The sequence below is a fragment of the Amblyomma maculatum genome, chromosome 8, assembly GCF_055883805.1.
Source record: "Amblyomma maculatum isolate TAMU_Amacu chromosome 8, ASM5588380v1, whole genome shotgun sequence".
Lineage (NCBI taxonomy): Eukaryota > Metazoa > Arthropoda > Arachnida > Ixodida > Ixodidae > Amblyomma > Amblyomma maculatum.
In genome coordinates, this window is record NC_139351.1 from 46,151,569 (window position 1) to 46,223,657 (window position 72,089).

Consider the following 72,089-nt stretch of genomic DNA (forward strand, 5'->3'; position numbering starts at 1 on the left):
TATGTTTCGACACAAGAGTTACAGCAAGAGAATGCCTCTGTGACGTCTGTAGATATTTTAGCCATCACGAAATATGATGGCCAGGCCGGTAGCATCGAATGCTAAAGATGAAGGAAGCCTTAAAATGACGTCCAAGAACTTCTAAGAATGTTGTCTACAGCAACTCTTAAACTGAATTTATTTCCAGCTGGTTGGGCATTCATCACAAATGTGTAAGTTTGTAACCTAGACCATAGTTTCCTTCACTCTATTAAAAGCGCCGTGTTTTATGTATGGACCCCATGGGATGTTTCGCAAGCGGCAAAATTGAAGAGCTTTGGTCCAAGGCTCATTGGGTACGATCAAGTAACAGGCTTAATCCGCGCTGTCTATACAGGGCGATCATTGCCAAACGCATTTCTGTTTGATTTATGAATAGCCTGTGACTTGTGGTGCGTGAATTTTTTATTTGCACTCTGTCGCAGTATTTCAGTAGCTGAGGTGCTTGATTATTGTGTCCACACATAGGGGTCATATCCCGGCGGCCGCTTTTCCATAAAGGCTACAGAAGCGCGGCGCTCGTGTGCAAGGTGAAGATTCCCAGGGACTCGAAATTTCCGGAGCTCTCCAGGAGGCCTCGCTCATAGCCTAAATAGCTTTGCAACGTTAACCTAATAAATATCAATAAATTAAACCTTTTTTATTGGGAGCTTCATGGGTGAGGAGGAAATGGCCGAGGCCGAATAGTGGCTTGTGGTCCGTAGACGCGGTGCAAATTATCATTAGAAGTGGCACATGACTTCAAAGATGGGCTTGTGCTCATAATTATGTGCTGAGATGACCGAGTGCCTAAGTCTTCATTAGCAGGACTATACCCACTTCAGGGCGAATACCTCTCCCTCATTATTCCAATTAACCAAATGCAGCGGATTTCACTTGCTCGTGCCGTCGAAAGCTGAAGTATGAATGAGCCATTGTCCTATGTTTTTTGCCTTTCATGGTCCGCATCTATGATCACTATCTGCCCTAAACAGACATAGCCGGCTACGATTTCCGGTGCTTCGCTATATATTGCGAATCGCTTTTCCTTCCCGAGGCTGTTGAACTTTACCATTGTAAATTTTAGAGGGGTCATGACAGCTAATACCTGAGCATGAACTGACTATTCCATTACACTCCACGCACGTTAAATTATAAATCCTCGAAATTTGAAGTCATTCGCTGCATTCAACAATTTTAAAATGAATTGTTATTGTTCATATTGAAATCAGCTTTCTGGTCTGGCATCTATTGGACGATCGCGTCATAACAAGATAACATTCCGATGTCGTCTGCTATTCGCGGTGTCGGTTGCACTCTTGCCTTCACGCCGTGCATAGTGCATGGTCACTAAGAGGTTTTCTTTCTTCAGCAGAAATATTTTATTGTCAACTTATTTTTTTCTTTGAGAATTCTCCAATATAATATGGGACCTTGGTGATCCTTGGACGTTTTTGGGGCTTCGTATAGACATCGTCGAGGCCGCCCATATCGACAGGCTCTTGCTTTAATATTTAAGTATACAGTCAGGAGCATATTATTCTTACATTATGAGAGTTAGCTTGTTGCGGGAGCTTGTTGCTAAAACAAGCTCCCGCAAAAAAATAGAAGCATGTCCAACGTTTCCTTCCGCCTTAATAGTGCGCCGCGAAAGGGGGAGGGGTAAGCGCTTTGTTAAGAGGAAAACCAATACAAGCATACGTTGACGCAAGAGGGTACCTTGCGACATTAGAGGAGCACACAAAACTTTTGAACGAAGCGGTACACTTCTTGACTTGCTGTTATATGTGCGTGTTAGTCAAGTTTAAACATTTTCGGCTGGTGAAGCCTTTCTGCAAAGCTTCGTGAAGTCTGCCCACGGCCAGAGCACGGAAGCATGCTCCGCCGCCGCTTCCGTCCCGCTATCACAAAAGGCAAGGCGATTCGAATGCGCTGCACTACCCGCACCGAAGAACAGCCTCCCATCAGCCGTCGTCTCCGTATCGCCTCCCCCGCTGCCGCGCGCCCGACTGTGACCAACTCCCGAGCCTAACCTTGCGTTTTTCTAGTGCTTGTCCAGCACATGACTCGTGCAGCTTGAACGTAAATATACACCATTTAGTATTAAGTGTGTGAGGCTTAAGTTCCGATTGGCGGATTACGGCCGCGCCCCCAACGTGTTTGTTTACATAGCTTTCGTAATCACTGCAGGTATGCAGCTATAGTTCACATGGCATACCATGCAAGCTGAGTTAGCAAAACCAAAACTACACACATATTTTCGCACCGATTGCATCTTGCTTACAAACCACAACTGCGCTGCAACAAGCGCCGTGGATGATGCGTCCCCTGCGTGCGCCTGGGACCCTTTAGCGGCGGCGACAGCTGGCGGCTGCGCTCGCCAGTCAGGGTGACATCGACACTTCCCGCTCAGTCTGCACGCGTTTTGTGATGTAATCAGTCGTCAATTTGGGGTCACTATTGCCAGAACTACACTCAGTGGCCACATGCAACCGCTAAAGATTGTGAATGTGCACTCCGTAATCGCCGAAACTATAGACCCGAACTCCGCGTACTCGCGCTGGCCTATTTGTCGCGGAAAGGCTGACAGTTGGGCGCCGACTAATATTTCTGAACAAATAAAGTGTATCTGCTTGCTTCTTTTTTTTTTTTTTGCTAACATGGTTAAGGTACAGACAAGCGCAGCTGTTCAGACCGTTCACTCATCGGGTGTGAAGTTCTCTCTCGGCCTCTGATCCGGCCAAAACAGATCATGCTACCGCCCGACTATCAGTTCCGTCGGCGTCGCTGGACTAAAACCCTCGCGCTACGGTGATAGGCGACCGTTTGTCGTGTTGGCGTTGTCGCCGGTGCAGTGCGACAGATCAATGCGTCGATAAGCTAAGGACCCTAACGACATTGTTTAAGCACCCTGACTCACGCGCAGCCAACTCACTGTGACCGAGCCTTAATTATTCCAAAAAAAAAAAAGATGCCTTATACTCTATATCGCTTTTGTGCGGTAAGATCTTCATCTAGCACTTCTACATGAGGAACGACCACTATGTCAATCGTCCACAAAAGAAAACGCGTGTACTTTGATATGGCAACCTGCATTGCAGACGACGCTCCGCCGCGTATTCTCTTTTGATGCCACACGAGCATTTCAAAATGGTGGTCGCTATCGGTGCGAGGAGCTTCTTGTATCCGATTTTTATCGCATCTTTTTTTATATGCGCCGCGCGCTAGGCACTAAATCTTTTCCACTAGAATCACCGACCTGTACGTTATTCACAGAAGTATAAAATGGCAATGCATCGAACGATCCTGTAATTGCCCCTTAAAGGGCTACCCTTCTGCTTTTCCTGTCTAGGTCATCAACCATTCTTTGCAGTTCATCCCTTGAGAAACTTAGCTAGGCAACGTCACCAGCGAATCACAGATTACTCACTTATTCTATATCTACCCTTATCCCTAAGTGCTCCCATTCCAAACCTCTGAATGGTTCCTCTAAGGAAGCTGTGCACAGTACTGGGGAGATGTCTTCTTGCCTAACACCTTTCTTTGTAAGAATTTTATTAATTTTTATGCACAAGTATCCTTGCTTTGCAGCCACTAGATATCTTCCACATTTTCACACATGGCTCATCTACAATTTCATTTCGCGATGCCTGCATTACTGCCGAAACGTCGACACATCAAACGGTTGTATAAATGCTGGCTATATTCCGAGCATTTTCCGACCACATGATTAATACTACGGATATGATCGACAGGTAGAGTACCCTTTAATAAGGGCTGCTTGGTCCTTGAGTCGATTGAAATTTAAGGTTGTCGTTCTTCTATTAGTGCTTACCTTAGTAAATATCTTGTACATAATGGATAGTAGGTTTATGGCCTATAATTTTTCAAGTCCTTATTGAGTGCCCTTTCTTATGAATATATAATGTTAGCGTTCTTATTCCAGCACCGTCGATGTCACCAGGTATCACGTACACTGCGTGGCCGGTTTATTAGCATCGCGGTCCTTCAACAAATCGGTAATTACCTGATCCTCCCCAGCTGCTTTCCTCTTTTCATACCTTCTAAAGCTTTCTTGACCTCATCCTTCGTTACTGACAGAACGTGTGACGGCTTTCGACTGCTGCCAATCTTATTAATTTACTGAATACCTCGGCTGATGCATTGATCAGAATAGAACTCCTCGCTTTCTTTAGGCTAGTAACTAACTTGCCGGACTATTAGGAACACATGCCGCCATGGTTGACCGTACGAGTGATGTACAAGTAGCTTCTAAATACGTGCGGTCGAAAATGGCCAGCCTAATGGTTTGTATTCTAGGCATGTATGGAGTCGTTTGTTTTGCATTGACAACATTTCAACAGAATGGGTATCTTAGTCCAACCAAAAAAATAGAAATTACCCAGGTGCTACAAGCACCCAAAACAAGGTTTAGAAGCGAGCTCTTGTGACTCAGATTTTTTTGTGAACGGCTTGACTAACGGAGTTTGACTACGGAAAAGTGATTGGCATGACGCAGTTCACTGGATGCATGTTCGTTTCTTGTAAGGTAGGAATAATTATTTGTATTCTTGCAGACTGGTCTTCACACTCCTTGCACGGAAGATGGGAACATCGGTCGAAAAAGCATATTCATAACGCAATAGGCTTACCTGTGTGCTCACACTTGTAATGAAGGAATAGTTAACCATTAAGTGCACACAAACTGGCCCCATCACCACAAAAAAGATGTACAGCTTTTTCGTCGCAATGTTGCCGATTGGGCGGATGCCAGTGAGCAGTTACTAAGGTATTGTAAATATAATCCACGCTTGGGGATTCCAGTAAGTGCTTGACCAGAACTTAGATGAGTTTAAAACGATTTAATTGCCAATAGGCGCCAAAGGTTAGAAGCAATACGATCCTGTGTCCGTTTTCTCAGTTCTAGCATAAAATTATGTTTTTCTCCGGTAGTATTTCCTAAATTGGGCTTAAACTGAACCTTAAAAAAGACAATGATCATGGCGTCTTGCCTTATCAAGGCCTGGAGCATCAACGGACAAGAAGTGGAAGCTGTGCAGGTTTTCTCTTCTTGGGCTCCAAGATTATCCCGGAAGGAGACTGCAGCCATGAAATTAGGAGACGCCTGCTTCTGGGAAAGAGCCATGGCTAGCCTTGACCGCCTAGTAAAGAGCAGAGACATTGCACTGCCAACCAAGATCCGTATAACTCGTGCTATGGTCTTTCCAGTTGTGATGTATGGATGCGAGAGTTGGACTGTGAAGAAGGCTGACCGCCGAAGAATTGATGCGTTTGAGTTGTGGTGCTGGCAGAGACTCTTGAGAGTTCCTTGGACGGCCAGAAGATCAAATCAGTCGATATTGTAGACCATAAACCCTGACTGCTCATTGGAGGGTCAAATTCTAAAGTTAAAGCTCAGCTACTTTGGTCATCTGACGAGAATAGAGGAGTTGCTGGAGAAAGATTTGATGCTGGGAAAGGTTGAGGGTCGCCGGAGAAGGGGTAGGCAGCGAACGCGATGGTTAGATGGCATCCTCGAGGCACTGCAGATGAAGTTATGTGATGTTAGGAAGATGGTGAGAGACCGGAAAGCGTGGTGTGATATGGACCATAGGGTCACGAAGCGTCGGACACGACTGAACGACTGAACTGAACTGAACTGACTTCCTAAATACAACACAGGTCGTAGATAAGGAAATCCAAATGAACTTGTCAACTAGATTCATTTCTAATTTAGAGTTTGCAGTATTTAGCAAGAAAATATGGAGCAGAAATCAATAATATTTTCTAGCTCGTTCAGCAGACCATGGCCTATTTTATAGAGTGCAAAATATTTATGGTTATTAAAGTTGTTTGTTGTTACTCTGAGATTAATACTAAATATGTAAAAATGAATTTTGGTCAGCCCGTCACAACTGACACCACTCACTTAACCTCAGAAGAGATATACCATCATACTTTACCTTACTTAGACTGAGGAATCCTCTTCAAAGCTTAATTGACCAGCTACATGCGTAACATGCAGAAAACCTTCGCACGAATGTCCACTTTGATTTTACAGAGCGCCGTTTTAGAATGCAAGAACTGCATTATCTCCAGCGAAAAACTACAGCAAAAATCTCGCGCTCTTCGTGCCCTCCTGTTGCTCTGATGTCACCGGCCCATTTTGCTGCTGTGCTCTGAGCATTAGCCAGCGAGCTTTCTTCCTTGAGGCAGAATGCGTTAATCCCACCTATCTTTCACAAAGTGCGATCTGTAATCTTATATATTTAGTTATTGTCTTATGAAGGAGCGGCAGACGCTCAAAATATGTGGTTGATTTGTGCATTTCTTACAATATAGATGCATATACATAAAAATGATGAGAACTGGATGAAGAACTCGCACGCAAAGTTCAGTGGACCGGCCTTGGAATCGTACTACGGGGAATACTTGTCTGCTTACGACTCAAAACTGAACGTAACTGCGGTCGCCAAGGACATCATACGAGTAGAGCGGATCGGTAGGTACTCCCCTGCTGCTTTGGGAAGGCAATCAAGTGGGCAAAAAGTTATATATTTGACAAAATGGCTAATGCAGACGAAAAAAATGCCAAAAAAATGAAATAGAAAACAAATGGAAACTCTGAAAACTGCGCCTTATACACCGGAAATGCAGCAAAAACAGATTGCTTTCGGTTTATCTTTACATATACTCTTCGTATCAAGCGATCTGTTTGCCTACGATAAATTTCTCTTCATGTTTCAGTAAACTTAAGGTACCTTCACAGAGGTTTCAAAATAAGAAGGAAGTGGCCTTTATTCGTGAATTATTTAAAAGTTTTTATAGTTTTCGTTTTTTATATTGTGATAGAAAGATATCCGAACACAGAAGCGTATGGAAATAGTCCAGCGCAGGCAGAGTGCCTCTCGCCATCACCGGTAAGCATGCTCTCCTGGTTTGCGATAGTTTTGCTTCGGCTATTTTGCCATTTGAGCGCCACATTCATTCTTTACAAAATGTGGCGACTTGCGCATAGCGGGCTTACAGTCGGCACTGGCTATGGTCTGCATCACTGAAGCGAGAGTTCTTAGGAGGTCGCTGACTTCAGCGCCTTGATACTGCTTCTTTCATCGCTCCCGCTTCACTCACGTGGATCATATCCGCTGCCGCTAACGTAACGGCCCTGCTCTGCTCGCCATCGTTGTAATGGACGAGTATGGCACTACAGTAGAAAAAGGAGAACACGAACGTAAAAGGAAAGAGGAAAAACTATCGCAAAAAGCATAAGCGCACCTGGCGACAGGCCAAGCTGCCTGAGCTGGTGCGCTTTTTCAACGCGCTCTGCTGTTCAAATTTCCATTAATCGCGATAGTAGAAGATATCGGAGCGGTGTTGCAAAGAAATCTGCCTCCATTTTGAGTTCAAGCGCTTTCATGTCTGCGTGCTTATTTGGATGCATATTCACTGCTCGCAAATATTGTTTTCGCCTTCTGTTCCTAACCTTTGATTACCTATTGAGCGCAAATCATATGTTATGTGTGATTTATTACTACTAATATTTGCTTGTACACTGCACATATGTGCTACCGAAGTGTTAAGTGATGCTGCAGCACCACTTTCGCTGAATGCAACAGCTTCCCTAATAAGTGCTGCCTTTATTTTCTCAACAGTGATGAACTTCCTTGCAACACTCCGAAAACAGCCTTTTACTTCCTTCACGGTATGGGCTGGCAAACTTGGAATCCTCACGAAAGGATACGCTTCAAATGGTGCGTTCTTGTTGACTCTGCACTGCCTGTTACAAATACTTACTGCAGGCTCAAGTGAACGTTATCTTTGGCGGCATCGTATGTAATATGCATGAACATATATAAATTGTCTGAAATTATCGATTTATTCAAGCAGAAGCTTTAGAGCAATATTAATTAGACAGGTCAACACTACAGTCAGCGACTGCAGTGTATGCAGCTCAACGTTTGTACGTCTGCTTTTTTAATGCGCATCCTGTGCCGTTATGACGCTGTAGTAAAACTACTCAGGGAGAATTATCAGGATTATCAGGAGAATTATCAGGGAGAATGATCAGAACAATTAAGCAGCTGAGGGGACATTAGGTAGCTAAGGTCATGTCACCTTTATGTAGCCAAGGTTGTGGCAGCCGCATTTTAAGGACTTTCAAATACAAAAAAATTATCGCGCTCTGCAACGCTAGCGCCCATTAAAAAAATACGGATGGTTGAAATTATTTTGTAGCCCACCAAAATGGCGTCCCGCATAGCTCAATCGTCGGCTGAAAATACCATGACCCGTATGCAATACCACAATAAAAAATGAATATAGCACGTACTATAACACAGCACCTTCACAGCTCATATGACGTGAGGTTGGGGATTCTGCGGGGAACGGGCTCTGCTCTCAGAGCCAAACACCGCGCCAGTAGCTCTGACCACATCTGGGGCACAGAAGAATGGCCCACCGAGGAACAGACAGCGGGCAAAACTGTTCATTGCGAGCGCTTTCTCTGTAGTAGCATTTGGGTTCATCAATGTAAGCGGCCTTTCCAAGGAGCACTTTTCCACTAGCAGAAGAGATGGTGTTTTAAGTTGGCCAAAACCACATCGTTTTTTTTTTGAACAAAGCCAGCGCAAAGGATGTTTTGCAAGTTTTCACTTGAAGCGGTTTATTAATCAGTGTGGGACCATTTCGCCTAGTGGTACAGACCTTTGCACCGTCGAGAGACTTCTTGGAATACCTTCTCTGGACAGTCGGAAACCGGTTTCACTACAGCTTCCACATTGCTCGCGGGGACTGCTAACGCAGTGCAGTGCACAATACGGTTACTCCCTAGTAGCCTAGAAGGCAAGAGCCTCTAGAGCGTTTATCTATTCTGACTATGCAAGTGCAATATATATAGGTATTTTTTCTGGCAGTTGAACAAAGGGCGCGAAATATGAAAAAGTTTGCTTTGGTTTTTTGCATGGTTTAACATCCCGAAGTGAGAGACGCCGTAGTAGAGGTCTCCGGATATTTAAGCCTCCTGGGGTTCTTAAAGAGCGCTGACATCGCACAGCATACGGAAGCCACAATGTTTCGTCTCCATCGAAACGCAAAATCTGGCTGTCTGTTTCGAACCTGGTACTCCGGCATGGTTGTCACCACTGCGCCACCACGGCGGAGTATGAAAAGTGCTACGATACTACACTCAAGAGCTACTGTAGTGCACGGCTGCAAACGTGCTTTGAAAGAACGAAATGTGCACGCTAAACGTGCGCAAGAGTAAAAGGTCATTTTCACGCATTGCATAAAAATACACATAAATAAATCGTACCCTTTCATTTCTATCTCCTTGTTTTGTCAGCGCGAACTCCTTTAAAAGCACCGTCCGAATTCACGTTCGTGGCATACTCATCTCTTGTCGCTAATTACGGCTCACGCTTCCCACGTATCTGTACAATGTGCACACTGACTGCAATGACTAGTTTCACATCGGCCACTTTTTTAAAGATGGCGAACTTGCACAAGTCTTTGTTTCAAAGTACATTTCGCAGAGCTACATTAGGGTAGCGCAATAAAGCAGTCGCTTTGTATTTTTAATATGACGCAGGCTGTCTTCAAAGCCGGAAAAAACTTCCAGGTTCGGTAGAAAAAAAAAGAGGCCCAGTTTGTTATTGAACCCGCTCTACAACCAAATGAAACGCACTCCCCCTATAAATAATGATAAAGATTTTGCATAAACTATCTTAGTAAATAACTAAGCCAGATATTGAAGAATGCTTTGCGGAGCCCCACATGATGGCATATTCTTGGCTTCACGTACCTGCAGTGCGCCGCGTTGTTTTAATGCTTGGCTCAGGTTAGAGGAAATACCCAGTAAAAAGAACGCACACCATGCACTTAAAAAAATGCCCTCTGTCGCACATGCTGTAGCCATGTAATAACATATAAGAGAAGAATAAAATGCCTGAGCGTTTCTTAGCTGCGCATTTTCTTGTCACGTGACAGAATTGAAACATTTATTTCCGCTACTGTTATTCATAATACTCACAGGAAACTGCCCTGGATAGGATGCGTGACGGAAGTGCACTGCAAACAAGCTTGGCTTACTTTTCTGAATTTCCATTATATTAATAAGAACTGTCCGCAAGCAGCATGCATGTCTGCTTGAGGTTGTAGAAAAATAACTATTTACATACTAAAGTTTAGTTTTCATAGCAACGCGTGCAAATATAACAAAAACTATAGCGGAGGTTTTCTTCACTCAGAACCGCGACGGTCGAAACACAGCTTTTGTACTGCCATTTAGGTAACACCTATACCAAGTACGAGCCCATGAGCAAAACTTCGTCTTAGATTCCGATCGGCGAAGTCGCGCACGCAAGTATTGCAGACATTCTAAAAATGCTGCATTAGCAAAAATGGCTGCATGTTTTTCCTAATGCCAGTGAAGTGCGTATTTTAGATTTTGAGCAGTCACTCTACTGTTACCGTTGTTTATGTAACGTAAAATGACTATATGAAATAGTCATTGCCCTTCCAACTCTGCATTGCGGCTGCACTTTAGAAGCAGGAAGCAATAATTCACATTGTTGCCAACTCAAAAATGGCAAAACCAGCTAGATTCAATTTGGAATCAAAAAGTTTATTTTGACTCATTTTTTTCTGTTAATCAGTCAGCAAACAACGCAAATTCTATAGAAAATATGTATTTCAAATATTACAAACTTGAAGCGAATCTTGAGCCGCTGTGCCAAACTTTACAGTTCTCAGTCCACTGGACTGCATTGACAGAAACAGAAGCTAAAAAAAACATTAAATATCTCTAGTATATCAATTCAAGGATTATTGGGGATGCTCCGATAATTGTCACATCGACATCTAAGAGACTGCATAATCTCAAAGCGAGGCTTTCTTCCACAAATCAGTATGAATGTAAGCAATATAAATTATTTTAGTCGAAAACTGTAGGACCATTCAAAACCGCTGAAGACAAAGCCAAAAATTTCTAAAAACCACTGAAAATCCCGCTTCCCCCAATACGACAATTTTGCCTGTAAACAGTGAAAAGTCCCACTACATACATTGAAACCATAGCTTCTCAATAGTGGCGATGAACAATGATGGTACTTCGAAAAATAATGGTTTAATCAGGAAAACTTGTAAAGCTCATGCCAACATGGATTTTGCAAAAAACACAGCTATTACGTTGTTGGGTGCGTAAGTCTGGCAAAAAATCCGGTTTTCCCTGCTCATATTCTACTCTTCGTCGCATGGCTAGGCGGCAGGATCGCAGCAGTATGATATATATATTCCCTGATTGCCTTGATATCTGAAAATTCAATCAACATTCCCACTAAAGTTTTCTGCAAACAACTCTGAACCTCAAGCGCCATAGCCGAACTCATGACACTACTCTACGGCGTGAGCAGGTCGCTGCTGGGAGACGACGTTACGCACTGCTCTTGCCTGTGCGGCGTCGTCTTGGGCGCGCTCAAAACAAAAAATAACACCATCCGGGAACAAAAAATGCGTGAAATATGTACTCCAAAATTGAATATTCACAATTTCAGCACTTGCAAAAAAGCTGCAATTCCTATGCTGTACACCTCTAAACTCGTCTCCGCAGTTGTTCAGAGGGAGAGGCGAGGATAGGAGGAAGCAATGTGCGGAACGATGTGAAGTACGTTTTCGCGTCAAGAGGGCGAGGGGAAAGACAAATTGTTACAGATATAATACCATAATTAATTGCTTCGCCCACGCCACCTTATAATGTACTGATTTTTTTTCTCACACCGTAACATGTGACAGTGGAAGCCAGAAAGGTTCATGCAAAGGGCAATTGAAATATTAGTTTTAGTTAATGACGGCAGTAAAAAGAAAGCGCGGGAAATTCTTTTTCTCTTGTCCAATAAAAGTGGCGGTCGCAATGAGGGACATTTAAACAGTAGTTAATAACAAGCAGAGATTTCAAGTCGGCTCGAATGACTTGGTTCCAATTCGGATCAGCTCATTTATATACGGGAGAGTGTAGTGGGTCTCTTCAGGAATTATTTGATTTCACTTCTAGTGTTTATTTAATCAGGCCAAACTGTTTTTCTTTTACACTGATCAAGTGCTTTGACATTTTTATTGCCTCTGATTAATTATCTGCGGTCTAGACACCGCCGTATATGCGGGGATACACACTCCTCAAGCACACTACTGCAGCTTTTTTTCCGTAGTGCTGTATGTGTAGAGCGCATTGTTTAAGAGAAAGAGTTGAATAGGTAAAAAAAAATCTCTCGTGCTTCCCTAAACGTAGCCCACAAAACTAGGAAGATTACACAGGAATTTATTACACCCATGTACATTGTACCAATAACTTTGCTGTGATTAGAGGGCGGCTTCACACTCGAAGCTTCGGTTCCCGTCTCCATTCCGACTGCGTCGGGCCAGCATTTACTTTCCACGGCGTCACTCTGTGATAGAGGCTATTGGTCGCTCGATTTTCGCCATTTTTCAGTCGTCTGCGCTGCAGTTTCGGACAGCTATGATCCGCTCGCAGCCACTTTTACGTCGTCACCGCCCCGCACTTGTCCTCAAAGTGCACGCCAAATTGTAGGCAATCCATCCGACCGTCTGAATTAGGATTGCTGCATTGACTGTCCAGGTTTCTCGACCACCCTGCACATGACGCATTAAGTAAGAAAGCCGAGACACGCGCATTGTCATGATGAAGGGCCAGTCCATCGCGGAGCGAGAGAAGCAGCAAACGCTTTCTCTGCATGTTACAGGTGGGCCAAGTAAAAGTTCTTCCTAGCCTCCCTCAGGGTTTCCGTCAAGCGACTGGCGAGAACCTGGGTGAACCTGGAATAACTAGGAGCCTGTATTTCAGAGGAAGGTGCAAATGCATAATCAATAGGAAACCGGAGTTCACGACTGAGAACAGCCGCCTACGTAAACCCCGTTGACTGGTTTACAGTACGTAGTTCTTGTGGCTAAGGCTATCTCATGTACACGGGAAATCCAGTCTTTGTGACACACCGTGAAAGCCCCGACCATGTTTGACAGTACCGGTTGGCTCGCTTGGGGAGGTTGGCCTAAGGATGATATGGCGGAGTCCTTTTGTGCTGCATTGCAAGAGCCTTGCCGATGTCGGTAAATATCCTACCCGTAAAATGCGTCGCATTGATGACCAGCTGCCCCGGGAAGCCGAACCGAGTCAGCGCATCTAGGAGCTTATCCCAGATTACAATTAGAGTCAAGTTTACGCAGCAGGTATAACAGCAGCCATTTAGAGAAATGATCAGTGTTTAATAACAAGCAGAGATTTTATTTCACTGATCTCAGAGAGGAACCCATTACGCCGCAGGCAATGATTTCCCACAAGTATGGGCATCTACAGGTTGCCTGAAGCCCGGTGGTTTCCCTGCCCTCGCATTCGCGGTCTGGCAAGTGTGACAAGCACGGACGTATCTAAGATACCTTTTCTCATCCGGGGCTATGTCGCAACGCGAGACACTTTCGTGTTTTCTTGCTATCGCTCTGGTCGGCGAGGCGTGTGTCGTGAAAGTACTCGAGGAAGGCCTTACGAAGGCTCTTAGGGGCAACGACTCGAAAGATGGACTCACCGCCATCCGCGTCGGCAGCAGGTATATAACGCTAGAATAGGCCATCTGCTTAAAGGTAGTTGTCTTATTTGCCTGTCAGTACTGGCTGGGCCTGCTCAGAGACTGACGTATCTGGATGCAATCGTCATCAGTGTGCTGGTCGTCCAAGAGCTGCTGCCGAGAGCCTCATGAGCCCCATGCCCAGGTGTCTGCGGGCGCTGCTACAGCCAGGACTTCCTGTGTTGGCTCACCTTATTCGGGAAGTGCAGCTCTGGACTGGGCGTGTTCTTCTTTGTTGAAGGTTCCCTTCCTGTATTCCATCCTGTGATGGTATTTTTGAAGAGCGAGAGCCTTTCGGGCCAAATGGCCAGCTGCGTTTTGCAACTCTGACAGCCATGACAGCGCTTGGTGATCTGTCTGAGTGGTGACTTCGGCTACCTTCTTATGTCAGATTTCTTTCGTGCAAACTCAATCGCTAGACACTCGTTCTCTGTCACGCTATAATTGCGACCCGATCCCATAAAGGTAGGGCAAATCTTCCCATGATGCTCCTGAAACAATACTGCACCTATGCAACCTCACTTGAATCCGTTTGCGAAAAACAAGGCGCCCGTGTGCTGTGCGATGTCAGTGCATGGTAAAGAACCCCATGTGGTCGAAATTTCCGGAGTCCTCCACTACGGCGTTTCTCATAGCCTGAGTTGCTTTGGGACGTTAAACCCCACAAACCAAACCGTTTTCGCCGGCAGTTTGGAGTCGGGACGCCATTGGCGTGTCGTATCCGCGATGGCTGCGGACATGCTCCACAGTATCCCTCCTCAGTGTCCGTCCGGGACAAATGGGCACCTCCTTTCCGAAGGAGTGGATGGACGGGTCGCGCAACGTCGGCGCAATTCGGGATGAAGACTCGGTAGAATCCCACTATGCCCAAAAAATGCTGGAGGCTCTTGACGTCTGTTGGCGGTGGGAACTTCAGTATGGCCTGGAGTTTTGAAGCAAAAAGCTTCACTAGGCTAGTCAACACCGGGTGTATCACTTTTATTCACAGCTGCAGATGCGCAAACTCGCCGAGTGACGACACTAGCAGAGGTGTAGGTGTATGGAGCAAAAAGCTTCGCGACGATGGTCAGAGCCGAGCTCCGCGTATGCCGTATTGCCATGTGCCTTATGCCATGACGTCACAGCCAAGGCCAAATGCGCAGCCCCCTCACCAAGCTCTGCCGGCGTTGCCTAGCGACGCTTAAGAGCTGTGCGACTCCTCCTCATTAAAAAAGTTAGCATCTATCCGGGAATCAAAACTCCATCCCTTAGATCCACAGCCGAGCGCTTTACCCCTGTGCCACTCCGCGGGTCGTGAAGCGCGGCTCGTAATTCCGCTTGTGTGCCGTGATGATAATACAGGTATTCCGATCGTGAAAGATACTGCGATTTGCGAGCAATTTTAAAGTATCAAAGACCGAAATAGATCCCCTTGATCAAATTAACTGGGAGTCCAACATGCGCAGCCAAAATGCAGATGAACAAAAGATCGTCCTACGCCTGGCGGAGGAGGCTTACTCCAAGACCTCTGCCGCCACGGCGCAGGAGAGCCAACAAAGCGACCCTCCCCTTGGCTGATCCTCTGCCCCGAGGGCAATGTCGGTATAAATAAAGTCTTTTCTCTCTCTCTTTCTCTTAGGTAATTCGATTAGGGTGACGTCAAGGATGTGACGTGAACAATCTGCCATCAGCTATGAGGACCAAGCGCTAACTAGTGCACTCCAACGGCACCGCCGGGCGGCGCTTTGTAGAAATCATCTCTGCCCGAATTTATGTTTGTGTGGAATCCAGCGACCACATTTTGCGGCATTGGGGGCGAAACGTAACTCCTGTGTGCCTTTGTTCGGCATCTGTTGAATTGTGTGGCACGCGTTTCAGGACACAATTTGTTGTTCTACCTCGTGCCACGCATGACGTCATTCTGGGCATCGACTTTTTGTGCGTGTGTGGCGTAACGGTCGAGATTGGAGCAGAGGCAATTTCTGCGGCCACATATGCTGTCCGGCTTAGTCAAAGATCCGTCTTCGATCCTCGAAGATTTGCTTTTTCGCTCACAAGATGTTCTCTTGCAGCTCAGATCACCACGCCTGTCACCACGCAGTCTTTCGAAATTCAGCCGAGGCATTGTCAATTTCTAATTGAATTAGACAACTGCAATTCGTTGAAGCTCTCCAAAGTCTTTCGAAATTCAACCGAGGCATTGTCAATTTCTAATTGAATTAGACAACTGCAATTCGTTGAAGCTCTCCAAGAGATGGGAGTTCCAATTCACCTCATCAGTCTCCTCAGGAACCTGTATGAAGGACAAGAGGCCACAGTCAGAACTGGGCATGGTCTTACTGATTGGTTTCCGATTGAAAAAGGAGTAAGGCAAGGCTGCATACGGTCGCCCTGCCTATTTAACCTATATGCAGAGTGCATCACGAGGCCGGTCTGGACGAGTCTTCACCTGGAGTGAAGATTGCTGGAAAACGTATCAACAACCTTATATATGCGGATGATACCACTTCAATCGCAGAAAGTGAAGTGGAACTCAAGAGACTTCTGATGCGCGTACAAGAAGAGAGTGAGAAGTTTGGGCTTAAACTGAACATTAAAAAGACAAAGATCATGGCGTCTTGCCCTATCAAGTCCTGGAGTATCAATGGACAAGAAGTGGAAGCTGTGAACGATTTTCTCTTCTTGGGCTCCAAGATTACCTTGGAAGGAGACTGCAGCCATGAAATTAGGTGACGCCTTCTTCTGGGAAAGAGAGCAATGGTTAGCCTTGACCGCCTAGTAAAAAGCAGAGACATTAGTCTGCGAACCAAGATCCGTATAACTCGTGCTATAGTCTTTCTAGTTGTGATGTATGGATGCGAGAGTTGGACTGTGAAGAAGGCTGACCGCCGAAGAATTGACGCGTTTGAATTGTGGTGCTGGCGAAGACTCTTGAGAGTTCCTTGGACTGCCAGAAGATCAAATCAGTCGATATTGTCGACCATAAACCCTGACTGCTCATTGGAGGGTCAAATTCTAAAGTTAAAGCTCAGCTACTTTGGTCATCTGATGAGAAGAGAGGAGTCGCTGGAAAAAGATTTGATGTTGGGAAAGGCTGAGGGTCGCCGGAGAAGGGGTAGGCAGCGAACGCGATGGTTAGATGGCATCCTCGAGGCACTGCAGATGAAGTTATGTGAAGTTAGGAAGATAGTGAGAGACCGGAAAGCGTGGCGTGACAGGGTCCATAGGGTCACGAAGAGTCGAACACGACTGAACGACTGAACTGAACATAATTCGTTGAAGAAAATGTGTTGGTCCCTCGTGCTGTTGTCGACGTAGAAGATGGTTGAACGGATGTGCGGGCCCTAAGCCTATCCGTACATCCTGTGCGTCTGTCGGCAGGGTCTCAACTCTAGATTTGAACACTACGTTACCGAAGCAATCCCGGTCATTTCTTGTAGCCACCGAACTGCACCTAAGACGCCGAAGTAGCCTAGCGAGTTAGAAGCCATGATCAAAAAGTCGCTATCCTCTACCCATCGACGTGCACTGCAGGACGTTCTTGCCTCTCATGCTTGTGTGTTTTACTTTGCCAGACAGGATCTCTTTCTTTTGTGCCAGACTCTCGTATGCAACACCCAATCAACACGGGGAATGCCAATACTATCAGGCAGAAACCGTATCGAGTTTCTCCAGCCGAAGCAAATTTATTGATGACCAAGTCCAAAACATGCTGCAGAAAGGAGTGCGTCGGGAGCCTTCCAGTCCGTAATACTAGCACCCGTAATACTAGTGAGAAAGTAGGACATTTCATTGTCATTTTGCGTTGATTATTGTCGCTTGAATACTGTCACAAAAAGATATGTACCCAGTGCCGCTCATTGGTGACGCTGTTGACTTCCTGCACTCGTAGTCGTACCTCACGTCCATTGATCTCCGCTCTGGGTATTGAGAAATATCGATGCGCCCAAATGATAGAAATGACTGCCTTGCAGACTCGTGACGGCTTGTTCGAATTGAACATAATGCCATTCCGCTTGTGCAGTGCACCTGCGACGTTCGAGCGCTTCATGTAGAGGGTTCCTTTTGGCCTCAAATGGGATATTTGTATTTGCTATTTAGATGAGTTTATTATCTTTGACAGCACATTTAAAGAGCACAATGAGTGCCTTGGAATCGTCCTTGACTGTGTGAGAAAGGCAGTACTTGTCTTAAATTCTAAGATGTGCCATTTCGGAGAACGTCAAACTCTAGGCTTCTTTGTGGATAAGGGCGGCATTCGACCTGATCTGCAGAAGTTCGCTGGACTTCGAAAAGCCACGTACATTCAAAAGCCTTCGGTGTTTTCTTGGGTCGGCGTCGTACTTGCTCCGCTTTGAACACCTTGCGCATCGAGCAACAGCCCTTCTGCACAAGGAAGCGCAGTTAGTTTGAACACCCTACTGTAACTCGGCTTTCAACCAGCTGAAATTTGTTCAGACCTCAGCATCCCTGTTGCATCACTATCATCCTGCCTCAGCCTCAGTGATGCACTGATGCTAGTGGCGTTGACCTTGGAGCGGTGCTAATATAATTTCATAGTGGTGCCGAGCATGTAATTGCATACGCTAGCTGTACCTTAACGAAGTCTGAGAGCAACTGCACCGTAACTGAACTGGAATACCTAGCCGTTGTCTTTGCCGTCCAGTAGTTGCGACCATATCTATATCGACGTTCGTTTACGACCTTGACCTACCATCATTCATTATGCTTGCTCATAGACCTACGCGATCCATCTCCTCTTTTGGCGCGTTGGGCCATACGCCTGCAGGCATATGCCTTTTTTGTCAACTATAAACGTGGCCATCGCCACAGTGAATATGACTGCTTGTCGAGCCATCCGTCGGTAACAACCACCGGAGAGGCAAACTTCGAGGCACATTTCGCCTCGCTTACCACGTCATTCACCAACACAAACCTTCCGTCGAGTGCAACAAAACGATTTCACGTTGCAACCTTTTGTTGCGGCTGCAATCTCAGGAGCACATTCCATACCACTCATCATGCAAGATTGACTCCTATGTAAGACGAATTACTCGGCTGATGGTGGAACCTCTCTTTCTGGATGTCCGGAAAAGCTTGACAATTATGTGCTACACGCCATGGAAGTGTAGGCCACATATGCTTCTGAAGATTTCATGTGGCTTTTCGCAAACGAGACTTGTACCAGAAGTTTTTGTTTAGGTCCACTGGCCCCTTCGTCGTGGTTACACGCTTCAGCGAAGTGAACTATGTGATAGCTACCGTTAGCGTCCACATTCGCCATACCCGCACCACCTAAGTAGCCCAAGTGGCTCGCCTAAAAAGCTGCATGCGTCCTACAACGTGATTTGCTAGAGAACGAGCTTAGTCTTCAACGGGGGAAGTTGTCAGGCGTTACGCTGCGGCTGTTGTGAAACAATTGAAAGTGACTGTTCGGTTAGAAGAGGAGACGGACGAAGTGCGAGGGAAGTTGGCCTGGCTGCCTATTTTGCCTCGAGTCCATGCCCCATCGTCTATATGCATCTGTGAAGAAACGCATCCCATCCATAACAATATCAATGGGGCCAAAGAAACCGATCTGGAGAATTCTACATTCAGTTCCAAGATATGGATATGGGTCTCCATTATATAATCACTATGAGCGCTGCCATTTTAGAATCTTCAGTACAACACGGCGGGAAGCTGTTTTGGCGACCGTGTGTGTAATGTGCCGCAGCCTCTTGTGTACAAGGAAAGGCCGCAGTATGTAATGCCGCAAGGATTTTGTAACTCCCATGTGCCGATAGCGAGCAATTACCAATTCAGCAGCGTAATGAACTTCCAAGTTCTCGTTCCAGGAAAAAAAGATTCCAATATAAAACACTGTATTGCTGTTATTAGGCCAATGTATATTTTAATCATGGTACTAATCATGGAGGATTAAGAGGCATCAACCGAGATTTCGTCATAATCTCCCGCTAGCTTAGCTTCGGTAGTCATTATTACTGTGCACGAGGACTTTATTCATGATGGACAGGTCTGTATTCGTACAAACATTTTTCGTTTTATTTCGTTTGCTTTGTTTTGACTTAGGGTTAAATTGCCAAGTGACTCTGGCTATATAGGCAGTCTTAGTGGAGGGCTCCGAATGGACATGGGCAGCAGGGCTTATGCAGTGTGTAATAAAGTCACGCAGTACACAGACGCCTGATGTGTCGCCTTCCACTATGCCGTGGTCAAGACTTAGAAAATTTTTTTCGGCTAAGCAGTTGAGAGCCACTTACCCAACGTGGTCTTCCGCCTGTATGATTATGGGACCGTTCCTCAACATCTAGTTTGGACGATTGCGCGATTATTGTCGACTGCATAGTTTTGGGAGAGGTGTTTCTCGTATAGTATTGAGAAAACCTCCCCGACCATAATACGAAATCAAAGCCTATCTACATGCCTATTTCAGCCTATTGGATGCGCCTGATCGAATTGGCCACAGCAAATAGTATCAAAGCGACCAATGCTTTTCATCTGCCAGACAACGCAGCGGCACTTTTGGTGCTGCTGCTGGACAAGACGCGGATGAGGCGCAATGAGTCTCAGCTCCTGATCGCCTGGAGCCTTGTACGCCGGCTGGTTCCACTTGCCTCCGGAAAATTTATGAATTCGGAAGCTCTGACATCATATCCCAGCGACCGATACCGCGTGCCGCGTTTGTGCCGCGAATACGTCCTCGACGTGATGAACCTGGCTGCTTCCCAGCGCTACATCAGCACCTGTAAGTATTACAAATATACATGTTCAAGAATGTATGTATTTGGCGGGCAAAGCGAATGTCGCGGCAGTTTCAGTAGTTGGGTTAATGTGAATTTTATCGGTTGCCTTTTCTTGGCACGCAGTCAGACTATGTTTACCTAGTCACGTAAAATGTTTCAGACGCCAATGCAAACAATAAGCAACTATACAAAAGATGAGATTGCCACTGCTTGTAAAGAGGCAGGTCGTGGAAGAAATCAAAGAATCACTACCAAGCCAGGCGAGTCACGGGAAAGCTTTCTACCAATTGATAGTTCGTGATGTCCAGAACACTGTATGCTCTTGTGGCTTAGAAAAGACATTCTCCAGCTCCAACTAATATTCGTCGTGGGAGCGAATAAGCCACATTTGACAATTTTCTATTTGCGTTGGCCATCGTCACATAAGAATTTAATCTTTTCTCAGTGCTAACTTATCAGTACTACAACGCTCGTAACAACCCTTATTTAGCAGCTCTACCTTAATAGCACGTACTTTATGCTCACTAATAATACGCACTAATAGCCTTTGAACAGCAACCAATCAATCTTTCGCATCCATTTAGCAACACACGCTTAAGCGTATGCCCCAATACAGGCTTATTGGTGTTTAATTTTCATCGTTATTACAAACAGCAGTGCAGGAGCTCAGCAAGTAAACTGGTGGGGATTGGTAGTTCCCTTACAAAAATGTCTATGATCACTTTATGCGTTGTCTTTAGACAATATGATCATAGAAGCTATCGACCATCAAAAGAAAGTCTTTAGAACACGTATGATCTATGTATGACCTCCCTTCCGACAATTGGCCACCGTGATTGAATAGAATGTATTTACATAGAACGTATTTATACCTCCTATGATTAGCCTATTGATAGCGTATATGAACACTGTAACGACTGTGTTCCGATAATTGGCCACCGTTATTTTAAAGAATCGTGTTCATACAAAGTATTAATATCTTGTGTTATGCTAACTATATTTCAAGTGTCCAATAATAATGTGTATTTTACTCACGGTTCACATGCGTGTAATATTTCGTGAAAAGTGAGAGTGGTGAAAGAAACATATGCAAATTCATACCTTCATTTATTGCACAAACCCTTGACACAGAAACACTAGGTTTCCGATGGCAACGACATTGTGTGTTTGATGTAGCAGCCATATCAAATTTATCATGGTGTCACCTAGAAAAGAAATATACATGCTCAAAATTTCTCTGCCAATTTCACACGCTTTGTGTTAGCATCACACACATCTCTCTTCACTCAGATGCCTCTTTTTGCTCAAAATATGCTAACTGGTTTTCAACCACTTTCTGTATAAACTAGTACCTGCAAAACATCCTCAGGAGATAGACTATTGCTGTTTAGTTGTATTCCTTTTGATCCTCTATATCATTCGACATTAGTTTATCACAATAAGGGCCCAGGAAACAAAGGAGTGAAATTTACACGCCAGTATGCTTGGTCATAAGATAAACTCTCTCCTCTGCCATTTGCTACATCAAGCAAATACACATGTTGAGCGGCAACGTATCAGCATGTATACATACATTTTGGTGCATGCTACCAGCAAGTGATGCCACTGTGCCTGTTTGCTCCCATTTTTCCTGAGTGATGCCTATGTTAGCCATAGCAGATAACACACACACCTGAGTAATTACTGAAGGAGACCAGCTACACCAAGCACCTAGGTGAATACAAGAGCAATAATAGGAAATGATGAAGTATATTATAGTTACCCTACAATATGCAGTCACACAACTTTTTGCTACATATGCAGGTAACAAGTCTCAATAGTATATTCCCAGACAGTAAGAAAATAAGAAAGTGCCACTCATGCCCATCTTTTCCTTTCAAGAGCTTGTCACCAAGGTAAAATCTTTATCACATATGAAAGCAAAATTTAGAATACCTTTCTTTTATAGGAAGTCCACATGGATGCTGCTACATCCCACTGCTACTTGTCCCAGAAGTCAGGTTGCCTTGTTACTTGTCGGCACAGACCACGGCAACAGGGTGTCTCCAGATATGGTCGAATGAAGCAACAAGAGGGCTGATGTACATATGAGAACACTAGTCAGAACAGCAGGAAGAAAGATTTTTTTTAATAATAAAGCAAAAGTCAAATGCACAAGTAAAAGAAACATAGAAGGAGTATTTCATATGGTTGCTGAGTGACAGCATGAAAAGCCCAGAATTGGAAACGCAATGCTCCACTGAGGAAAATTACATAATCATAAAATACATCAATACATAATAATCTAGGTAATCTCAGGAATAGTGGCAAGTCTTATGTAGGCACTATCTTTGGAGATACGTGGAAAGACAAGTCAGATGGGGTGGTAAAAAATGACTGGCTTGGTTTATGTGGTTTAACATCCCAAAGCAACCCAGGCTATGACAGATGCTGTAGGGGAGGACTTCAGAGCGTTCGACGAGGTGGGGCTCTTTAACGTGCACTGACATCGCAGAGGACATGAATGCGTTTTTGCTTCAATTTTGAGCTTACTGCTGAACTGGTCGTACTCAAAATAGGTTGGCGCTACTTTTATTCAAATTTAGACAAGGCCCTTTTGAGGATACAAGACTTGCATGTGTCCCAGACACATTCAGGAAGACACGTTGGCCCTGTACAAAGGCTTAAAACGTGGAGAGCTTGTCTCATTAAAACCCACCCGGCCCCACATAATCACTTTTTGGTACCTAGTATTGCCTGCTTTGGCTCGTCAATAGTAGGCTACCGACAATAGAGCTAAATTATTTTATCCATAAAATATCATGCAGCTTACTGCTGGAATATGCAGTCACACATAATTTTTGCTACATATGCAGTTAACAAGTCGTAATAGTGTATTCCCGAGAGTAAGAAATCAAGAAAGTGCCATTCATGTCCATCCTTTCCTTCAGGAAAAAGGTAAAATCTTGATCACATATGAAAGTCAAATATAGGAGAAATACCTGTCTTCTATAAGAAATCCACATGGATGCTGAAGAAACCATGCAGCTACGTCCCACTGCTACTTGTCCCAGAAGTCAGGTTGCCTAGTTTTTACTTGTCGGCACAGACCACGGCAACAGGGAGTCTCCAGATATGGCTCAATGAAGCATCAAGAGGACTGCATATGCATACGAGAACACTAGTCAGAACAGCAGGAAGAAAGTTATTTTGAATAATAAAAAAAGGAAAGGTCAAATGCACAAGTAACAGAAACAAACAAGGAATACTTCATATATTTGCTGAGTAACAGCATAAAAAGAGAAGCACAGAATTAGAAATACATTGCTCCACAGAGGCAAACTACAGTAAAAGGCTTGTGCACAAAATTCTCTTCTAGAGTGGAAGATTCAGTGATATATGCAAGGGGTTACGTTTATCTATTGTGCATGCATACGGTACTATAGGAATACATTACTGTCTGGGAAGTCAACCTCCACACCACCAGGTATCAAACTGTTTCAGAGGTTTCTGAAAGATTTCTATGCAATGACAGGAAGATCTTTCACTATCAAACACAGTTGCAAACAACACTAAAATCTAATGAGCCCATGTATGTTCCTCTTAAAATTGTGCGGACGGAGAAAATGTAGTTGCTGCTCCTTTTATTTATTTACTTGCAACTAATACTGCATCATTTCCAGCTATAGCATGCGTGAACACAATGCAAACAAACAATAGAGGTGAGCAAGCTTATCTAAAGATTTAGAATGACTTTTTGTAATAAAATGAACAGAAATCATTTACTAGCCATGTACAGGAGACAATGCATGTACTAAAGCAGAGCTGCACAGATTTAAGAGCCTTAAAAGCTCTAGCAAAACACCCCTCTTGTCACTGTTGCCTTTTCACAAACACTACAGGCTGGCCGAGAGCTAGTTTAGATACAATACTTCTAATTATCGCATTCAAACTGATCACTTTTTCAATACATTGATAAACACAGGTACACATGGCTGAGCTTTCAAAACATCATCTGTTAGACAAAACCCTCATTATACTCTTGGATAGGTCTGATAATAAAGATCAGCATGGCGAACAGCCATTCGGCGCTTCCGTGCGCTATGCAAGCTTAATAGCCTTATCATATCTTACAGAACACTGTTGTAATTTTCAACACCTGAGAACCAAATTCCATGGGGGTTTAAAGGGACATCTTTGAGCAAAGTTCACTGTAGGATATTGCCCCCAAAAAACCCAATCACAACAATATATAAACACATGTTCGACAGCCTCTGGCTTTCTGCACAACATACAGTTCACACCCCATGGCAGAAAGATCCATCTCTGCCATCTATGTTTATCCAGGCAGAACCCAAACATGCAATTTAAAGATTTTTAGCAGGCTGTAAAGGCATTCACTTTACATGTTAGGATGCATTATTATTTGATAAACACAAAAGGGCCGCCACGCTGATACTTCCCTTCGTCTTGCAGCCCCCCCCCCCCCCTTTCTGTAACAAGCCCCCTCATGTTTGCAGAACTCAAAAACACACAAAACAATTAAACAAAAAACGTTCTCAAACAGATAAATATCAACATATTACTTTTGTTATCGCTAGTAACTATTTGGCTCTAGGGTTAACGATGCATTTATTTAGGTTGTGAATAAAATGAGTTCGGAAGTTAATTGCAAATCTTGGTGACTAGCAAGAAAGTAAATATTTGTGTATATGTTGAAAGTAAATGTTCTCATTTAGTCACAGAAAAACAGAATACCACTTGAACGAACGTTACTTCGACGATGTATTCAGTTGTACGAACTTTATTAAATCCCCCCACTCAAGCTCTATTAAACACTATGCAAACGCACTTCATTTTAACAAACTTCAGTTATTGCTCATTTCAGTTCAACGAACATTTTCCGCGGTGCTATCCTGTGTCTTCAAAGTCATACTGAGCACTTACAAAAGCACAGTCCGCACTCTTTGTAGCATATTTTTATGTTAAGACCCACTCTTCATTATCGCGTGAAGAAAAGTGGCCATTATTTAGCTTTAAAGTGAATTGGCTGTCTAAACTAGCTTGTAACCAGATGAATCCATAGCTGTCTTTGCATGATTAATTAGCTGTACAGTCATAGCCAGCCAAAGCCAGATCTTCAGCCCTACCAGACCCTTTAGCTCCAAGAATTGCGAATGTGTGCATTTTGGTTAATCATGATCTGCTTGGAGAAAATGAAAGCCTTTTCTCCTCAGCAGGCCGTTGTGATAGGCAAGATTCTCAGGAGCTTGCACAGTAATCGAGTTCAAAACCACTGTAGTCCTTTCAAAAGTGCTGTAAACGGTTAGACATTCTTCACTTGCAAATCAGCGCAGTGACAAATAAATGGGCTCAGATAAGATTTGAACAACCTAAAAATCTGTGACAGATTTTCTCTTCTTCGGCTCCAAGATTACCTCGGAAGGAGACTGCAGCCATGAAATTAGGAGACGCCTGCTTCTGGGAAAGAGAGCAATGGTTAGCCTTGACCGCCTAGTAAAGAGCAGAGACATTAGTCTGCCAACCAAGATCCGTATAACTCGTGCTATGGTCTTTCCAGTTGTGATGTATGGATGCGAGAGTTGGACTGTGAAAAAGGCTGACCGCCTAAAAATTGACGTGTTTGAATTGTGGTGCTGGCAAAGACTCTTGAGAGTTCCTTGGACTGCCATAAGATCAAATCAGTCGATATTGTCGACCATAAACCGTAACTGCTCATTGGAGCGTCAAATTCTAAAGTTAAAGCTCAGCTACTTTGGTCATCTGATGAGAAGAGAGGAGTCGCTGGAGAAAGATTTGATGTTGGGAAAGGTTGAGGGTCGCCGGAGAAGGGGTAGGCAGCGAACGCGATGGTTAGATGGCATCCTAGAGGCACAGCAGATGAAGTTATGTGATGTTAGGAAGATAGTGAGAGACCGGAAAGCATGGCGTGACATGGTCCATAGGGTCACGAAGAGTCGGACACGACTGAACGACTGAAATGAATATTTCTTGAAGCTAATGGAAACAATCTTCCACGCATTTATTTCAGTCCAATGAACTTTCATTTCAACAAACTTTTTCCTAAGGTCCCTTGAACTTTGTTCAAGTGAAGCATCACTGTATGTGTACATATGCTGAGGCAGTCTAAATAAACAGTAACAGAATGTCAGCATGAACATGCACACATATGCACAGTGCAGTCAGCTATATTATAAAACCATGTTTGTCACTGAGCTATTAAAATACAGGTTTACTCAATTTTGCCTCAACTAGAAACAGTAGGTACTACTGCAATAAAACAGCTAAGTATATCTCCTGTTTTAAAGCACTGAAGAGGCCATGAAAAATTTTCTTTAGTGCAGACTATAAGCAAGATTCACCAACGCGTCAGTCGTGCGCTAAAAACGCAGCAAGATGATATAACAACACCGAGATGGTTTCAAGCTTTGCTTTAATGAAGCCTGTTACACATCCGCCCTTTATACTCTCAAAAGAAAACAATAAATGCAAGAAAACATGAACCAGTAAAAATTTTACCGTTATAAAGCAAACATCAATGCTAAAAACATCAGCATGTGATACCTACCAATTCAATGTCTCCTTTACAGGAATGATGCTTTAGGGCAGGGCACCCATGGCTGATAGAATAAACTGCCTCAACAGATTCATGACGCTGTCTGCTTCATATTCAGGCAGCACTCCCTCGATGGCAGATGAAATCTGCTGCAAAAGCAGTGTGACAATACAATTGCATCAGCTGGACTGCAAGCATTATTGCCAAACAAGTCGTAAACGCAGTAAAAGAAAGACTTCATAAAATCCATGCTTCTCAAAATCCATAACATACCATTACTTTCCCTATACTCCTAAAGAAAAGCTGTCTCAGAAAATGAATTCCTAGCAGCTCTAGGTCACATGCCATAAGTTACCAAAAAACTCGATCCTATCATCTGTTTCAATTCTGACCCTTGTCAGCAATGTCAAACATTAATAAACGAAGAACTTCCATAGTTGAAATTCACTTTTCAAAATATGCTGTTTCTCTGTGAAGCTTAAAGGTTCTTAGAAATTAAACAAAACAGAAGACTAAGTTTGAAAGCTCTAATCACTTAATTCACAGCCAATTGTTAGCTGGACCCAAATAACTTGCCACGCCTCCGTAAAAAAAAAAAAAAAAGAACCATTGGGACTTAAATAAACAATACGTACTGACCTACTGAGGATACAAATATAACTATTACTGTGTTGGAGTCTGCGAATTGTTATGAATAAAATGATATATCACCCCCCCAATCTGTGCTTACTCGAAAGGAAAGCTTAAAATACAGTATAATTTTACGCGCAAAAGTCGCTGCCTATGGACTATTCCAATCAACCTCGAATTACCGGCTCTATGTGCAAATAGCTCAGCAAAGAAACCCTATAAATAAAAAAGATAGGTAGCGAGCGATCGCACACATCTGATGGAAGATAAAAATAGTGTCTAGATCGCTTTTACGCAGTACAAGGCCTCTCTCAATATTTGAAGCTGACAGTTATGGCTGCGAGGCAAAGCGGTTGTTTACGTTTGAATAATTGGTAATAACTCCGCAAAAGAACGCCTTAACTATCTGAACTTTGTTGCAAAATGATCGGAAAGAGGTCGCGGACCATCGAGGATCACTTTTCAGAACTTAACTAGGTGCTAAAAAGGCTAAACGAAGAAAAATCTTCCTAGCACATTGGCCGTGCTGTGTGCAGCAAATTAAAAAATGGGTAAATGCGTGTAAGTTAAAAACTGCTCAGTTCAGAAACATAAACTTTTCCGTGAGTCTGCGCAAAGGGTTTATAAAAAAGGAATGAAAACGTTTGGCAACTTACATTGAAGATTTCTGGCAGAAAAGTATTTTTTTCCGTGCTCGACGTCGCCAAACGCCGCCTCCCCAAGAAGTTTTTTTGCAGATCTTCGGTGCACAATCACGTGACACAATCACGTGACGCATGCCTCTATTTTTGCAGGCATTCGGAGCGCAATCACGTGACACATGGGTGCCGAAGCCAAGCCGTGGCCTCGGCGTCCGCTCACGCGTGTATCGTGGAGTTCGCTTTTTTTTTTTTTTGTTTTAGTCGCGCTGCCGCGCTGTTCAGACGAAAGGCGGGAAGCGTAGAATGACGAGCGAGCTCCGGTTCTGTGCGTTCGCAATCTTTTGCTTTCGTTCTTTTTCTTCCGGTGGTTTTGTGGGGTGGCTGGTATTGGAGGCGACGCAGAGACTCGGAGTGGCGAGTCCGCTTCTTCACAGCGCGCTGCATGGATCGTGTGTTTGCTTTCCTCATTGTAATGAAAACTTGAGTTCTGACTTGTATGCGGGGCCACACATATTGAGTACCTGCGCATAAGTTATTTGCACACACGCCCGCTCACACACATGCAGATTTGCAGTGACGGAAAACATATAGCTCTCAAGACTGAGAGCATTATCCATTTATGCTAAATAAACACGAAAAACTGATTGCTGATTTGGTTACTTTTACTCGGAGACAGCTTCGTGAATATTTTGTGAAACTTTGAAGCCATCCTTTTCGCTGTATTGATGACATCACTGCGGTATTACCATGAAATTGCGCTGTTATTCGGTAAACACATATCTATTTTCCTTTTTTTTACTTTTTGATGCTGTTCATCTCTGTAATGCCTGCAATGTTTATGCCTGTAATGTATTCCATGTAAACTCTCAAGCAGTGTGCAACTGCTTTCTCGCTGAGGAGCCCCCCCCCCCCCTCTCCCCGGTCCTCGGATTTGAAAATAAGATTGATTGGTTGAGTGATAATTTGATTGATTGATTGAAGGGCGCGTAAATGCTAACGTAGCAGTCAAATCGCCAGCGCTACCTAACTATAGTGCTCTAGAAGATTGGGCAGTGTGTCGACCGCGCCGCGAAATGCATGGGAGCGGGGGGCCGCTTTTGCGATGACGGAGGCGCCGCAGCGCAGAGGGCGCCACCAGCAACTGGTGTGTCAGCCGTCCGGGCGGCCGCGTATGCGCGCTGTGAGGGGGGGCGGATACAGCGCGGACTGTACGTTCTTGTTCGCTTGTGCGTCGTCTCGAGCTCTTCGCGACAAGATTTTACAAATATGCCGGTTAACGGTGCTCAGTACTGTTAGGAATCACCTAATTTATTTTCCATTTTGGCCGTCGGCAACACCTCGGGGAAGTAACATGACAGGAGTTGGCTCCGAAGAAAACAGCTTGGAGAGGGCCGGCGTACGACTCGCACAGCACGCTTCACTCGCCGTACAGCTTGTCTTAGCATTCCTAAAGCACCTAATTCACGTCCAGAAATGTAGTCGTTTTGAAAAGAGGGTTGTGTGGAGGCAGGATGTATGAAGAAGTGAAACATACAACACGTGCGTTCGAGCGCTGACTAAAACTGGTCATAGTAACCCCATTATCAAAACAGTCCAAAATGGTATATTTCGTTGTTTTTCACGCCAACTATGTCGACTACAGTACGTCACTGAAGCCACAAGAGAAGTCGGCATTCAGTTGGATATGAATTAAATGTGGACTACTCCGCATGGAGGTAGAGATATAGTAAAGTAAGGACATGAAAAACGAACGACACCACGCCAACTGGCTACTGAATAGCGGAACACAGTGGGTCAGGAAAGGTGGAAGAAGTGGGAGGTAAAGGTTTCACAGGAAAATAAAAAGAAACGTGTCGCCTACCAGGGAGGGAGAAAGGGTTGGTGGAAGGCACGCGCCGTGAAAAGAGCGACCGCGAATGTGAATAAAGGTTCAGAATTTTCGTGCGGCACGGCAAACGCACGACGAAGAAAGCAGGCAGCTAAAGAGGAAGAAAAATGGAGATTAATTAAAAACAATAAAAAAAGAGGAAACAACCGAGCATAAGAACCAAATGAAGGCCCGGGAAGAGGAAAGCAGTGCACAAACAGGCTGCAATCGAACGCGTATAAAGATATAAGCGTCGAAATTTAAGAGACAACAATTTGTGAAACTGTACACTAATCTAAGAACACACCATTTTCTTTTCTCTCCATAAGTTGAAACATTGTTGTAACAGGTAGCTTTATAAATACCCAGAGATATGCGCTATACTTAAAACATTTAATCTCAATGCGTTATAGTTTAACAATGACTTAATTGTTCCAGAAAATGTTTCCATTCTAGGGTGCGCAAGCCACCGGCAATATGCAAGTCATTGCCTCCAGAAGATCGCTGTAGTCCTGTTTTATGTATACATACAGACAAAAAAAATGAATAGCTTTGAAAAAGAAATAACGACGGAAAATAGAGGGCGCAAAGGCTATAGGGTACGCTTAATTCGCTTCCGCTAGATCATCCTTCAGCGAAAGAGAGGTTGTGAGGTCGGCACGGTTTCTCACCACGAACAAAAATAGCGCCATAGTTTCGAAGCTAGGTCGCAATTTACTCAAAACTTTGGCACGGATGCACGGTCCTTTTCGACTGCTTCGCACTTCAGATTTTGCAAACTTCCTGTAAAATGTGAAGGTTCAAAAAGTTTACCTACTTGGAGCGCCAGAAAAGCTCCCACTTGAAGCAATGAAATTTAATGTGTTTTTGCGGCTTCGCTATTTGCGAAGTAAGCGAATCACGACAAGAGTTCCCAAAGGGAAAATAATTAAATTCCCTTGGAAGTACTTCACGTGTAATATCAACCTTGTTAACAATTATAGTCTGGTTAGTACTGCAAAGAGCATCCGCGGCAAGTAGCCCGATTATATATAGTCCGGTAAGCAGTAGTTGCAAGTATATCCAGTCGATTACTCATATTTCATACCACACACTTAAAGAATAAACACGCATTATGTCCACATTTGATTTCGGCATTATATTAATTGCTTGCGTATTAGGTGCTCATCAACTTTTTCGCATTTTTCCGCTTTCTCTCGGTGCGCGCCAAGAACTGCATCATACCTGCCAATTCGACGCGCAATTATTTGTTTATTTTTGTTTGTTTGCTCTATACCATTTGATGCCAGTAAAGCGTCCGCACTCAAGTGCCCACTATGAACGTATTACGTATGTGACGGGTTTAATTTTTCATATTTTATTTGAAGTAATGCCCTAGCTGTACTTGACTTTTTGTTATTTTTTTCCATCTAAGCAGCTGGTTCACCCTTTGGTTAGTGGCACGCAAACAAATGTCCGCGATATACGTAATTGTTAATCACGAAGAAAGAATAAATGCTTGAGTCGCGTATACCTTGTTTATTTATTTTTTTTTTGCCGGTAAATGCCACAGTGCTTTAAATTAGTACGGAAGTGAATAAATGTGTTTTGCTCGCACACTGTATTTTTAATTTCTATAAGCGGTGATTAGGGCACATAAAGAACACCGATTAAAGAGATATGTTACAGATTACTGACGATTTAAGATAAACGTTGTTCTGTATTAATAAGCGCAAGCTGCAAAATGTAAGCAGGTGTTCGTAAATAAGGTTTGTAAAAAATAGGTGTTCCTAAAGAAGCCTTACGAAGCACAAGCTTTGATTCGCATGTACACTGTCTTTCTCCGCGTGCTAATAGCACTCCTGGGCAGCAGCCTTTATTTCCTTATGGGAAGAACGAATGCAAAACACCACGCTTCATTGCAAACATTAAGTACAAATTGCTCATCTGGACGATTTGTAACTGTCCGCAGGAAGAAATGTTGAGTTTCAGATAGCGATTCAAACATCGCGCGCTTCTCCGAAGGACTACCCAAGCGTGCACGATGTCTCCCGATAGACGTAAAAGAATGGCAGGGATCAGTTTAAGCACCTGGAATAAGTAGCCTCTTTATTAATTATCACACTAATTGCGTACCGTCTGAAAATCGCTCCACAGAGAACCGCAACCCTCCTCTGTACCCCCGCTATACCGCGGCCGCTACGCGCCGAGCGGTGAACGTGGCACCCCTGTTGCACGTCGCGCCCTCTCGCGGGAGTCGGTTCTTGTCTTCGCAAAAGCGGCCCGCTCTTCGGCGCCGGTCGTCACACTGCCCAATATTCTAGAGCACTATAACCTAACTGCCGATCAGGCTAAAGCAGTCCATACCAAACTTTAAAAAAATAAACGACAGGAAGAAAGCGTGCAACCTGATCTGTGATTTCCCGAGGGCAGCTCCAAGCCGTCACAGGTTTGATACCATGCTGTCTACGTTGGCAAGCCTGCCCGCTTCTCCTTTCACACCTTCCGCACTTCAGGGAGGGGGGGGGGTGAAGAATGCGTGCGTGCGTGCTGCTGTGTGCTTTGCTCGCAGGACGGCTAGACGCTCCCCCTCCTCCAGCTCGAAGGCGCGCGCTCCGATGGTCAAGCGCCTCCTTGCATCCTCCCCGCGCATTGGATTTGAAAGACACCTTGCAACCACCCTCTCGAGAGGGTGGCTGCAGCTAGAACTAGCATAACGTTCTTAATGGATCACAACACACGGAAGGATGAATATGTTCAGCTACAGCTTGTTCAAATTCCGTGGTTCTGCATGTTAATTGCTGTTACTTGTGCCGTAAGGGCGCTTAATTTATGCACAGAGCAAGGTCAGTGCTGCGGACCGCAGGTTGCGCGGTGATATAGTTCACCAGTCTTAATGAGCGCGATGCGAAGGCAGAGAGCGAATATGCGTGTTTCTGCGGGCGCATTCTATGCCGTTATGTGTGCTAGTTCGCCCGCACCGCCCCCTTCTCTGCGCCTTCCCTCTTCCGCTCTCTTCTCTTACCATTAGCGCACCTCCCTTCTCTACCCTTGCCCTTAGCACGCACCTCACCCATACACCACCTCCAGCAAAAACATAACAAACAAAAGTAGAACCTGTAGAGCACTCGCTCGGTTGACGCACATGCCCAAAGGCTGCTTTGTGGTCTCGGATAACCTCCGCGAGCGAAACATACGATGCGCGCGGTCAGGAACAGATGGGCTGAGATATGGCCGCTGCCTTGCCGGGAGCTGTGGCGCAGAAGTGAATATAAGACAATTGCTAACATATTGAGCGCGGCGATAGAAAATGTCTGCGACGCGGACGCCGATTTGTTTGCATAAGTGGTGGGCAGGGGCGTAGCGTGAACAGTGGGGTGGCTCGACGGCGTCTGGGCGCACAGTTCTAATCCCGATCGTGTCGATAAAAGAAAAAAAAGAGTTCTTTTTTTTTTCTGGTGAAAGTTTTGTCCTTGTCAGGGAAAAGCACTCTCCAGTTTCCAGTAATTTCGGCGCGTGAAAAGGGAAGGGGGCGGAGGGGGGGAGGGGGGGCTCGTTCGGTATTTTACTGAACATGTGCATATATTCAATACTTGTGTGTATACCATCAAATAATGCTAAAGTTGGTTGGTTGGTTGGTTGGTTCACAGGAAGGGAAAGGCGCAGTATCTGTCACACTTGCTCTGTGGTCACCTGAACCGCGCCGTAAGGGAAGGGAGGAAGGTGGGAGTGAAAGTGGAAAGAGAGAAAGGGGAGCCGTAGTGAGGGCTACGGAGTAATTTCGACCACCTGGGGATCTTTAACGTGCGCTGACATCGCACAGCACACGGACGCCACTTCGTTTCACCTCCATCGAAACGCAGCCGCCGAGGTCGGGTTCGAACCCGGGAACTCCGGCACAGTGGTCGGGCGTCTTACCACTGCGCCACCCCGGCGGGGCGCTAAAGTCCCGCCCATACAGCTTCTGGGCTACGTGGATCCGAGCGTCCACGGCGTGCGCCTCTTGGAGAGCATCGCGCGATGTAACCCGACAACACCACACAGCGCACATTCGCCATCGTAAAGTTGGCGGCGCGGTGGCTGACGACGTGCTGTCCGCGTTTACATTCCATTTGTGATGTTTTAGTCTTTAATGGTGCGAGCGAGCTCGATAACAGGACTCAGTGCGTCCTCAACAAGAGCGGATGCTTGGCGAAGAAATGCGCTATGAAGAGTGAAATTGTAACCAGTTAAATTTTTCAAAATATAAACTTATACGTTTTTATCAATGATTCTTGCAAATTGGTCGTATCAATTGTCTTTTTCCATTTCTTTTTTTAACATATGTTACTCATAATAAAAATAAAAAAAGTAATTCAAATACGATTTGCAATGAACAGCATGCACTCGGTCAGTTAATTGGGACTATATACTTTCGATCTGAACATTTTTTCTGACATGCCAAATTGCTTCAATATATTGCAATAGCTGTGTATGAGTGGTATAACGAGACATAATTGTCGAGGGCGTTATACGGCATCGATAAAAAAAATTGCAAAAAAAGGCCGAAAAAAGGAGTTCAAAAACTTTCGGAAGGGGTTTTGACCTCGAAACAGAGCCCTGGCTACGCCCCTGCTCTATATTGACAGGCGTATATACAGAGAAGTATATTCACCTAACAACTTGCTATGTACTAACTTTATATGCACTGATCTAAATACACAAAAGTAACCGTGTATGAACTTCGTATTTACACATGCCCATAGAGATTAAAAGTACGTACAATATTGATATAGAGTCAATAAGGTGTTAATACAAATTCTAAAGACTGTTGACGACATTTTTGTAAGGGTTGGCACCCGTAATCACTGTTAAGGGCATTACCTTATTACTTTCGAATCTGCCTATAAGTCGGCTAAAGAGGAATATTTATCAAATACTGGCGAGGACGCTTTCCGGTAACTTCTCGCATGCTTATAGCCAGGTTTGTTATTCTTATTGCCATTCGTGTATAGTTATGTGTGTTAAACCTTTCTTGTAGGTTTTCTTTAGAGTTACACAATGGTACGGAATTTCAGACGCCACACCAGCTATTTATATATGGATGGTCCAGTTCTTTTAATGCCGAACAAGTTCATCTAACCAGTTACATGTACATCTATCTATACATCCGAAAAATATTATTCATCACGACTTAGTCAGCCTACTCATTTTTACGCATTTTACACAAACTATTTGCTGATTGTGTGTTTTCAGCTTACCCCATATTCGTGAAATATTATTATTGGAGAGAGATATCATATCGTTACCTTGTTTAGGTTACAGTTTACTAGACTAGGCGGGCGACATCTGCGCATGCGCGGCATTACCGCTGCTGGAGCACTTTACGGGACCTCAATTACTGCTGCGGAAAATTAGCATCAATCCGCAAACTAAACGATTTGCGAAACGAGCATGCCAGGCCAAGCCAAGCAACTCCAAGTCGAAGATGGCAGCGGACATGGCGGTGGTTGACGCGTCAACACCAACGCGATGCAGCGCAGCTGGACCAGTTTTTATATGACAGAAGACATTGGCCTCCTTCGTAAGGTAGTCAGACTAAATCCTTTTGCGCCCCTTCCAGTGGCTAAAGCAGTTTTTCGGTTCACAGTGTTAGAGAGCGGCTGCTTCTTATGCTGCCCAAGTCCGCAAGTTTCTGCTATACGGGCGGCAAGCGCTGAATCAGTAAGTGTCAGAATTCATGAGTACAGTCTATTCACTGTCATTGATTGAAGCTTCTTAATAAGATTGTTCATTTCAAACTACGTGCGGCACCGAAGGAGATTATACAACAGAAGGGCACAGACTGCTTCAGCACGTTGCAGATATGTCTAATGAATTCAGCTTTGAGTTGTGGCTTGCAGAGCCGAGAATATCGGCAAATCCAGGCTGACCAGCGCAAGCAACAGCGTGCGCAGCCCGTGCCCTAGCTAGGGACGGCAGGGTTGCTCCAGCCATGGCATTCTATGAAGACCACATGGAATAAGATAATTTTCCGCCTCCTTGCAAACCGGCATTGTGACGTTTGTTTTTTCTGTTTATGTTTGTGTCTGTATAGAGCAAGAGGGACGTTTTAAGTTCGTAACAGGATTTTCGTTTCCTCTACATTTCATATGATGAGCGTGACGTATGGCCGTTGCATGTAATTCTGGTTGCTGTAGCAGGTTGCCTCAAAAATGTTTGTCTAATTGCTTATATATCAAATATGCTTAATATCACTTAGAAAGGTGGATAAGTAGACCAGTTGTTGACACATTTGAAAATTAATATCTTAATGTGGGGAGTCTGCCCAGCGCACAGTCAAGAAAACAGTTGGTACCTTTATAAAACAGGAAAGCACTTTTAAAGCGAAAGCACTTACTTTTTATATTTAAGTTGTGGAACCGACATTAGTGTTTATGTCGTGTGAATGAGCGTTGCTGGAACTTTACGATATCAATATCAGACCGACTACTCATTGGGGCATATGGTAAATAGCACATATTACATTTTATTTTCAGTTCATGTTTAATTCTAGCTTAATGTTACAGATAGCAAGTCACAGGGAATGACTAGGGAATATATATACTTCGGCAAGGTAGTGACTGCGTATCCAGTCGGTATGGAACACATTCCACAAGTACTCTAAAATCGTGAATGGCAGCTTGCCTGTGCTTGTATCTTACTGTTCCCTACCGATGTGGAGGGTAATTAAAGGGGTAAACTAAGCTTGTTCACATTGTAGAGAGCTCTGGAATAAAATATGATAGGTGCAACATGGGGCAGGAGGCATGCAGATTTGGTCAGGCAGCAAACACGATTTAATGACATCTTAGTAAAAATCGACCAGAAATGGTCATAGGCAGGTCAACTAATACAAAGGGAACATACCTGTTGGTCGCTAAAGGTAATAGACTAGATTTCAAAGAAAGGCAAGCGTAGTTGGGGCCGGCAGGACTGGCAAATAATATTAGAAATTGTAGTTTGATGGGATCAAATGGAAACAATAGACACATGACTGGTTAATTGGGGTGGTGTGGAAGAGGCCTTTGAATCACATCAAGCGTAGGAGTCCACAAAAGAGTTTGAAGTGCAGATACTACGAATATTCTAATTGCTCAGTACTCTAAGCGTGCTGCTGCAGCTTGTCTAACATCTTTAACAACCTGAAATCGTCGCAGAAACCATGTGCAGCTGGAAAAAAAGGGAATTAATTGTCAGGGATACCATTCAAAACTGCCCAAGTTCAGGAAAACAAATGTGAAATCCAGATGATGGTTTGCCATGAGTCGCACTAGAAATGCGATTTATTAGCACAGGGTCTGCTCACACTGGTATGGCATCCTTTTGCGTTGCACCTGCATCATATTCATTTCACACAGCAGTCCAGAATAGCTTTTTAAGCAGAGGCGTCTGCTTTTAAAGAAGAGCCGTGCCTGAAAGACACAGCTCTGATGCTGTACGGTACAGCTGAAAGATGGAACAATAGTTGAACTGGAACAGTGAAGCTTAGGAGAGTACTCGTTCATTGAGCTTACAGATTTTACCATATACTTTCATCGTTAAATAACGGCTAATATATTCTTTATTCAGAGCCATCAGGTCAGCACCACTCCAAGTTTGACGGCAGAACTTTGAGGAGTGGTTTTCGAGCAAGCTGCTGCCAAACATTCCTAAGACCAACATTATTGTTATGGATAATGTCCCCTACCATAACTTTGTGCTCAAAAAGCAACCAACTAAATCAACTCTGAAGATAGAAATTTAGTCATGGCTCACAAGGAAGGGCATATCCTGGTCAGCAGATATGATGCGAGCTGAGCTGCGGGAGTTTTGTAAAAGGGCAACAAGCGGACACACTATGTCCGCTTGTTGCATTTGCATCAAGTTTTTCTTTTTCCTTTGCTCATATCGTGATTTGTGCCTCTTTCATTGGTGCCTGAACTCAAATTCTGATTTATCTATTGTGTTTGAAATTTGCAAGGTTCCTAAATGCCTTGCGGCCTCCCCTCTCTGTATACGCCACATGACCCAGATGACTTCATTCTCGGGAAGTGGCGATATTTATTCAGTGTTGCCTGTCTAATTAGGCTTACTATTGTATAGCTAACTGTATAATTTCTGTTCCTGTATATGCTATCTGTCGCAAGTTGTTGACATTGCTCTACTAGTCATTGACTGCATGCGTCTTTGTATGCCAAAGTTAATTTGGTACTTTTCATGCTTGTTCCCTGCTGAAGTTGTATAGTATTTATCCCATGCTTCAGCTCTAACATTTTGGCCTACAACAAAACTGTCATGGCAATGGCACACAAGAGACGGAGAGGGCGCCATTTAATAAAAAAAGTTAAGAAGTATTTGTGAACTTGTGGCATTTGGGGGATTAGGCTTCAGTCGTTCACCTGAAGTCTAGCCCCGCTTTTTTGTGCTAGCCATCGCCAGTAGTCAAAAATTAACTTTTTCAAGCATGTAAAGGAAAAAAACACAAGCCTTGTACAAGACAATTTTGGTCCACTGTTTTCTTTACAGTAAAAATCGCAGACCGTACAAACATTATAAGCCATTCACACGAGATGCATAGCAAATGTCTACATATACATTCTATAATCTACAGCACCAGTATTTAAACCCTTGCAAGCTCGGGCAGCAGCGAACAAACTATAGTAGCTCACGATCGAGCACAAACTGTCGCCTCCAGTTACAAAACATTATTTCTCTCATTAGGGATACTCATAAATATTTAAACAAAACATGCGTGGCGATGTTAATTATACCAACCACCACGTTTACACACGCTGTACGTACACCTCATTTATGTAGAAACCTGAATTTTTGCTCGATTATATTTTAACCGCGAGGGGACGACGACGAGCTACAGTGATTTTTGTTGAAGACAATTAGCGAGCTTTGGGACGTTTGATCCCCATTTACCATAAACCAATAACATCACCAATCAATGCAACGTAGCCTACAGACGAGGCTGCTCCGAGTAATCGAAGCCCCACTAAATTCTTTCAGCCCACAATTATTGATTCACAGTGCGCAGCACGAAAAAAACAAAATCATTGAACACCGAGAAATAACCCCTCTCATCGCGTCCGTTGCCAACTCTCACTGCACTTGCGTTTTCTGTTCGGAAAAATAAAACAGCGCTGTGTTTTTGAAGAAAATAATTTAAAAAGTTTGCAGTTACGTATGGCTCGCATTTAGACTTTTTAGCTAGTAATTATTTGCCGAAAACAATGTACGCTGAGATTTTAACCTAGGACCCTCATAACAATAACAAGCCTGCGCTTCGTACCACTTAGCCATGGAAGCAGTAGCGGCGGTTTGAAGAGTTTTGTTTAGTCTGCCAAGCTGGTCGTGCGTGATGCGTCGCCGGACTATAATGAGACATCTGGGCTAGTTGGTACGGTGACATCATAAATAAGCAGCCCTAAAGACGAGGACGAAGAGCTTTTGTTTGCTTGGCTCTTCGTTCTTGTCTTTAGCGCTGTTAATTCAGTAGTGCTCTGACCGCACTGCATGACCAATTTCCAAAAGTTTCTGACCTGCTCGCTAGAACGTAGTACGTATTATTAATATCCAAACAAATAATAATGATAAGCATGTAGTGTCGTTTTGCGCATAAGATTTGCAATATTTTATATTTATGTTTGTAAGGGTGGAGTCCCTAGAAGAAAACTTAATGCGGGTACAGGGCCATCTTCTCGCTACGATAACTACGAAACTGCCGATACTGAAAAAACGCTTTGCTAGAAACGCTCTTTTTCAACGCTCACCGGAACGTTTGCTGTCCAGTAACACGATAAACTGTAGCCTAAAAACAATAACGATATGCTAGATCTCGCTGGTAACATTAGGAAACCTTGGATATAACATAAGGCACTGAGAATTCATGAAAATTCACAAAACTTGTGATGAGGATGTCAACCTTCTCCCTGTTTCGCATCGTTTCTGAATGACACCTGACATATGTTCTTTCGTTCTCTCAATGTACCTGCGATTCTACAGACCTGCCGCCCTCCGCACTGGCTTCCGTCAAGCATCTGGCTGGGAATTTGATGCAAACCTTAATGAAGAAGCTCAATGAGACCGAATGGATTCAGGGAAACTTGTGGTGCGTGATGTACGAGAAGGCCTTGAAGCTGAGGCTTAACATGGCCTACCCGGGAAGATTTGGCACCCAGTCGTTCCTTGAACAGTTCTTCTGTGAGTGTCTGAGGGCTGGTGTGTCAATTTCGTGGTGGTTTACCTGCATCCCCTTAATCGTTATTTACCGTGTTTCTAGTGCGGACAAATTTATCTAGAATTGTCTGACTCATCACGTAACAAAAACGTTCATTTGTAAATCAATTAACGAGCGCAGTAGAACCAGTTTTCTTTTGCGACGGGTGTCTTCTGCACTTTCACGTGTTCGCCCAAAGAAAATAGAATGGTAGAAGTGAACATTTTCTACCTCTTTCGCATAAAGCCTAGTATTTCGACTAGGCGTAGTAAGGTAGGCTTGTAAATGCAGAAGAGATACAGGTAAGACCGCATGTTTTACAAGGCCTAGCCTGGTTTGCTTAGGCTCCTCGGGGCAGCCCGCGCCCATTATGAAAGAGCTGCTGGCAGCGCCAGCAACGGCATCGCCTGGGGGATACAACGTAAATGGTTTCCACAAGCAGTTCAGCCGCTAGCGAACATGGGACGCCTTTCAGGTATCGCAGTTTCAAGTCCTGCCTCCTTTTCATATATTGTTCGCGACATTGCTTCACCCCATTCGTCATTTTTGTCATAAAACGTTCAGCTCAGATTTTCAACTTCAAGATTTCGTATGCTGCTAATTCCCGATAAAATCTCTCATCTTCCCTTTGGTGCAAGGAGCATCCCCTTATCAGAAGATCGAGAGACACTGGCAGGACTCCAGGATCACGTGGTTGCACACCGGCTACCGGTTCAGTGCACTGTCATTCAACAAATTGCAGCAAGATGCACAATTATCCGCCGTTGGAAGGTTCCCTCATTTCACTGAAACGTAATTGTTGAAGTCATCTGTGGTTTCTGAATTCTGAATACACAAAAGGAAGCATGTTCTATCAATGACCGTCTCTGGGCGCTGTAGACTGGCGCAGGAACTGAAACTGGGAGAAACGTATCCGTGGCGCATATATGTCAATGCTTAGCGCAAAAACCATCCCTTATTCCTGTGCTCCAGCATCATATGATGGATATGATTACATTACACTCACTACTTAATTTAAAGTACACCTACGTACAGACACAAACCACCCTCTCAAACGAAACAAAAACAACGGAACTAAGTGTTAACTTGTCATCTGTAAAGCACAATACTAAGAGTTATTTATTGTGAAAGCACTCACACGATCATCAGCGCCAAGCATATAATTGCTTATGTCTCGCTTCTTGCTATAGTATTATTGTGCTTATGCTAAGCGTACGCTACCCGTGGATGATACGATGCAATGTCGCGAAGGCCAGTCGTCGAACATGGTGTTCTAGGCCACTGTATAGGGACAATGGTTTTCTCTTGACCCTTCCGACTGAAGCTCTGGCAAAATAAGTGGGTCTTTCTTACTGCTTAAACGGCAAGCAAATAGACGCCAAACAGTGCGAAACTCTGCTTTTCCACGTCTTGTTCAGTTTACATGGAGTTAAATCACGCCACATTCTCTCAGCCCCGACCTACGTTAAATTGGAGAATGTCATGAAAAGTGCTTCCTCTGAAAATCGATGACAGGCCGGTAAGCTGGATTTATGTTATGATAACATTGACCCTCGCTGCTCTGTCATTGGCTTCAGCCATTTGTAGGTTTCAAGAAAATTCCGTGGATGTTTAGTGCAAGCATAAAGAGGTGATTAATCCCTGCAAATGCTTCCCAACACTGTTGATACATGAAACTATTTCATATTATAGCAGAGCGTTTTAAATATGTCTCGAATTTTATGCCAGCGGTCAGCCGTCAAGCAAGACGTTACGGCTTGAAAGCGAAGAATACTCCCTGTTTCGCATCGTTTCTGCATGTCACCTGACATATGCTTTTTCCTTTTCCCAATGTGCTTGCGATTTTACAGACCTGACGCCCTCCGCCCTGGCTTCCGTCAAGCATCTGACTGGGAATTTGATGCGAACCTTAATCTTAGGAAAAAAGAAAAGAAAATGTACGGGCCTGCTACTGGCTCTGACGTTGAGCCACCTTCGCTGCCTCGTGCGGACAGAAGAGAAAATAGACAAGAAAAAAAAAAAGAAGAAAGAAAAGTGCATTGTGCCCCTTCGGATGTAGCAAACAAATTGGCGGGAAGAGTCCCATGCTGCTGTTGGCTTGCTGGGACGGCTATTTTTCAAAGCGAAAGCTTCACATGGCAGTTAGTTCGAGCCTTCAGCGTAGCGCTGGTTTTCACCCTCAAATGACCTTAATATATATGGCGCCTTTCCTTTCTTATTGGCCTCGAGATCGAGCACAGTTGACACCTAGCGGAATACTCAGTGTGGATGCGTTTCGCGTCGTGTGCCAGCCCGCAGTGATTTATGTGGAAACGTTGGCATGTACAAGAGTGCTTTTTGTTTGTTTCGCGTTTCCTGGGCGCTTTTGCTTCCCTATCTGCCTCCTAAAAATACATATTGACAGACTATTACCCCACGCTCCTATAAAAAAAAATACTTATTCATACCGAGTATGTCACGCTGGAAAGGACATCATCAGTAGCAGTCTTCGGCGCTTGAGATTCTTTGACAAGCGATGTAGTCTCAAACGAAGCGCTGCAGTCGCTGGGCGCCATTTCAGAGTGAAGCAGGTTACTGCTGTCAACACAACTTAATGCAAACGCTCAAAAACGGCTCAGCGCGCCGCCAAGCTGACCTCGCGAAGCCGCTGGCGTATTGTAGCGCTCGCTACCAAACGTAATCAGGGGTACGAGTGGATTACACGCTGTACTTCACACTTGTTCTGTGGACACAAGGGAAGGGATTGGTTGATTGATTGATTGATTGATTGATTGATTGATTGATTATTTTGAGGAAGGGGAAAGGTGTGGTAAGTGTCAGTTCTGTGGACACCTCAACCGCACCGTAAGGGAGGGAGGACGATGGGAATGAAAGTGGAACGAGAGAAAGAAGAGCCGTAGTGGAGGGCTACGGAGCAATTCCGACCACCTGGGGATCTTTGACGTGCGCTGACATCGCACAGCACACGGCCGCCTCTTCGTTTAATAATTATAATAATTGGTTCACAGGGAGGGAAAGGCGCAGTCTCTGTCAGACTTGCTATGTGGACACCTGAACTGCGCCGTAAGGGAAGGGATAAAGGTAGGAGTGAAAGTGGAAAGAGAGAAATGGGAGCCGTAGTGGAGGGCTACGGAGTAATTTCGACCACCTGGGGATCTTTAACGTGCGCTGACATCGCACAGCACACGGACGCCACTTCGTTTCGCCTCCATCGAAACGCAGCCGCCGTGGTCGGGTTCGAACCCGGGAACTCCGGACAGTAGTCGGGCATCTTACCACTGTACCACCCCGGCGGGGCCCTCCGTTTCGCCTCCATCAAAACGCAGCCGCCGAGGTTCGGTTCGAACCCGGGTACTCTGGCACAGTAGTCGGGCGTCTTACCACTGCACCACCCCGGCGGGGCGGACAGAAGAGAAAATAGACCAGAAACAAAAAGAAGAGGGAGAGAAAGACACGCGTCGCAACAGCCATCGTCCACCACCGAAACGATAGCGTGTGCAATGACGGCCTACAACCGATAAGAATGCGGTGTCAGGCTATCCACCGCCACAAGCGGAAGTGACCAATCAGTTACAGACCCGTAGTGCCAGAGCAGCCATCTCTCCTGTATACTGCGCCTTCCTTCCCCAAACTGAACTTAGACGAAGAGGCAGCCCTGGGTTGTGCGACATTACCTTGAACAACAATGAAGGTCAAAGACTGCTGCCGCGCCTTTTCTTTCATACAAACAAATGCAAAATATACAAGAAAAAATATAAAACATGATTTCATTTCATTTTATTTGTTTTATACCTCTAGGGGAGTGGTGATATAGTGTATCCGCCGCGGTGGTGCAGTGGTAAGACGCCCGACTACTGTGCCTGAGTACCCGGGTTTGAGCCCGACCTCGGCGACTGCGTTTCGATGGAGGCCAAACGAAGAGGCGTCTTTGTGCTGTGCGATGTCAGCGTACGTTAAAGATCCCCAGGTAGTCGAAATTACTGCGTATTCTCCACTACGGCTCCTCTTTCTCTCTTTCCACTTTCACTCTCACCTTCCTCCCTTCCGTTTCGGTGCGGTTAAGGTGTCCACAAAAAACATGTGAGACAGTTACCGCACCTTTCCCTTCCTATAAACCAATCATTTTTTTTTCATGTACGGGGTGTTCCCATTTTTATTATACAATTTTTGCTAATTATGAACAATAACGATGGTGATCGATGATGGAGGCAGTAGCTCCGGGAAGAAGTTTCGAGGAGTATAAGATCGCTGCGCAGACTGCAGTTATGGTACAATTTTTTATGTAGAAAACAAAGACGAGTCTACATTCGAAGGCTCGAAAGGGATGTTGATGGTGATGTAATCTTCATAGACGTTGCGCTGCCGGTGCGGTTATAGTTGTGAAGGAGCAAATGTGCAGAGTTTTTCTAAATTAGCTTAACTGTCAGGTGTCGGTGGCCATAATTCCGCGGCGTCCCCTCAAAATTAAAAGGCTCCTTCCCATCCCCAAAAACCTAAAATACCAGACGTCAGCGTAACGGAGGTTTTCACCTTGAACAACTTTGGTCAAAGACAGATACTGCGCCTTCATTTTTTATAAACTAATGTACAATAAAAAAACGGATGGGCGAAAAAACATTATTGTCCGACGGATACAGGAGAGTGGCGTACAGGTCACCCCCTCCTAGACAACTGCCGTTAGCGCTTGAGCTTCGGCGCCGTCTTTGGCAGTCGGATAAGTTGGACTTTTGCATTTGTCTGAGTATTGTCCTTCGTAATAGGGGGTCTGGAAATGAGTTGGTTTAGAGTCGTCTCCAAACCGATGCCTGATGTATAGTAGGTTATTTATCTGCGTGTGGGTATTTCGCTCTGGTAAGCCTGTAGTGCTGCAGAATATTCCTGTACTTAAATAGCCTGTCCTTGTTCGTGAAGCGCTGGGCTGGCCCGGCGTGACGAGCTCAGAACGTAAGGCCTCGAGCTAGTTCATGGGCTGCCTCGTTCCCAGGAAGGGAGGCGTGAGCAGGTGTCCACCCTATGCTCGTTTTCCTAGAAACTTGGATATTACGTAGAATTCGCTCTACCTGTGGGGAAACTCCTCCCACGATGTAATTGTTGATTGCTGCTTCGGAATCGCTGACAATGGATTTGCTGGGAATCCTGCTATGACGAAGGCGATAACAACCTCTCCTCCCGTGTTCGTCTGAGTCGTGGAAACCACACCGCTAACCAGCAGGTTGCCTTGTTCGTCAGTAACGGCCGCTACCATTCTGTCTTTGTCACTAGGGAGTTTTCGAACAGGGGAACCCAAGCCTTGGGGCCCCTAAGAATATAGCGTGCCGTGGCGCAACGTTCGAGCCGACCGGCGAGTTTTAGAATAGGGTTTTACCGACGCAGCGGAGCGGAGCTTGCGTTCGTCGATCGCAGCGCCCAGACGGAAAGCCGTGAAAGCTTATAAATATATGAAAGCCAACCAATGCTATTTAATTATAAAGAAACTACTGTCATTGTACAAAGCTATCTTAAAAATACCAGTTATATAATCTCTTTTGTTCTGACAAGACGAAATCAGCCAATCTTGACCAATCCAGGCTGAGCCGGAAAACCTCATTTGAACTTTCCGCGCATGGAGGAAGAAAAATGCTTCCGTGCTTTCTGACGCCTGGTCCCCATGGCAACCAAACGAGGCGAACTCGCTAAGCCTAGCGGCTTGGTAAATCCGGAAGCAATAAGAAAATATGGGGCATTTTATCGCTTAAATTTGGTGGTGCGGGCATCATGAGACATAGCACAAGCTTCGTTGGCCTTTCGTTTGCCTTGAACGCGTGACACCATGCAGCGGTAACGACGAATGTATGCCGAGGCGAGCGGCCGCCGCTTGACCGGACGCCGCCATTTTCCCCGACCCAATCCGGCGATAGGGTCCACGCTATTTCGCCGAGATAGGGTGATCGTCGTCCGCTGACCCAAAAACCCAAGGCCCGCTTGGGTTCTGCGCATGCGCACTCGCGCCCCGCAATTACCTTATCCCTCTAACCGATAGGGTCCCCCTATTCTAAAACTCCCTACTGTCTACCGCGTCAACGTACACCACCGATTTGTGAAAAATGTTTGCAGATTTCTCGCTCTATCTACTCTACGTTCAACATGGTGTTCGGGGTGCACGTTTTGCGGGATGGGTTAATTAATTATTTGTCTCGAATCTCATGTGGCAGATGTACTCTGGTTCCACCCTGACCTTTGTATCTGAGGTTTAGCTAGGAAAGAATGAATCGGCCAGATGGTGTGGCAGAGAGGCGTTCACATTGCAAGATTGTAACGGCCTCTATGATCTCTCCTAGCGTATTGTGTACGCCGAGACCTAGAAGTCGCTCATTTCACTTACCGATAGGCAACCCTATTACGTCTTCAATGAACCTTTGAATGATGTCGATTTCATCTTTCTCAACCGGCCTCAGAAGGAGATATGAATAAATGTAGGCTATGCGGCTAATCGCGAAGGCCTGTACTAACCTGAAGAGGCTTGCATCTCTCATACCGGATTGTCTGTTAGTAATTCTTCGAATGAGTCGCATCATTTGCTGCGCTCTGCCTTGAAAGGCGTTAAGTGCATCTTCGTTGGAACCATTTTTTGGAGTATGAGACCGAAAATTCATATCCTGAGGACCTGAGACATGGCCACTTCTCCGACAGACAGCGTTTGGTAGTGCGCAGCCTGATTTCATCACTGTGTTTGCCGGTAGATAAGAAATTCTGACTTTTTCGGCGACCATCTTAGTCCTCGAGGGGCAACGTATGCTTCAACTGCGTCTATGGCTTCTTGCAGTCTCTCATCTATCTATGCATCACTTCCTACTGTTGTCCAGAGAGTCATGTCGTCTGCAGACAAACTAAAGTTTATGCTTTGAATTCGTTCGAAGATCTGTGGTAGTAGAAGCAGAGCCGCATGAAATAGAAAGGAAAGAGAACCGAGCCTTGGGTGTACCTCTCTTCCCAGTTGGATTTTTCCCGCTTCAGACTCTTCATTGCGAAGTTTAGCTATCCTACCATTTAGAAAGTCTCTATAGTAGTTGTATGTTCGTGTTCCGACGCCGAGATTCTGAAGGTTTGCTAAAATAGCCTCTTGATGAATGTCGTCGAATGCCTTCTCCAAGTCAAATCCTACAATCATTTTCGTATCCGGTGTGTTCGTGTCAAGTAATTGGTTTTTAATTTGTAACATGACGTCCTGCGTGGACACCTTGGGCCGGAAGCCTAACATCTCGTGCAGGAATAATTGGTTCACCTCCATTAATTTATTCAGACGCGTTCGGATTACATAATCTATCAGCTTGCCTACACTCGAGGTCTAGTAGATATGGCAGAAATTCTCAAGCTTAAGCTCTTTACTTGGTTTGGGGATCATCCCTATCTCGGCCGTCTTCGATTGTTGGGGGATTTTCTCTTCTTAGCAACCTTTCTACATGCGATCGCTTAGTCCTGTTAAAATATCCTCGTCCAGGCTATGAAGAATTTTGTTTGTGATGGCGTCCGGACACGAACCTGGTTTATTGTTTAGTTTGGTTATATCTGCACCTCTGTGTCGTGTTGGATTGCGGTTAGTTTTTTGTGATGAGGGTCGTAACACCAATCATTTCGTCCCCTTATGTGAAAGACTTGTAACTAACTATTTGGTATTAGCCTTAGTGTCTTGTAAACCTTGCTTATAGGTGCGTCGAGCTGGGTATTATTTTTACCTTTATAATCTTGGGAGAGATACGCTATGTACTGTACCTATGTAGCGGTCCTCAAGTTCTTGCAGTAAGTCATCCGTCGTGCCAGTGTATCTGTGCAGAATATTTTGAAGATACTGTCTTTGGATGGTACGACTTCTGTGCGCGTCTAATAAGCGTCGGAGGAGATTCCATGTTCGTGGAAGCCATATATTACCTTCCAGTGTGTCGCACGTAGACTCCCATTTTTCCTTAGCTAGTCGCGCCACGTCATCCTCAATTTCGTTATTGAGCCTTGCGAGCCGTCTTCTTCTAGAGTGCCGAAGATTAGCTACAATATCCGCGTCCGTCATATTTGTTGGAATGCCTTGTATGACACCCTTGCCGCTACCGCCCGGCGTTAGAACGTAGGATGTGATTTTGACTCAGTCATTGCCATGAACAAGTTCTTCGATGCGGAGATACTTGTCAACTCGTTGTGTCGGATGTGCTCCCACAAGGATTGTATATCGCTTGCGATTCAGCGGTATCAAGTCCTCATTGGTGTCTGCCAGAATAACATAGGCTGCTGTTCAGATTAGTTGAAAATTTTAAATCTGACCGCTGCTTTCCAGGAAGACGAAGTCGTCCCATCGGACGGAGAATCACTTTGGCCAAGCCTTTCGGCAGACGCAGCAGGTTAGATGCAACAAATCACATTGCTAGCCGCCGCCCTACACTCTTCGGAGAAGCCAGTCCGCCAGCGCAATGTGACGGGATTCAACTGTGAACCATCCGTACTGCTGCAAAACATCTTCTGAGGTGATAGACGCAGAGGCTGGGAGCATCCAAACGCAGCACATGCAAGGCCTAGCATACGTCTAACTTGCCTTCCTGAGCCGATTTTCTATGCCTTAGCTTCCCACATATCATCTTCTTCCAGCTGATACGCCCCTTCCAGCGTCTCGGTGGCCGATCTTACCCTTTGACGGCTCTCGCTCGCCCACTGTGCTATGTCTAAGACCTCTGTCCCGCTACTGTGGCGTTCAGATCTCCCCTTTCTGAATATGCCCCATTCGACCAGTTAGGGGGTTAGTGTTTTTAACCTTTCAGGGCCTGTTTGTATGACTGTTTCTAAGATGAATTGATTGCTTCCTAGATTCTCTTGGGTATTATTCCTGGTCGCGTTTCCTACGAATCCGGCCAATATCAGATCGGGGATGCATCTTTCGTTACGCTGTTACCGGTCCTGATGGGGGTTTGCGAACCTGTGAGTAGCGGCAGTCCGCATTGCAGGGCCTCAATCCATAGTATGCGTTTTTCACGTCCTCCACGTCATATCCCTATGCCGGGTGTTTGGTGTTAAATTTCCCCATTGTCAGGAGCGGCTGGGCGCCAGCGTGACGAATGGTATTCCGAAATAGCGATCCAATGTTCCCTTTTCGTAGCTTTGGACTGCTGTATATATTTAAGACTAAAAGTCTAGGGTCAGGCTTCTTTGATAGGGTAATTTCTACGAGTACGTGTGTAATGTCCCGGACCTCTGGGTCGTGTTGGATTGCGGTTAGGTTTTTTGTGATGAGGGTCGTAACACCAATCATGTCTTCCCCTTATGTGAAAGACTTGTAACTAACTATTTGGTATTAGCCTTAGTTTCATGTAAACTATTAAAACGGGACCGCCGTCTTTGTAATTAGTGAACTGCTGTAGCAGTGCCCGTTTCCTGCATAACTCTAGGCAGTTCCATTGCCAGATAGCGTATTCAGGTTGTCTGGCCATGTTGGTTGCTGATTCGCCACTCCTTAGTAAAGCAGCCTTGGGTTTGGCATGCATGAAGCTGTTCTCCACCTCCTTCTACCAATTTTCTAGACTTACAATTTCATTTTTGTGCCGGCGCAGTTCCTCCATCATCGACAGCATCGTTTGTGTAACCTCAGAGTACTATAAGTCTGTGCATGAGCTTCCTCTGCTTTTCTAATGCTTTCTGCTACTCTGAATTCTGCAGACGGGTCTGCACCTACTTTGCGTTTTAGAGCAGTTCAGCGCGCGTCTTCTACATGCATCTCATCGTTTAAGTTTGCGGCGGTTGTTTTAAGCCCGTAATACCAGCTGGACATCGCACTTTAGACGGAATGGTTTTGTGCTTAAGAAATTCATTTTCTTTCCGAAGATCTGCCACTTCACGGATTAGCTTTTCAACTTGTGCTTTAAGACCTGCCAGCTCTGACTCGTTCGTATTAGACACCTGAGTGACACTCTCTGTCCAGCCCACCTTTTGATTGTTGTCTTCTATCCGGTGCCTGGAGTTGTTATTCTGCTTGGAGTTGTCCCTCTGCTCTTGCCGGACGTCAAGGGGCCGTGTTCCTCCAGTCTCGAGAAAGACCCAGATCGATGACGAAATTCCGTCCTGGTACTGCTCTTGGAGCGACTGAGGCGTGAATTTCCTGGCTGGCGTTCCTGCTTGGTTGGTGTTTGAGACTGCTAAGGATGTACTTTCTCCCTGCATATCTTCGTGTCGGCGTACTACGTTCTGTACATTTCCTTGTACTTGCTTCTACTGAGTGCGTGCCCTTTCCCGCACAGTTCACACTTCGGATCACACGTATCTCCAGCTGGTGGACTGGTTAGGCCACAGCCGCGGCACTTCACGTTAGCTGGATATGGGCAAACATCCATAACATCCATACAGTGTCCCATTTTGCTGCATCTGTGGCAGACCTTATACTTCTTCTTGTGCATAGCGCAGCGCGTCATGCCGCAGCAAAAACTGATCCAGTAAGAAACACGCTCTCCTTCGAATAATATCAGCACACTCCGTGATTGCCTTCTCAAACTTCGCACACTTTGGATGCAACAGTTTCTAGAGTGCCGAAGATTAGCTACACTATCCGCGTCCGTCATATTTGTTGGAAAGCCTTGTATGACACCCTTGCCGCTACCGCCCGGCGTTACAACGTAGGATGCGATTTTGACTCAGTCATTGCCATGAACAAGTTCTTCGATGCGGAGATACTTGTCAACTCGTTGTGTCGGATGTGCGCCCACAAGGATTGTATATCGCTTGCGATTCAGCGGTATCAAGTCCTCATTGGTTTCTGCCAGAATAACATAGGCTGCGGTTCTGATTAGTTGAAAATTTTAAATCTGACCGCTGCTTTCCAGGAAGACGAAGTCCTCCCGTCGGACGGAGAATCACTTTGACCAAGCCTTTCGGCAGACGCAGCAGGTTAGATGCAACAAATCACATTGCTAGCCGCCGCCCTACACTCTTCGGAGAAGCCAGTCCGCCAGCGCAATGTGACGGGATTCAACTGTGAACCATCCGTACTGCTGCAAAACATCTCAGGTGATAGACGCAGAGGCTGGGCGCGTCCAAACGCAGCACACGCAAGGCCTAGCATACGTCTAACTTGCCTTACGGCCCCTGATCCAAAATATCGCGGACCGTTCCAAAAGAGGCGTGAAATAACTTGACAATGTAGCCCATGACGATATCCTAGCTTCGCCAGAGATTGCAATTGAAGTTAATGCGAAAGTGAACAGAAGGAATCAAAACGAAATGTACTGCGGAGACGCATCCTCAACCCTCTGCCGCCAGGCGCCAAATCCTAATATGCAAGCAAAAAATATGAAAACATGGTTCTGGTTAGGTTTAAGTGCCCCCAATTCTGCCGTCGTCCACTTAAATGATTAGGACTCCTTCTTCTCCCCAAAACATAGTTGCATAATAATAATTAAATAACCACGAATTGAAGAGCGCGTGCTAGAGAGGCTATCGCTGCAACACACAGCTTTCGCTCCATCACTAGTTTCAAGCCATGCTTAAACCCGCACATATGTATTCCACTGGATGTCTGCGCATCACAATATCACCAGAGTGCGCCTTTTATGGTCGGTCGAAGCTAGGGGTAGAAGCGACTAAAGTCATGTTCTTCAGCGGGCGCAAACGGAGGAATTGGCTGATAAAACAACCTTCCTGTAGCGCTGTAGGACCGTACTTTACTTAAAAATAATGAACCACATCTGGATCTGTATTATGGTGCAATAGCAATGTAGTCCGTTTGAGCTGAGTTCGTGGATTCATGGACGCGCTATGGAAACGTTACTTGCCTGTGTTGGTCAGAAAATTGTTAATTTTACTTGGCTAGCAACCATCATATCACCTTTCCTTCTGCCGTTTTTAAAGTTTTCGGCAACATTTACGTTGATAATTCGTATTTTATTCGTTGCCTCTTTTCTGTTCAATGTGAGTGCAGTTGATGTGCCAGACGTTACCGACAGCTTCACCACTCCTTACCTGGCTGCGCGGCGTCTGATGACGATGAACACCTTCAGGAATGATTTCGCCGAGAGCTTCGACCCATCAGGAGTTAACGCTTACTACCATCCAACTTACAAAAGCGTTACAATCCAGGCCGGCCTTCTGCAGCCACCAGTGTTTATCCCCGGTGCCCCAGCAGCGTTCAACTATGGTGCCATTGGACAGGTACGTTTGGTGACACGTGTGTGACATCGCAGTCGCTCGAATCTGGTGAGCAGATCACACAATGAAGTCCGCTGGTGAGCTAGAACTTGGTGCACAAACTGAAACGGGTGTGTATAGCATATTTCAGGCAATGCTGAAAATTCAAACAAAAAAACAAGCCTGAGAAATCGATTTTTCGGAATGTCGGAAGGCTGGTTTCTCCGCCTAAAGCTTAGTTAGCGCGGTGGTAAATAGCGGTGCGGGTCTATAAGGCGAAGACCGCCAGCTACCTATGTGGGAAAGACCGTCGGTTCTGTCCTTAAATTTAGTGAATCGTTGGGGTCGTGAGATATATCTTTCAGTAGCACTTGTGCACAAGTGTAAATCGCTCGCGTGGAAGACTTTACACGTAAAATTACTGCCTGAATATGTATAATAATGAATCGATCACGTATTTTCATAATATATGAATTAAATCAACTTACTATTTCAATATAGCCTTCAATATTGATGCTGTAGCTAAAAGAATATTCGTTGCTAGTGTGATGAAAGTTCATAAAATGGAACACAAGCAGCACTCTAGGCACGCTGGTGTGCATCCTGCTTGCTTCGTGAGCACCGGTGCATCTCTGTATTCAGGCTTGTGTGCCAACAGCAGGTTTATTTTAAGAAAGAAAATGCCAGTGTGTTTAGATTCCTTTCGTTGCTCTCGATTCTAGCACAAAGCCACCTGAAAGCCTCCAATAATTTGGCGTGGAGCAAGAAAAACTAAGAAGACAATCTTTATGGGAGCAATGATGAAATGTATTCTCGTATTATGCACAGCAGCAAATTGAGTTTACAAGCGTGGAGCCACATACATCAGGCCGCAGCCCCAGGAAAAAAAACACCTCTCACACAGCAAAAATAAACTTTCTCACACAAAGGAGACAATCTAACACACAAAAGTTTTTTAACTCACATAGAGTAGAGCTTACGTTCTGAGCACGGAGTCCACTCTGGAGTGTCTGGACCAATGTGATTATTATGAGATGGCAGCTGTTTGACGTGGTAGCATAAGTATCCCGTGTTGCATTTTCCGTTGTTGTAATTCATAGCATTATTATACTGACTCTAGAGGAAAACCCTCCAGTTGAGAAACTGCATTTGCATTGTGAACGCATAATTTCCGCAACCATCAAACTGGTGGGCAGGCAGATATACTTGCGAAATCTGAATGATAAACATGGTTTGAAACTCGTAACGCAGATGATTGGAAACAAAAACCGGAACCGGAACCGAACCAAAAACTGGAAGTGAACCTGATTTTTATCACCCTAAACCGGAACTGTACTTGACCTGAATTTTTTTCGCCATTGTTTGAACAAATCGGAGGAACCGTTCCGATCTGGTACGGTTCTGACCTACAATTGCAGCTCCTTCGTTATTTTCTATTTTATCGGTGCTTGTAAACCGCTCATCTTACTGTAATTCTAAAGCGACTGCACGCCGCAAGCATCAAAACCATATTGAAAAACTGTTCCTTGCAAAAAGATAACAAGGGAAAATATATTGCCACATGAAAATTAACAATCTCTGGCGTCGGGCTATCGTTTCATCCTGAACAAGGGGGGCCGCTGTACTCGCAATGGCGCCGCTCATGGAGAAAGTTGCCCTCAAGTTACGCTCATGGGAGCGTAACTTCCTAGACTGTGCAATAATAGCATACAAGCTCTGCTCTGAAAGTAATGAGACTGGTCGTCGTGCGTTTCTGCGCGTATGAGCGGGATATTTAAACAGGTCTCGGGAGATGGTAGAGGACCCTTCAGGTTCACAACGTGACTAGTTCAGTTCGCTTCGAACAGGCCAACCGAGTGGACGGGCTTGAGCTTGTACTACTGGTACCGGCGTTGATGAAGCTAGAGGTCCCTACTGAAAAACCAGAAGATCTACGGGGCACTAATCTCATAGACTCTCATCTAATCGTATAGACTCTCATACGGTGCGCATCATTATTATAAAATATCTTACATAAGTTATGATAATGTACAAGAAACTATGAGACGTTATGCGATTATATGTCACTTGTATGTGATTACTTATGTGAATTGAGTGAGATTGTGTGAGAAAATGTGAGGTTATTGCCTCATACGATTTTTTCAGTAGGGGTAATGTCAGAACACGAGAACCTCGTGAATTTTTTCAATAAACGGCAGAAGTTGTCTTACGAGGCCGATCGCCATGATAGAGGCAATAATGCGATTCGCTGAATGCGACTATTCAAATGTCACAAAGCATATATGGATGCCGTGAAAACGTCGAGCCTAGCAAAAGTCTTGGCGGCCGTCGACGACTGGTACGTACGCCAATAATGATCGTGCACGCGTTTTAGTGAAATATATTCGACTTGATAATGTCAGTATGATTGCAGAAGACAAAACCAACATCAGTGACCGCAGCCATCATGGACAGGCGTCCTGACCATTGTTGAGCTGTACGTCTTGACGGGCATCCATGAATGCTTTGTGTCATATTAACAGCCGCACACAGTGCACCGTATCGTTACATTGATCATAACGAGTGCCTCGGCAGGCGACGTCCCTTGTTTATTGCAAAAAGTCACCGCCTATTGCTATTTGGATGTTTGCTGCAGTTTGATCGACGCAACTAAGAAACAGGGTGCACGCTCAGTCCCGTCGAACGGTTCCGTCTATTCGAAGCAAGCTGCACTCGTCACACTTAGACCCTGAAGGGTACCCCACCTACGACTAGCTACGACTAGCCCGACAGCTTGTCCTCTACGACTATAGTCTCATTAGATTTATAACTGACCCGGTATAATACCTAAGTGGAGTTATATATTCTGATGAATAGTTCTGCGTCCATGAAAAGTCTACGGCGCACGCACTCACTGTACAAAAAAACTGACGGCCGACGTGGGGTGATCGGCCGTTATCATCCCGAATAGCACATGCGGAGCGTTCGGTCACAGCGCGCACTAACTGGCGAGGTGAAATAGGCAGGCCATCAAGCCCGCATGTTCGATGTAATCACACAGGCTCACGTGTGTTCCCCTGCGATGAGTTTGATGAATACGGCAAGATTTGACCCCTACCCATTCCTGCTGCAACGCTGAGATTAGCGCCGGCATGCTGAGATTGTACTGCGAATGGCACAGCACAGAGGGCGCGCAAGTAGCATAAACGGTGTTCCCAGCATATGTTTTACCTTACGACTGTATGCTAAGGAATAGCTTTGTTGTTAGAATCAACTTTTGCGAAATGAACACACGGTGTTAAAGCACTCTCACGTATGGCGAACATCCTAAAAATATCACTCAAATCTTTCAATTTTTCTATCGTTCGGCGCAGTGGTAATAATTCGCATCGCACGTGCAATGCAGCCGTATGCGATGCGACGCCAGCGAATGCGGTTTAGTTGACCTAGGCTTCAAAATTATAAGCCGATTAGGATGGTCGGAAAGCCGAATTAGGCAGCAATTTACCGGTCTGTTTTCAGTTTTATCTGTACTTAGCGCGAAGATTTTTTCATTAAGTCGAGTTCGCCTTTTGTCTTCTTTTCCGTCTGTCCCTGGCTATGCCTGCTTGTTTGATTTCTGTTGGCAAGTTAAAATATCCCAGAAGTTAAGCTCCGATGTTCAAATGTGAACACTGGGTGGAGCAAGGAACTGAGTGGAATTACTGGTAGGAGTAATCATTCACGAGCTCTATTTGGTGTACTATCGTTTCTGCCTGTACTATTTACGGGGTCAAAAAAAAACAGTGCGTTTGGTCGCTTTATCCACCATCACTAATGCGAATATTGAAGAGAGTCTAGTAAGGTGGCTGTGAAAGCTAGAAGTGCGATATTGACAGAAAACGTAACTGAGGAATAAGCTGGTTTACGGGTTGTGCGGTGACAAGGGGGGGACGATAATTGAAAACCAGGGATAGGTACGAGGCCGTGCGGCCCGACGGAACCTGCGACCAGGCCCAAAGGAAAAAAAATTCAAAGAGGAGGAAATGGCATTGATCCTACAATCGATGAACTACAGCTTGGGAAGCTGAAAGAAAAAAAGCCGATCAAGCGGTGTGAAGAAGACAGCTTGAAGAAGCAATCCACGAAGTAAAAACAAAACAAAAAAGGCTAAATAGAGTCTGCATTCCATTGCCGCTCATGTGGACGGGGACGCTTACAGAGCATATTCCTTGAAACTGTCCCTGTTATTATTAGCTATTTTTTTCTCATCCCGCTATACCAGTTTGGGCAGGGTCGAGACGGATCGGAATATGTGTCCGGAGCCGAACCCGAAAGGAGTCAGCCCGAACCCAAACCGAACGCTGAAAAATATCGGTTAGACGCCCTGGTTGGAAATAGCAGCTTGCAGTTAACTGGTGGCTGCTGTAAATAACTGCAATATCATCACGTCTGACCCATTTGTGATGGGTATGTTGCGTCGCGTATGTACTGTAATCTCACATTGGTGTCGAGCTTATTCAGTGTTGTTACCCTAAGGCAGGCTATACCCCTCCAATTGTTAGGCGCTTCGTGTGGATTTTGTCCGTGGAGCACACAAGCATCAGGGCTGCTCCCGATTGCTTGAAAATACGTCGGAAATCCACTTTGCCATGAGAAAACGAACGCAGTATAGAAACAACAAAAATTAGGCGCCGATGAATTCCACAGAATGGACCCTGACTGTCTCATTCAGGATCGCCAGCGCTTCGAACAGCAAACGTGAAAAGGTGCTCGTATGTGTTTACTGTTCCCTTTATTTGCCGTTCTTCTTCCATAAATTACGGGAAAGAATACTGCGAGCACGACGGCGTGATCGTATACGGTGGTAAACAAGTGGCACGGGACCCCTTGTTCACCGGTTAATGCGAGCTAATCAGCAAAGAAAAATGTTCAGTTCGCTCGCTGTCATTTGTCTGGGATGCCTTTATCCGCACGGCGTATAGTTCGTAGTATGCGCAAGGCTATCGTTCGGGAAGGTAAAACCTGTCATATCATTTGCAAATATAAGCTTAATGCGGCGTGTTTGTTCACACATATTTGATTCGACATGCCGGATATTTTTGGAGCTTTTGCTATATATACAACGCATGACGGTTCCACCACGACAAATGAGTGTGCAATGTGCAATCGGCTCTTTCTTAAGAACTCATTTCAAAGCTCAAGCGACACTCGAAAACTGAAGTTTTAAACTGAAACTCGAAGAGCGCCTGCTTGCACGCATGATTCACTATCATCCTACATCAACTTCCTTTGTCTGAACAGTGTTTCGCAACTTGAAATTCTACGCAAAAAGATTATAAACCGATTTTATCTACCAGTTTTAAAAATTCACCTCAAATCTTCTTCATTTTTTACTTAGCGAGAAAAAATATGCTGGCTACTGCGATGTTGTAGTGGTTATTTAATTATATGTACAAAAGGAAGGAAATGCTGTTTGCCAGCCCCGGTATCTACTATCTAATATCTTAAGCACCTGAACAGAGGCGGCGGAAATAAAGCGATAGCGAGTAAGGGGTAGAAGAAATCAAAGAGGTGAGCGATAGGGAGAAAGGACAGGATAGGTAAAAATAAAAAGAAATATATACACTATGAAGCAATATACGGTAGTTCGCTTGAGGCCCACCCGCAAATGTCTGTTAGTGAGCACTCGGCAAAACGGGCGGGCGTCCGCAATAGTTCTGCGTCCATGAACTGTTTACGACGCACGCACTCACCGTACAAAACACTGACGGCCGACGTGGGGCGACCGGCCGTTATCATGCCGAATAGCACACGCGGTGGGTTCGGCCGCACCGCGCATTGGCAAGGTGAAATAGGCAGGCCATCAAGCACGCAAGTCCGATGTAATCACACAGGCTCACGTGTGTTCCCCTGCGATGAGTTTGATGAATACGGCAAGATTTGACCCCCAACCCACTCCTGCTGCAACGCTGAGATTAGCGCCGGCATGCCGCGATTGTACTGGGAATGGCACAGCACAGAGGGCGCGCAAGTAGCATAAACGGTGTTCCCAGCATATGCTTTACCTTACGACTGTATGCTAAGGGACAGCTTTGTTGCTAGAATCAACTTTTGCGAAATGAACACACGGTGTTAAAGCACTCTCACGTCTGCTCTTCGGCGCAGCCTAAACCCTGTGTGTATTTAAAGGCGAAAAGGACTTTCTGTCACTGCTTGTGCTCCGGCCCAAATTATACGCAGGCAACTGGTGCCTAAGGCTCACTTCCTGCACTCTGCCTCAAATAATTTGCAGAAAGTTATGCATTTTGATTGAGCAGCCAAAACTCAGAAAATATGAAATACACAACCAATGTTCCTTACGGTTTCAGATAAAAACACACTGAAAGTAACAACGCACGGCATCACTGCGCAGGAGCGTCTGATCTTTGTCTCTCGGGGATGGCCATCCTTTCACTTTATGCACTGCTGCAAACAAATTATTTCACGGCAGCCCCAGACCAAAAAGAGGCACCGGAGCTGACTTTCCCCTCCCCTTGGCGCACATCGACATGAACAGCCCCTTGTGGACTACATGTGACTTCAGACCAGAGACCCCAGCCGTCAATACCAGCGTTGATCTTCGCCTTTCTCGCTTCTCAAACCCACCATCAAAAGAGAACAGTGAAGGCGAAGCTTCCACTGGACATAGCGGCTGATGACCATAAAGTTTCCTATCCATCGCCAGCCCCTTTCATTGGTCATAATTTTATTTTTCTCTAAAATACTTCTTTTTTTATAACTAATGCTATACATGTCCTGTTGACCGATCCATCGCAATTTTTTATCAGCATCCCTATTTTTATAAAGTTCGCCCTAAGTGAAGGTCTTCCTGATACAAATGTTCTAGAATTCTGCATCCGAAATGAAACACCTCAGCTGTACCTTTTCCGAATCTGAAGGCGTTATCCATGTCACAATCTGTGTTCACTTATTTGTTCCCCGGCGCCTTGAATGGTGAATTTTGTTTTATATTGCTTCCAGTATAAGCGCTTGACTTAGTGCACTTTCGACGACAATTGCAGATCACTGGCCACGAAGTTATGCACGCCTTTGACGTTAATGGCATCCAATCGAACGACCGCCAAGTACAAGCTCGCCTGGAAAACGCCACGGCAAAGCAGATGTACACCTCAAAACTGCTGTGCCTCCGATCTTTGTACATGCAGGTGGGCCATCAGTTTGAACATAACACGCGCAGATATTTTATGCGGTGTGTTCATTGGTAATAACAGAGTAGTGGGACATCTAAGTACACCTTCTATACAAATAAGCATAGAAGGGAGTAAAAAGGGTAGCTTTTCCTCTAGCACAATCCGGACTTCAAAATAAGCCAAAGTCTAACAATTACGAAGATTTTATGTTATAACGTCCAAACTTCTGGGGCAGGAGATAAATTTTTTTCTTTCATGAGTAAGTACAATAAATGTTATTTTTTAAGAAACTATGCTTCCATTAGCACAGTATAGCATTCCTTATGATACATGTTGAAACTACCTAAGACTTGGAGAGAATACCATGTCTTTACGATGGAGGGCACTGAGGACATGTTACTCCCTTTTTACTCCCTTATAGCTTGTTCCTGTTTTGCGTGTAGACCATAACAATGACTCGTCGAATGCAGAACATTCAGCGGGATTTAGTTGCAAACTGAAGTTATGTCAACAGCGACAAAAGAAAAACTAAAACAGAAAACGACCTAGCGGTAGAGGTAATCCGCATCTCTGTTCGACGCCATCCTGGCATTTTCTCTTTTCTTCTCTGTCATCTTCCATCTTTCTTTCTTTGTTCTACTTCCTGTTTCTATTATCTGCTGGGCGCTTAGCCTTAATTGACTTGGATCGGCTTGCATATGTTTGGAGACGTGGACAGCACTACAACGGGCTTCAGTCACACGAAGGCTGCTCATACTGCACAGTCTCGTAAAAATTGCTCAGTTCATAAAAATAGAAAAGCAAAAAAGGATTTCGCTGTTTTGTGGCTTTTAATAACAATAGTAATAATAATAACGCATTTATTGTCCAAGAAGTATAACAAAACAACAGGTCGGCCCCAGCCAAAGAAGGCTAATCGGGCCGTACCCGCAAGTCGAGGGGGGAGAGGGCCTGCATATAGCCTGTCGTGACGCTGGGACTAAGTTGACCCGGCCTTCACTTGGTAGCGTGCAGAGACTCCGGGTTCATGAAGGATTGAATCTTCGAAGTTGGTAAAATATATACAAGCAGGTTTAATGGCACTTTGAGATAACTTATTTACACGATTATTTACATGAAAAAGAAGGGTATATTAACAAAATGGCAAGCGTAAAGAGTTCATAGTGAGAAGCGTCTGGATGAGCCGTTTACCCAGGGCTCAGAGCCTTTTTTTCGTACTCTGCAATGTCCTTAAAACCCCCTATGTCCAGCCCCCCTCTGAAGATGCTGACCAACCAGTTCCAGGGCACACCCCTCAGATATCGGCATCCAATCGAACACATCACTGCACTGATGGTCTGAGGCACTGACTGGTCCGGCATTGATTCGTTGGGCGTGATCACTAGTTGGCGGGAAAAGCTTGGGAACGGCGAGGAGAGGAGGTACATTTCTATTCTTCAGCAAAGAAATGATAGGCTGGTTCCGGCAAGTGGATTTCCTTCTCAGAAACCCAAGCACGTGCGCGCCACATACTGCTCCCAGCATTGTCCCTTTTCGACAATTGCAAATCTTTCCTGCATTCCCGGGAAATCATTTAATGGCCGTATGCGTCATGCTCCTTTCTTGTCCTGCACGTCAGCGGACGTGTCACTTTGTCGTCTCCTTTGGACAGTAGGCATTCCTCACTGGACGATAGGGCTTCTCGACGGGAAGGGTGAACAATTGAACCAAAGCACTTCCGGCTATTTCCCGCAGGGGGACATTTCTTTGTGTTTTTCTAGACGTTCTCTTGACAGGGTCAATTTGGCATTTGCAGGGTGTCCACAAAGCAAAACAGGCTTACACAAAAGGATTCCTGGAAACAGGCTCACTTAGCGCCCTTGTACCAACAGCACATATCCACAGCACTTATCCATGCCCGCAGGCGAACAATAGAGCGCGCAAGTGCGGATGATGCACGGTCGTAACAGCCTCGTCCCCCGCGAGAAGAGTCACGGAGGGCAGCAGTCGCAGCTGCTGCATGAAGAGACGACTTAATGGCCTGCACATGAATGCTTGAAGCTCGATGCTGCTTGTCGCGTTGTCTTGATTGTCGTAGGCCAAATTGCTTGAGCTGTCTGAAACTTAACCACATGTCCAAGCAAGCACTCGGCTCCCGTCTGAAGAGACCAGGTTAAAAGAAAACTGCCATCGTTGTTCGAGAAAAGCCCACACTCAAGACGTTCAGGACCCACGTATGCCTAGAAAAACCAAACGTGCTGCTTTACATAGTCACACATATACAAGCGCACGAAAAAAAAAAAAAGAACCTGAGTATCAATTTGGATACATGGTGAGGAACACCTCGGACCGCTTAGAAACAGCGGCTAAGCGCGTCCGCATTCCCATTTAACTTCCCCTTTTTGTATCTTATTTCAAAATTGTACTGCTGTAAAATCAAGCTCCACCTAAAAAGGCGACTGTTATTCGATGTCGCAGTTTGCAGCCAAGTCAGGGGACAATGGTCCGTCTCTACAGGGAATTTGGCCGCTCCAAGATAGCACTGCAATTTTTGAATGGCCCATACAATGCAAGCGCACTCTTTCTCTGACGCGCAATAAGCCCTCTCTCTAGAACTCAGTTTTCTGCTCAGGTAGAGCACGGGGTGCTCATTACCGTCGCCATCTCTCTGGCAGAGAACAGCACCTAGCCCTCGATCACTGGCATCACACTGGACCGTGAATTCTCGGTCATTGTCTGGAGCTCGCCATACCGGTCGGCTAATCAGCACAGCCTTCAGGTTTACGAAGGAGGCTTCCTTTTGTTCGTCCCAGAATACATTTGTCGGTTCTGTCTTGCGGAGAGCGCCGGTCAGAGGTCTAGCCAAAGCTGAATAGTTAGGGATGTAGTGATTGTAGTATCCAGTCAGACCCAGGAATGCTCGAATTTCCGTCTTCGTGCTCGGCCGCGGGTAGTCTGCTACCGCAGAAATCTTAATCTCGCTGGGTTTCCTGAAACCTTGACCTACATTGTGACCCAAGTAGTCCACGGTCGCCCTTGCCAGGCAGCATTTCTCGGCCTTTACGGTTAGTCCAGCTTGACGCAAAAGGCTCAGTAGAGCTCTTAGATGTACCATATGGTCCGCCCATGAGTCGGAAAAAACCGCAATGTCATCTAAATAAGGCACCGCGAATGTTTCACACCCCTTTAAAACCCTATCCATGAGTCGGGAAAAAACAAAATGGAGCATTTTTGAGCCCGAAACTCATCATTGTTGGCTGGAAGCTGCCTGTCGGAGTGACGAAAGCCGCGTATCTGCTGGCTCGTTCAGTGAGCGGTACTTGCCAGTATCCTCGAGTAAGGTCCAGCGTAGTCACATATGCCGCTCTACTGACCTGTTCTACTCTCTCCTCAATATTCGGAATAGGATACACTTGATCCCTGGTGAGAGAATTTAGCTTTCGGTAGTCTACCACAGGCCTAGGGTCTTTACCTGGAGCTTCTACTAAGATCATAGGCGAAGCATAATCGCTTTCCGAGGGTTTTATTACTCCCAATTCCAGCATGCGAGTTACTTCCCTATCCAGAATTTCTCTTTGCCTTGGAGAGAATCGGTAGCACCTTGATCGCACTGGCATGTCTGAAGTCAGCTCAATATCGTGCTCAGTCAAATCAGTCCTGCCTGGCCTGTCCACGAAGCAGGCCTCAAACTCTGTTATTATCTCGCCCAGATCGGACAGCTGGGATTTCTTTAGTTCTCCTATCTGCTCCGTCCTTTTGAGAAGCTCCTGTATCTTAGGATCATTGGCTTGCTCCATAGCTAAGTCCTCTCGGGTTCCACTTAAAAGTCTCGTGAGATTACTAGACACTGGCGGCAAGAGGTTATTCTCAAGAACGTCCTCATTCCGCGTCTCATCAAGCTCACTTTCAAGTTGACTTATCTGAGATGCCTCGCTCTCAAAGTTTTCTGACCCGCTATCTTCCGCATCGACCACTGTTTTAACTGCCGTTTCCTCCGCTGTGGCTTTTTCTGGAATGAGCAGTGTAGCTAGTTCTCGCGCCTTTGAACGTGTTAAGGCTTGCACAACTCTGTCTCCGAAAAGGATGCCCCTCTTTCGCAGTAGCATGTCCGATTTGTTGGAAAACAAATACGGATAGCACTTAGGAAGCTTTCCTGAAACGGCAGCCTCGGTTGTTAGCTCGCCGAAAGGGCCCTGAATGACCACGTTCGCGATTGGCAAGCACACACTCTGTTCCTCCACTACCTGGGGGATCAATGCACGCTGTCCTGTATAGTCGGAAGGCGACACATACGCTGGATGGACAACATCCATCGTTGCGGCCGAATCGCGCAGTACCTTGCAAGGCTTCCCGTTGACTACTAGGTCATGCAGGTAGGGTTCCAAAAGCTGCATATTTTTATCGCAGTCACTGACATACGAGAAAGCAATCTTTTCTTTCCGGCAGTTGACGGCAATGTGACCCTGCTCATTACACCTAAAGCATGTGGGCGGCTTCCTAGCCCCAAGCTTGTTCTTTGTGTTCTGCGCGTTGGTCACTTCCCCACTTTTCTCACTGCCGTCCTTTCTAGGGCGTTTGCCTGAAGAAGCCTTCCTTTCTTCGTTTGCAAATCTAGCAAAGTGCCTTTTCTGACGGTTATTCACACTGAACTTGGGATTGCGGGGCCTATCCACTGCTGGGTTGCTGAATTGTCGGCGCGAAGCATACTCCTCAATGAGTTCTGCGGCTTCAGTTGCCGACTTAATGTCGCCTCGGTCCTGTAACCAATTTCTTTCTTTTTCTGGGAGGCAGTTATAAAACTGCTCCAAAAGAATTCGCTCGACTACATCGTCCCTATCACTGTAGGAATCTGTGCTCTTTAGCCACTCGCCCAAATTGACTCTTAAATTGTACAGGAATTCAGGGTAAATCTCGTCCCTGGACTTAGTAGAGTTTCGAAAACGTTGTCTGAACGCCTCGGCGCTAAGCCTATACTTTCTCAGAAGGCAAGCTTTGACCTTCTCGTAGTTGTCCGCGTCCTCCTTGCTTAGCCGCGCGACAACCTCCGCTGCCTCGCAGGGCAGAACCGTCAATAATCTCTGAGACCAAGTGTCTCGCTGGAAGGACAGTTTTTCGCAGGTTCGCTCAAAGTTAGCTAGATACAGACCGATATCCCCTGATATCACATATGGCTGCATGTACTTTGACATCTTGAAATCTGCCTCCTTGTTGAGAAGAGGTACCGCTAGCTGGGGACAATTGCCCGACCTCTTGCTCAACTCTACTTCTAATTTCCGGAGCTCAATTTCTAGCTCCAGCCTTTTTGCTTCTCTTTCAATTTCAATTTCACGCTCACGCCTCTTTTCCTCTTTTTCCCGCTCTTTCTGCTGTCTGAGCTGTTCCTTTTTTTGACCGATGAGGTTCCATGCTTCACTGAGCTCCTCATCATCGGTTCCCAAATCAGTAATTGCCTTTATAATCAAGGGTTTTCGTGCCAAACCACTTGTATCAATTCCCAATTCCTCACACAATTGCAACAGTTCCGGTTTCTGCAGCTTTTGTAGGTCTATGATCGCTCCGAGTGTCGGCTACTTCCAAAACAACTGTGCAAACTACCAAACCTAAAGGCGTTTCCACACTCTTTTTACCAGTTCTAAAATCTAACCCTGTTCTAGAATCTGGTCCACATAAGAAGAAAAGCCAAGCACTCACCCACACATGCGATCGATGTTCCGAGCTTCTCTCTTGTTGGCCGATTGCTGCTCCTGCTTGTTGCTTGGGATGCCACCTCCGATCACAAGATGTTGTGGCTTGTAGCTTCAGATCCACCTCCAATCACCAGATGTTGTGGCTTGTAGATTCAGATCCCAACGCTGGTCACCAGTTGTCGTGACGCTGGGACTAAGTTGACCCGGCCTTCACTTGGTAGCGTGCAGAGACTCCGGGTTCATGAAGGATTGAATCTTCGAAGTTGGTAAAATATATACAAGCAGGTTTAATGGCACTTTGAGAAGACTTATTTACATGATTATTTACATGAAAAAGAAGGGTATATTAACAAAATGGCAAGCGTAAAGAGTTCATAGTGAGAAGCGTCTGGATGAGCCGTTTACCCAGGGCTCAGAGCCTTTTTTTCGTGCTCTGCAATGTCCTTAAAACCCCCTATGTCCAGCCCCCCTCTGAAGATGCTGACCAACCAGTTCCAGGGCACGCCCCTCAGATATCGGCATCCAATCGAACACATCACTGCACTGATGGTCTGAGGCACTGACTGGTCCGGCATTGATTCGTTGGGCGTGATCACTAGTTGGCGGGAAAAGCTTGGGAACGGCGAGGAGAGGAGGTACATTTCTATTCTTCAGCAAAGAAACGATAGGCTGGTTCCGGCAAGTGGATTTCCTTCTCAGAAACCCGAGCACGTGCGCGCCACATACTGCTCCCAGCATTGTCCCTTTTCGACAATTGCAAATCTTTCCTGCATTCCCGGGAAATCATTTAATGGCCGTATGCGTCATGCTCCTTTCTTGTCCTGCACGTCAGCGGACGTGTCACTCTGTCGTCTCCTTTGGACAGTAGGCATTCCTCACTGGACGATAGGGCTTCTCGACGGGAAGGGTCAACAATTGAACCAAAGCACTTCCGGCTATTTCCCGCAGGGGGACATTTCTTTGTGTTTTTCTAGACGTTCTCTTGACAGGGTCAATTTGGCATTTGCAGGGTGTCCACAAAGCAAAACAGGCTTACACAAAAGGATTCCTGGAAACAGGCTCACTTAGCGCCCTTGTACCAACAGCACATATCCACAGCACTTATCCATGCCCACAGGCGAACAATAGAGCGCGCAAGTGCGGATGATGCACGGTCGTAACAAGCCACATAGCAATGGAAAAGAAAAAAGGGCATAAATCAGCGTCACAACACACAAAAAAAATTGCGTTCAACATAAAAGATAATGATTAGAAAAATTTACAAATGGCATGCGTTAGCGCTTAAATAGTTCTTTAAAGGTAACATTCAAGAAATGGAAATGTTTCTATTCTCTGCTGGGCGCTTAGCCTTAATTCGCTTGGATCGGCTTGAATATGTATGGAGACGTAGACAACACTACAACGGGCTTCAGTCACACGAAGGCTGCTCAGACTGCACAGTCTCGTAAAAATTACTCTGTTCATAAAAATAGAAAAGCAAAAAAGGGTTTCGCTGTTTTGTGGCGTTTAATAATAGTAATAATAATAACACATTTGTTTGCCCAAGGAGTATAACAAGACAACAGGTCGGCCCAAGCCAAAGAAGGCTAATCGGGCTGTACCCGCAAGTCGAGGGAAGAGAGGGCCTGCATATAGCCACATGGCAATGGAAAAGAAAAAAGGGCATAAATCAGCGTCACAACACACAAAAAAAAATTGCGTTGAACATAAAAAATGATGATTAGAAAAATTTACAAATGGCATGCGTTAGCGCTTAAATAGTTCTTTAAAGATAACATTGAAGAAATGAAAAACAGTATCAGGCAGTGAATTGAACACTGAGGGCATAAAGTATTTCCTTACAAAAGGGACATCGTTAGCGTAGCAGCGACGAACATCCCATCAAAGCTGATGGTGAAAAGAATGTACAGGCACGTGGGTAGTTAAAACGTCACTATGCTAAATACTGGTGTGCAGAAGACATTGAAGAAACAGAGCATCAAAAGAGGGGAGTTTCAAAACAGAAAATAACTTACTGTCCGGAAAAAAATCCAAACTGTAAGCTACAGAGCGGATGTTATTTTATCGAATTGCATTGACGTTCAACCGCCCATTTATGGAGCAAATAAAAAATACAATAATTTGATATATCACGACCCCATAAATGAGAGAATGAGCGAACAGCATTTTAGGTTTGTTCAGGCGTATGGCGAATGGTAAGTGCTCTCTTATTTCCGGAGAACACTGATTGTAACGAACGTGCTTGGCATATGAAGTGCTTGTCACATCACTATGATTCCGGTCGATAAAAATACTAGCGGAGTAAGGCAGTTCTCTGAAAACTTGCCACCGAGTCGATAGTCAGCACAGTTGACTTTCGAGTGAACAAGCTTGCGGATTTTCAGCTGCTGTTTAAAGAGTACCACGTCCTACTGAGCGAGAGCTCTGCGTCGGTTTGCAAGACATAGAAAGTTAGTCAACACAAGCAGCCTTCAGGCATTTTTCAAGTGACCAGGATGTGTTACGAGAAGTCGGTCCATATCAGAAATGTCCTGTCTCATCATTGATACAACCCTGTCTTTCCGCAACACCGAGTGAGGGAATCAACGGCTTAATTTCGCAGTAGAAAGGAGAAAGGTGATAGAGGAAGCGACATGGTGATGTTAATGTTTGTAACCATTGTCGCGGGCCACTGCGGGGGTAAAATAGTAACCTTTGCCCATGCTGTCAGATTGGTAGTCGCAGATGTTTATGTGCTATCAAATGCGTATATCGCTTAAGGCGAATGCCTCGCATGACCAATTATGACTAAACACATGGGTATAGTCAGCATCATGATGCGCAAATTATCCCACCATTTCTTGACATCTACACGGCTCCCCGAAGTGGAAGTGCAAGATATTGCGCCAGCTTCGGAGTGAGAAAACATACGAAGGAAATCATTGAATGAACAAAAAAGGAATATAAGTGCAGACTTCGTGTTAATACAGAGAGAAAGAAAGAGTTAGGTGGACAGATGTCGCCACGTGGAAAAGTATCAAAAGGAGATTCCTCTGAGGTAGCAGGCGCTGCCTTCAGACCTCTCGCCGCAGGGCTGAGTCACACCAGCGGCCTCAATTTCTTTTGTGAAGGATCCTCTGACGGAGCGCACTACATAGACGCACCTAGTACAATATTGTGACATATATGCCCTGCGTCGCTGGACGTTGAAGAAGGCAACGATCAGCAACAGTGAGAAGAAGACGAAGTGATAGCAACGGTTGGTGCTAGACGGAACATTCACGCGTCTTCAGCTGTTGTGTGCTTTGCCACCTATCATCTTGGTGGAGGTGAATCAAGATCCCCGTTCGCATAGAATAGCTGCGAAGAGCTGGATTTGCGCAGTGGCCGCCACCTACCCTGGCTCACAACGACGCCAACAACGACCACTATGGCCTCCGAGGCAGCTCCTACCATCGCATTAACATCTGCTCAACCCGTCGTACTCACGAAGAGCCCCCACCCTTCCATCTTTAATGGCGAAGACAAGCAAGACGTTGAAGACTGGTTGGATGAGTACGAGCGCTTCAGCAGAAACAACCACTGGGACGCGACCATCATGCTGGCGAACATAATTTTTATTTGCGGGAACAGCTAGCACCTGGTTTCAAGATCACGAACAAGAGCTAGTGACCTCAAAAATCTATAAACAAAAGCTTCAGGACTTGTTTGTGCAGCCGATTGGGCGGGCTCTCGCAGCAAAGATAGAACTTTCTACTGGCACCCAATCCCCCACGGAGTCCTACCTTGCCTATATTCAAGACGTGCTTTCGTTGTGCCGCTAGGTGAACAGCTGATGCAGGAAAGTGAAAAGATAGCGCATATTCTGAAGGGTATCGGGAATGATGCGTTCAGTATCCTGCTCTGTTTTCTCTGCCGTCGACTCGGTACTCGGTATGATACAGGCCGTTGTTCACCAGGAACTTGCCAACGTCGGCATCTCCTCCAGCCCCATGCCGCCGCCGCCACCATCGCACCCAGTTTTTGTAGTGGCTGCTGCTACCGCCAGCCAGGCTTCCCCACGTCCCTACCTTGGCCGCAAACCTGCAGTGTTAGCGCACATCAGACGACAAGACAATTTGCTTCATTTGCTGTCGCGCCGGTCACACATCAAATTATTGCCGTAGCCGTACCTTCTTCGCTCCTCGCTCCTATTATAACGCCGACCGTCGATACAACCAAGGCCCTCGACGCGTCCTTGCCCAACCAGAGGAGTCCCGCCCAGAATATGATGGACCTGGATATTATCTGCCGCACCCAGATGAACCTCGTAACGAAACCATTCCCACTGCCCGTCGCTCCAGCCGGTCTCCATCTCCACTGGCTCGTCGATCCTGTTTACCGGTACATCGTCGCACCTCCTTGCCATCATACGCCGGTGCCTACTAGGGAAACTAGCAAGGGCAGCTCCCTGGAGTGACGCTGCATTACCTACCCGGACCGCCACCTCGGAACTGACACCCGCACCCAGATGTAATCTCATTGATATTCTTGTGAACGGAGCCTCAGTTGCTGCCCTTATTGTCACTGGCGCCCACATTTCTGTTCTCAGTTCCTCGATCCGTCGACGCCTCAAGAAATCCTCACACCCGCTTTCTCGTCTACCGTTCGTGTTGCTGATTGAAACACACCTACTGTCAATGGTATGTGTACTGCGATAGTTAACATTGCCGACCACCACATCCCTGTGCTATTTACAGTCCTCACCAGTTGCCCTCAAGACGTTATATTAGGACTCGGTGTTTAACTGCACATTCTGCAGTCATTGACTGTTCTTCTCGACTGCTTCATTTAGACCTACAGCTCTGTCCTTACAAACAAGCTTTTGAAACTTCCAACGCTCCGTCCCCGCTCTGCTACATTTACTCGCCTGCCACAAGAAGCTGCAGTGTATGTGCTCATATCGCCTTTCCCCTCCGTTCCTGATGGCGACTACGTTGTTTTCCCCATAACCGACGTGACTCTGCAGCGTAGAATCGCTCTCCTTCATAATATTGCGCACGTAAAGAATAACAACGCGTATATTCCAGTCTTGAACTTCGCCCTTTTTGTGCACGTTCTTCCTGAGCGCATTACTCTCGCTGAACTGACACCACTGTCTGACGTCATAGTTGCAGCACTTTTACCTGACCCTACTGCTATAGTGTCGACCAAACCTACACCATACCCACCTCCGGAGGTCCGCATATCAGGAACAGTTGCACCTTACTTGCGCCCTGATTGTGCTACAGCACTTACGAGCCTTCTGACTTCGTACAACAATATTTTCGATTTTGGTGAAAGGCCCTTATAACAAACGACCCTCGTTAACATCGCATCGATACCGGAGACGCCAGCCCAATTCACAGAAGACCTTACTGAGTCGCAATTTCTGAACGTCGCGTCATACAAGATGAAGTAGACAAGATGTTAGCAAAAACAGAGCATTCAAGCAGCCCCTGGGCATCAGCCTGTCGTGCTTGCTAGAAGAAAGAACAATACCTGGAAGTTCTGCGTTGATTACTGGCACCGCAACAAAATTGCAAAGAACGACGGTTACCCGCTCCCCAGAATAGATGCCCTCAACTACTTGCACGGTGCCAGCTATTTATCTTCCATTGATCTTCGTTCCGGTTATTGGCAGATCGCAGTCGACGAACAGGATCGAGCGAAGACCGCATTCGTCACTCCCGATGGCCTGTATCAATTCAAGGTGATGCCTTTCCGCTTGTGTAATGCGCCTGCAATATTCAAGCGGAGGATACTCTCTCCTGTGCGACTTGAAACGGACGACCTGCTTGTGCTATCTCGATGACGTTGTTATATTTTCTTCTACATTCGAGAGCCATCTCTATCGCCTTGTTGCGATTCTGGGCGTCTTCCAATGAGCTGGCCTCCAGCTGAATTCGATAAAGTGTAGCTTCGGCCAACATGAACTCAAGGTGATCAGTCACGTGGTCGACGCCCATGGCGTTCAACCCGACCCAGACAAAATACGTGCTGTAAGTGCATTTCCTACAGCCCGCTGTACCAGTGACGTGCGCAGTTTTATTGGGCTTTGCTCCTATTTTTGGCGGCTTGCACCCAACTTTGCAGAGACGGCTCGTCCACTCACCAATCTTCTCAAGAACGACGCTCCATTTTGCTCGGACCAAGAACAATCTCAAGCCTTTTCTGCGCTCATCGCAGCCCTCACTGACTCGCCCGTCCTGGCATACTTCAATCCCTCGGCACCAACGAAGGTGCCTACCGATGCCAGTGGCCACGGTATTGGTGCCATACTCACCCAACAGTAGACGGGTCGCACTCGCGTCATTGCTTATGCCAGTCGCCTCCTTTGTGCGGCTGAACGGAGTTACTCGATCACAGGACGTGAGTGCTTAGCCGTCGTGTTGGCCATTACAAAGTTTCACCCTCACTTGTTTGGTCGCCCTTTCTCCGTCATCACCGACCACCATGCGTTATGCTGGCTTTCTACGCTGAAGGACCCTAGCGGTAGCCTTGTCCGTTGGGCTCTCCACCTTCAGGAATACGCTTTTTCTGTCTTCCACAAGTCCGGCTGGCTGCAAGCTGACACCGACTGCCTGCCCCGCAACCCGATAGATCCGCCACCTGCGAGTCAGTGTGAAGATGACACATGTGTGTTGGCCATCTCTGACCTTTTAAACCTTCACCATGAGCAGTGCTTAAATCTCAAGCTTTGCAGCATTATCAAACGCCTCACCACTGATCACCTTGATGCTACCCTTGCTTTGTTTGTGCTCCCCAATGGAACCTTATATCGGCGGCATATGCGACCAGATGGCGCCAAGCTTATGCTCGTAGTTCCTGAACACCTGCGTACCACCAGGTGGCACGACGCGCCCACTGCGTGCCA

At 45.5% G+C, this 72,089-nt stretch overlaps 1 long non-coding RNA gene across 1 annotated transcript; it reads right to left on the reverse strand.

The window, feature by feature from the left end:
- Positions 1 to 23,178: 23,178 nt before the first annotated feature.
- On the reverse strand, positions 23,179 to 28,287 carry LOC146181092 (uncharacterized). The gene is made up of 3 exons (XR_014700408.1): positions 28,214 to 28,287; positions 26,940 to 27,076; positions 23,179 to 23,510 (listed from the first exon to the last, which is right to left on the reverse strand). It is a non-coding gene; the product is annotated as an uncharacterized LOC146181092 (long non-coding RNA).
- Between the last annotated feature and the right edge of the window lie 43,802 nt (positions 28,288 to 72,089).